The sequence below is a fragment of the Somniosus microcephalus genome, chromosome 3 (genome assembly GCF_052327205.1).
Source record: "Somniosus microcephalus isolate GS21.2 chromosome 3, FLI_Smic_1.0, whole genome shotgun sequence".
In the NCBI taxonomy this organism is placed as follows: domain Eukaryota; kingdom Metazoa; phylum Chordata; class Chondrichthyes; order Squaliformes; family Somniosidae; genus Somniosus; species Somniosus microcephalus.
In genome coordinates this window covers 300780036-300852124 of record NC_140989.1, presented here as the reverse complement: position 1 = coordinate 300852124, position 72089 = coordinate 300780036, and the positions used below count along the sequence as shown (strand labels likewise).

The following is a 72089-nucleotide window of genomic DNA, read 5'->3' as shown; positions in this document are numbered from 1 at the left end:
TAACCTCCCTTAACTCCCTCCCACGCCCTCCCCCACATTATACTACATCAGAAGCGATCTACTCTATCGCAGTTTTTAATTCGGTAATACTGGATGATCCTGAACTGTTTCGGTCCATGCAAGACTTGGTCAAAGTAAAACAATGACTCGATATTTATTTTTTTTGCCGCAAACAGCATTTCAGTCATACTGTTTTTTAACATCAAGCACAGTCCTCCACGTTTTCCTCCGTACATGCGCGCTCAGGGCGCAATCAGGACTTTCCTTCTGTCTTGATTTAGTTAATTCAGTCCTCTTCTCTGCATTTATTCACCAATAGTTCTCCCTTTAAGTTCTTGAATCAAAACGTTTGCAGCTGCTGCGTTAGCATGAGTTGGCAGCCGCTGTTTACGTGATTCATAACTTTCTGTTTCAGCTGGGCAACCTGCTCCCGCAGCAGGTTTGCCGTGGATGCCAGTTCAGAGTTCTGTGCCTTTAAGGTTTTCACTTTATCTTCCAGCCTGGCAATTCTCTCCAGTTTCCTTTTCCGGCACTTTGAGGCGGCGATGCGGTTTCTCATTCGCTTCCTCTCCGCCTTGATTCGTTCCTGAGACTCCATGTCAATAGGAGACAACGGCGGGGTCTCCCCGGGCATCTCGGGCACCGTCTGAGGTTCTTCCTTCAGGGCCTGGAGTCTGGGATGCTGGACCGGCATTTGGTGGTTCATCGGATGATGCTGGGGCGCTGCATAGTTCATATTATTGGTGTTGTAGTTAGGTTGCGTGGTAATGGTATTAGGATTAAAATTACTGAGATTAGCGTACACAGGAGGCTCCTGGTGCAAATTTGAATTGTAAACAGTGCTTGCACTGGGCAGAGAGGCAGACACCGGGATCGCCGTGTTCGCAGACGGAGTTGAGCATGTCACGCTGGGCAGGATATTCTGCTTATGAAGTTCTTCAAGAGCTTTGACAAAGCCTTCAGCGAAACCCTCCTGTTCGTCCGTGACATTTCTGGGGCACAGGAACTGGGTCGGTGTTGGGGTGGTAGTGATCAACCCATTGCTGGACTGAATGATAAGGCGTTCAAGTTCAGGTGATGCGAGTTTGAGAAGTCCCACGTCCGGCGACGTTAAGATACCTTCACTGTTCTTGTTCCTCAGATGCGGTTTCAAGTTGCTGGCTGGATCCGACAGGTTTAAAGTCATATTTTGTTTCAACATTTTCGGACTGTATCCATAACCAGCATTTTCAGGCTGTGCAAAAGCTGCGTTGAGTGCATCGTCGTGGTAGAATGGCTGCTCCATCTTCGTAGACATAGAATACCGATGGAAAAAAAACTCTTGATACAAAGTGTTTCAAAATAGAAATGAAGCAAGAGTTTTTAAAAGAGTTCAGAAATGCTACTACGTAACCTCTCTAACTCGCAAATTCAATAACAAACGTACTTTTGGAAATCAGTTGATTTTCTTCCCCCCAACTCTCCCGCTATAACTGTTTTCAGTAAGAAAGCTCCCAAAGCAAAAAGTGTGCAAACTACCAAGTTCTTACTGCTTGTTTCACACTCGGCTCTGAGCACTTGCAGCGTGGGTCCCAAGCTTATCTGCAACTGGTAATACACCCGAAATAGCAATGATGTCACCTCGGCGCGTTACCATTGGCTAATTATTACGTATGGGCGTTTTAGAATTTGCATGTCGGGTTCGGTTTCTATAACAACGCCCCAGAAGATTCTAACTATCGCGGTGCACGACGGGCTGAGGTAATGCGAAAGCAGAGCATCATGGGATGACGTCTTTTTTTGGAAGATCTGGTTACCCGCTTAGGTAGACGTCAGCGGAGTGGCGGGAAGTGTTTGTGAATACATTTGTCGGCTTTCCCGATAATAATTAACACAACCCACCTTTCATTTGGACCCTTTTACGCCACCCGAGACCTTGCCCTCCCATTGTGTTTATTTACCGGGATTAATAATTTTCGGTTGGAAGGTGGGGCGGCGGAGTGGTGTCCTTTTAACCTAACCGGACGGTGTTTACAGATTGACGTGGGCCCGGCCAATAAGAATGTAGGTTGAGGTTGATTTGCGACGCTCTGCTCCAATCGGAAGCGGCGGGGGGCGGGCGCCACAGTTTGGCGGCAGCGCGGTCTGGAGCGGCCAGCGCCTTTTGAAAGTGGGCAACGTTCGAACGGCAAACTGTCAGGCGGCGGGCTCGCGGGGCAGGCGACAACGATGCCGCCCTTGACTGACGGCCGAACCAGCCAATAGAAACGCGCCGATGCTGGCCCCGCCCCACCAATGGTTGCGGCGCGGAGGAGGGGCTCTGGTGGAGTTCGGCTGACCTAAAGTTGACCGTCTGCTCCTGTGAAATGGATCCGAGTGCGAGTGATCCCGGTCCGAGCGGGCGGCTGGACCGAGCTCTCTCCCCAGCCGAGTCTTTTCAATACTTCAGTAACGGCGCGTTGGTTTACCACCCCGTGATCAGAAGCGTCTTGCGGTATCACGGGCGGTTTTAATCTGGAGCGCTGTCCAGTCCCCTTCACAAATTACAAATGCTGCTTAAAGCCTCGCTCCAACATCACACCTTTAAGAAACCGATGACATCGTAAGCAGAAAAGCCGCGACTCATTGCGGGGTGCTTCCGTGTATAGTGGAGTGCAATTTGCGCCAGCCTTGATCTCTTTCAGGAAAATGCAGCGGCGAATGTCTTTGGGAGGGTTCTTCTGTATGTTTATGTAGCAAGTCCGTTATTGCAATAACCGGTCCTAAAACCATCGTCTTTAATGCGGTTTTTGTGGAACTTTTAATGGGAGGGAGGACCTTCGAGTGATATTCTCGGTGCTATCGGTTTGTTGTTGTTGAGCCTGTGTACACCCATTTTTTCAGTCACCACCATATCGTTAAATAACCTTCCCAACCAGTGAAACCTGAGCTCTCTGCTCCGGGAGAATGAGAAAACAGACGGTGCTCTGTACTCGCAGTATTTTACAGTACAAATGCGATGGAGTGAAACTCTGATGTACTGGAAGTTCGCGATTCATATGTGGTGTTCGTAAAAGCAACGTGTGCGCCTGTGTATTTCTGCAAGTGACTTGCTTTTAGATGAGTAACTTTATTTTACGGTTGGGGTATTCCTATGCAGTATACCATAAGGATAAGTGACCAGTTAAGATTAGAATATATTATACGACAATTGCCGGCAGCGTAGCTTTTTATCTGAATGTATAAGTATATATGTAACAACATCTTTTTCATTTATATAGCACCTTCAACATAGAAACACGAGTATGGTTCCACAGTCCTGGCAAGTCAATCCTCCAACACTTAATATGCAAATCTTCTATGAGGCATTATTATACATATATGTGTAAGCCTATCCTCACTTGCACATGTTAGCAGCCAGAAGGAAGAGCATTGGGTGACATGCTGAAGCTAATTGTAGTGGTGCTACTGCCCTGGTTGAGATCAAGGGGTTCTGTATAGACCAGGGATCAAGCATGGGACCTAATACAACTTTAAATTTGCAGATTCTCCAATCTTTTGGGGGGAAACAAATCAGAATTCAAATTTATAGACCTGTATTTTTAATTTTTTTTTAAGTTGTAGATTTTCAGCACATCTCAAATAAAGGGTGCCACAATTTGTTAGTCAAAATGACCCTGATTTAAAACATGTAGTTAATCCAATTTTTCAGAGGGTTATTGGGATTTGGAATGCATTACAGGTACTACAAGTGGCTATTGAAACAGAGACTGCAACATCATTTGAAACAAATTCCCAACACTGATCAATTGATGCTTCCATCTACCTATGGAAAAACAAGTTTCAAGACAATTTTTTAATGATTTGGGCAGCATTTACTGCCTTTGGACTGTGTTTATTGGCTGTTGTTGCACTGATGATTAAAATGTAGGAAAAGTATAAATGTCAATATAGAGATTTTTTAACGTTCTAAGAGACTCTTCATACTGTAGAAGCTTTCTGTGTATTAATGGATACCCTTAATACAATAAATGAAAAGTGCACTTGAAACACATCCTTTTTTTGTGTACACTCAGCCCGTGTTAAACATTTTGACATTCTGCACTTGACCAGAGTTTTGATAGAATTAACTGTCCTCAGTGATAAGAAAGCATTCATTTTTTGTGGCTTTATTTGCACATGGAACAGTAAACCTGAAGTATTGCCAATGATCAGATGTTTAAGTGCATTATGGATCGAATAGTTCCATAAAAAATCTTCCCTTTTAAATATTCAATGTCTTGCTGTTCAAAACCATAAAGTGTTAATGTAGCATTTTAAACTTGATAAGATATGAACATCAGTTTCTGATGTAATTTGTATTTCTCTCTCTCCATCAGACTTTCTTATCCTCTCATTCTCTACCATGTGAGCTGCAGACTCTTAACTTTGGAGATGTTCTTTTGTGCAGGCTGTGATGGTGCCGGTATTACCGTCACCGAGACAAGGCATTTTTCTCCTATTGGGATTTGGCAACACTGGCTGAAATAAATGCTTGGAAACACTTGCAAGGCCCCTTTTTAAATTTGCATGTAAAGAAGCTTTTATCATTGTAAACTTGCACATTCTAGAGATGGGTTGCTTTTGCTGTTAATATTGGCTGCTTTTTTTGTAGAAGCTTAAGGTTGATAAAAGTTATGTAATTATATAAAATCCATTCTAAAATAATTTGAAAATGTATGAACCTTGACTAACACATACTGGATAGATACATTCACCTAAATGCAAGGAATTCCAGAATATATTATACTGGATATTGTGAATCCTTGCACATCTGCGCATATGCACTTCTCCAATCATCTGAAAGGCAGACGGATTCTCACCGTACTGATATGAGGCCAGATCATTTAAGCTGCTTTATTTTACAATCAATAAGTGAATGTATGGAGTAACACTTCTAGCAAATCTCAACTATTAACAAGGGGAGACTGAAATTATGTTGAAAAAGAAACTGTGACTCTGAGCCAGGTAGTCGGTTAAGTTATCAGAGTGCTCTGAGTTTGGGTAAGTGTGAGAGTTCTTTAATTGTTATTTCTCTTTAAATCATTCTTGATAAGATTACTTAAGCAGTTTAAGTAAAGGGGAAAAGTTAAATATTTGGGATTCTGTTGGTTTAAGAAGAGTAAAACAAGGTTACACTGCAGTAGGAGTAAATTGGCACAGCAGGCAGTGGAAACCAGTTTTCTAACCAATCAGCAGGGGTGACTCATTTGGCTGTAAACAAACAAACAGCATAAAAAGACCAGTCCTAGTGCGAGCAAGCACTGAGTGCGAGTCATCAAAGAGTGCTCTGAGTTTGGGTAAGTGGGAGTTAGGGTAAGTGGGGTGTTAGGTGCTCTTTTCAAACTTTAACTCTGTGGGTTGTAGTTAATAAGGCCTTTCTGGTGCAGAGTGACTGTTGGTAACCCATTTAACTGGTGTAACCAGAGGGATTGATTTAATTTAAATCCAATTAATTAAAGGGGATACTAGCATCTAAAATCGGGCAGAGGGTGTCCATAACTAACAATAAAAAATTTAATTAATTACATATAATGGAGCAGGTGATGTGTTACTGTTGCGAGATGTGGGAGCCGGTGAACCCCATTGAGGCTCACGGTGATTACGTCTGTGACAAGTGTCTGCTGCTACAGGAACTCCAGCTCCGTGTTGATGAGCTGGAGTCTGAGCTTCAGACACTGCAACACATCAGGGAGGGGGAGAAGTACCTGGACTCTGTGTATCAGGAGGTGGTCACACCTATGAAGTTAATTAATTCAGATGTAGCCCATGGTCAGGGACAGGACGGTGTGACTACGAGTGAGGCAGGTACGGGGATCCAGGAGGTAGAGCTGGATGAGCCGCAGCCCTTGCTCTTGTCCAACAGGTTCGAGGCTCTTACTCCCTGTGGGGACAGGAGCAGGGACTGCAGGGAGGATGAGCAACCTGGCCACAGCACCGTGGAACGGGGGGCCATTCAAGAGGGGGGAGTAAATAGAAATGTAGTGGTAGGGGATAGTATTATTAGGGGGATAGACAGAGTTCTCTGCAGCCGAGAGCGAGAGTCCCGAAGGCTGTGTTGCCTACCCGGTGCCAGGGTTAAGGACATCTCCTCTGGGCTGGAAAGAAACTTGCAGTGGGAGGGGGTGGATCCAGTTGTCGTGGTCCATGTTGGTACAAACGACGTAGATAGGACTAGGAAGCCGGTTCTGTTAAAGGAGTATGAGCAGCTAGGGGTCAAATTAAAAAACAGAACCTCAAGGGTAATAATCTCTGGATTATTACCTGAGCCATGAGTGAATTTGGCTAGGACAAATAAAATTAGAGTTAAATGCATGGCTCAAAGACTGGTGTGGGAGAAATGGGTTTTGCTTCCTGGGACACTGGCACCAGTACTGGGGCAGGAGGGAGCTGTTCAGTTGCGACGGGCTTCACTTGGCCAGTGCTGGGACTAGAGTCCTGGCGGATCATATAACTAGGGCTGTAGAGAGGGCTTTAAACTAACTAGTAGGGGGGAGGTTCCTAGAGAGCAAATAATAAAAAACAACAGAGAAGGTCATAGACTTAGGTAGCAGTGGGGAAATTAAAAACCAGAGCGTGTCAGGAAGGGGCAGAAGGTATGGAGTAAAAGGTAAAGTAATAAAAAGGGCAAAAGCAGGAACTAAGTGTCACAAAACACATTTGAAAGTTCTCTATCTGAATGCACGTAGCATTCGTAACAAAATAGACGAGTTAATGGCACAAATAACTACATATGGGTATGATCTTGTGGCCATTACAGAAACATGGCTGCAGGGTGACAATGCCTGGGAATTAAACATACCAGGTTATTTAACGATCAGGAAGGACAGGCGGGAAGGAAGGGGAGGTGGGGTGGCTATGTTAATAAAGGAAGGAATCACTGTAATACAGAGAAATGATATTGGGTCAAAAGATCAGGATACTGAAACAGTTTGGGTGGAGGTAAGGAATAATAAGGGGAAAAAAACACTAGTGGGCGTAGTCTATAGGCCTCCGAACAGTTGCAACTCTGTTGGACGGAGTATCAATCAGGAAATAGTTGAGGCTTGTAATAAGGGAACATCTATAATTATGGGGGATTTTAACTATCATATTAATTGGACAAATCAAATTGGGCAGGGCTGCCTTGAGGATGAGTTCATTGAGTGTATTAGGGATGAATTTCTTGAGCAGTATGTAACTGAACCGACCAGGGGGCAAGCAACCTTGGATCTGGTCCTGTGTAACGAGACAGGATTAATTAAAAATGTCCTAGTAAAGGATCCCCTTGGAATGAGTGACCATAACATGGTTGAATTCCATATTCAATTAGAGGGTGAGAAGGTTGGATCTCAAACAAGCGTGCTGAGCTTGAATAAAGGAGACTATGAAGGTATGAGAGTGGAATTGAGTAGAGTGGATTGGGAAAATAGATTAAAGGGTAAGACGATACATGATCAGTGGTGTACATTTAAGGAGTTATTTTACAACTTCCAAAAAAAATATATTCCACTGAGAAGAAAAGGGTGTAAAAGAAAAGACAGCCATCCATGGCTAAGTAAAGAAATTAAGGATAGTATTCGACTAAAAACAAGGGCATATAAGGTAGCCAAATCTAGTGGGAGGATAGAGGATTGGGAAAACTTTAAAAGACAGCAAAAAATAACAAAAGATTGATTAAGAAAGGGAAGATAGATTATGAAAGTAAATTAGCAAAAAATATAAAAACAGATAGTAAGAGTTTTTATAGTTATATAAAAAGAAAAAGGGTGGCTAAAGTAAATGTTGGTCCCTTAGAGGATGAGACCGGGAAATTAATGGTGGGAAATATGGAGATGGCAAAAACACTGATGAATATTTTGTATCAGTCTTTACAGTAGAGGACACTAAGAATATCCCAACACTGGACAAACAGGGGGTTATAGTGGGGGAGGAGCTAAACACGATCAAAATCACTAAGGAAGTGGTACTCGGTAAAATAATGGGACTCAAGGCGGATAAATCACCTGGACCTGATGGCTTACATCCTAGGGTCTTGAGGGAAGTGGCGGTAGGGATTGTGGATGCATTGGTAATTTTCCAAAACTCCCTGGACTCGGCAAAGGTCCCGGCAGACTGGAAAACTGCTAATGTAACACCCTTATTTAAAAAGGGCAGTAGACAGAAGGCTGGAAACTATAGACCGGTTAGCCTAACATCTGTGGTAGGTAAGATTTTGGAGTCCATTATTAAGGAGACAGTAACAGGACATTTGGATAATCATAATTTAATAGGACAAAGCATAGTTTTATGAAGGGGAAGTCATGTTTGACAAATTTGCTGGAGTTTTTTGAGGAAGTAACATATAGGGTGGATAAAGGGGAACCAATGGACGTAGTGTATTTAGACTTCCAAAAGGCATTTGACAAGGTGCCACACAAAAGATTATTGCTTAAGATAAAAAATCACGGGACTGGAGGTAATATTCTGGCATGGATAGAGGATTGGCTATCTAACAGAAGGCAGAGAGTTGGGATAAATGGTTCATTCTCAGACTGGCATTCAGTAACTAGTGGTGTTCCGCAGGGGTCAGTGCTGGGTCCCCAACTCTTTACAATCTATATTAACGATTTGGAGGAGGGGACCGAGTGTAACATATCAAAGTTTGCAGATGATACTAAGATGGGAGGGAAAGTAGTGAGTGAGGAGGACATAAAAAAACCTGCAAAGGGACATAGACAGGCTAAGTAAGTGGGCAGAGATTTGGCAGATGGAATACAATACTGGAAAGTGTGAGGTTATGCACTTTGGCAGGAAAAATCGTAGAGCAAGTTATTATCTTATGGCAAGAAACTGGAAAGTACTGTAGTACAAAGGGATCTGGGGGTCCTGGTGCACGAAACTCAAAAGGTTAGTATGCAGGTGCAGCAAGTGATTAAGAAGGCCAATGGAATGTTGGCTTTCATTGCTAGGGGGATAGAATATAAAAATAGGGAGGTATTGCTTCAGTTGTATAAGGTATTGGTGAGACCGCACCTGGAATACTGCATACAGTTTTGGTGTCCATACTTACGAAAAGACATATTTGCTCTCGAGTCAGTACAAAGAAGGTTCACTCGGTTAATCCTGGGGATGAGGGGATGGACATATGAGGAGAGGTTGAGTAGGTTGGGACTCTACTCATTGGAGTTCAGAAGAATGAGAGGCGATCTTATTGAAACATATAAGATTGTGAAGGGGTTGGATCGGGTGGATGCGGGGAGGATGTTCCCGATGATGGGTGAAACTAGAACTAGGGGGCATAGTCTTAGAATAAGGGGCTGCTCTTTCAAAACTGAGATGAGGAGGAACTACTTCACTCAGAGGGTGGTAGGTCATAGAGTTATACAGCACAGAAAGAGGCCCTTCGGCCCATCGTGTCTGCGCCGTCCATCAAGCCCTGTCCAATCTAATCCCATTTTCCAGCATTTGGTCCATAGCCTTGTATGCAATGGCATTTCAAGTGCTCATCCAAATGCTTCTTGAATGTTGTGAGGGTTCCTGCCTCTACCACCCTTTCAGGCAATGAGTTCCAGACTCCAACCACCCTCTGGGTGAAAAAGTTCCTCCTCAAATCCCCTCTAAACCCCCTGCCCCTTGCCTTGAATCTATGCCCCCTTGTTATTGACCCCCCTACTAAGGGGAAAAGTTCCTCTTTACCCTATCTATGCCCCTCATCATTTTGTACACCTCAATCAGGTCCCCCCTCAGCCTTCTTTGCTCCAAGGAAAACAACCCCAGCCTGTTTAGTCTTTCTTCATAGCTGAGGCGCTCCATCCCAGGTAACATCCTGGTGAATCTACTCTGCACCCTCTCCAAAGCAATCACATCCTTCCTATAGTGAGGCGACCAGAACTGCACACAGTACTCCAGCTGTGGCCTTACCAGCCTTTTGTACAGCTCCATCATAACCTCCCTGCTCTTGCCTTCATTAGCCGAGGCATAGAATATAAGTATCCCATATGCCTTTTTAACCACCTTATCTACCTGATCCGCTGCCTTCAGGGATCTATGTACATGTACACCAAGGTCCCTCTGACCCTCTGTGCTTCCTAGGGTCCTACCACTCATTGTGTATTCCCTTGCCTTATTTGTCCGTCCAAAATGCATCACCTCGCACTTTTCAGGGTTAAATTCCATTTGCCACTTTTCCGCCCATCTGACCAACCCGTTTATATCGCCCTGTAGCCTGAGGCTTTCCTCCTCGCAATTTACCACCCCACCAATTTTTGTGTCATCTGCGAACTTACTGATCATACCTTTTACATTCTCATCCAAATCATTTATGTAGATCACAAACAGCAAGGGACCCAGCACCGATCCCTGAGGTACCCCACTGGACACAGGCTTCCAGTCACAAAAGCAACCTTCGACCATCACCCTCTGCCTCCTGCCACTCAGCCAGTTTAGGATCCAACGTGCCAAGGCACCCTGGATCCCATGGGCTCTTACCTTCTTGACCAGCCTCCTATGCGGGACTTTGTCAAAAGCCTTACTGAAGTCCATGTATACCACATCCACAGCATTTCCCTCATCCACACACCTTGTCACCCCCTCGAAAAATTCAATCAGATTGGTCAGACATGATTTACCCTTGACAAAGCCATGCTGACTATCCCCGATTAATCCTTGCCTCTCGAAGTGGAGACTAATTTTGTCCCTCAGAATTTTTTCCAATAGTCTGTGTGGAGTTTGCACATTCTCCCCGTGTTTGCGTGGGTTTCCTCCGGGTGCTCCGGTTTCCTCCCACCGTCCAAAGATGTGCAGGTTAGGTTGATTGGCTATGATAAATTGACCCTTAGTGTTAGGGGGATTAAATACGTGGGGTTACGGTGATAGGGTGGGATATGTGTTGGTGTAGGGGTTATGGGGATCGGGTGGGATATGTGTCGGTGCAGGCTCGATGGGCCGAAATGGCCTCTATCTGCACTGTGGGGTTTCTGTGATTTCTGTGATTTCTGTTAGGCTCACTGGCCTGTAATTCCCTGGTTTATCCCTGCTACCCTTCTTGAATAATGGTACTACGTTAGCTGTTCTCCAGTTCTCTGGTACATCCCCTGTGGCCAGAGAGGTTCTGAAAATTTGTGTCAGAGCCCCTGCAATCTCCTCTGCCTCACACAGCAGCCTGGGATACATCTCGTCCGGGCCTGGGGATTTATCCACTTTTTGGCCTGCTAAAACCGGTAGCACCTCCTCCCTCTCGATGCTAATATGTTCAAGTATATCACAGTCCCCTTGCCCGATTTCTATGTCTACATCGTCTTCCTCCATAGTGAACACAGATGCAAAAAATTCATTTAAAACCCTGCCTACATCATCTGGCTCTACACACAGATTGCCACTTTGGTCCCTACACTTTCCCTGGTTATCCTCTTGCCCTTATGATACTTATAAAACATCTTAGGATTTTCCTTTATTTTGCTCGCCAGTGTTATTTCATGGCCCCTCCTCGCTCTCCTAATTTCTTTTTTAAGTATGCCCTGCACTTTTTATACTCCTCTAGGGCTTCCTCCGTCTTTAGTCTTTTGTAACTGCTAAAAGCCCCCCTTTTTTTCCTAATGCATTTTTGTATATCCCTTGTCATCCAAGGTTCCCTTTGCTTGTCGGTACCACCCTTGACCTTTACGGGAACATGTTGGCGTTGTACTCTCTCTATTTCCCTTCTGAAAGTCTCCCACTGCTTTGATGTGGATTTTCCTATAAGTAGCTGCTCCCAGTCCACTTTGGCCAGATCCTGCCTTATCATATTAAAATCGGCCTTCCCCCAATTTAGAACCCTTTATTTCCGGGCCGTCTTTGTCTTTTTCCATGACCACCTTAAATCTCACCGAATTATGGTCACTGTCGCCAAAATGCTCTCCTAGTGACACTTCCACCACTTGCCCGGCTACATTCCCTAGAATTAGGTCCAGTACCCCCCCTCTCTTGTAGGACTTTCTACACGCTGGCTCAAAAAGCTCTCCTGGATGCACTTTAAGAATTCTGCACCCTCTAAGCCTTTCACACTCTGACTATCCCAATTAATATTGGGGAAGTTGAAATCCCCCACTATTATTACCCTATTATTTTTGCACTTCTCTGAGATTTGCCTACATATCTGTTCCTCTATCTCCCCCTGACTGTTTGGGGGCCTATAGTACACTCCCAGCAAAGTGCTTGCCCCCTTTTTGTTTTTAAGTTCTACCCATATGGCCTCATTAGAGGAACCCGCTAATATATCATCCCTCCTTACAGCAGTAATTGACTCCTTAATTAATATTGCAACACCCCCTCCCCTTTTACACCCCCCTCTGTCTCGCCTGAAGATTCTATACCCCGGAATATTGAGCTGCCAGTCCTGACCCTCCCTCAACCATGTCTCCGTGATAGCAACAATATCGTACTCCCATGTGTTCAACAACAACTTCAGTTCATCCACCTTATTTGCAAGACTCCTTGCATTAAAATAAATGCCTTCCAGCCTTGCCATATTCCCTTTTGCCTTCACATATTTACTCTGCCTTCCCAGCTGACTTGTTTTTTCCTCCGTATTTGGCTGTAATTCACCCCCTACTATAGCTCCACTCTGTATCCCATCCCCCTGCCAAGTTAGTTTAAACCCCCCCCCCCCCAACCGTGCTAGCAAACCTCCCCGCAAGGATATTGGTCCCCCTCTGGTTCAGGCGTAAACCGTCCGACTTGTACAAGTCCCACCTTTCCCAGAAGCAGACCCAGTGATCCAGGAAACTAAAGCCCTCCCTCCTGCACCAACTCTTTAGCCACGCATTCATCTGTTCTATCTTCCTATTCCTATACTCGCTGGCACGTGGCACCGGGAGTAATCCAGAGATTACAACCTTTGAGGTCCTGCTCTTTAATCTTCTACCTAGCTCCCTAAATTCTTGCTGCAGGACCTCATCCCTCTTTTTACCTATGTCGTTGGTACCAATGTGGACCACGACCTCTGGCTGTTCGCCCTCCCCCTCCAGAATGCCCTGCAGCCGCTCAGTGACATCCTTGACCCTGGCACCAGGGAGGCAACAAACCATCCTGGATTCACGTCTATGGCCACAGAAACGCCTATCTGTTCCCCTTACTATAGAATCCCCTACCACTATTGCTCTCCCACTCTTTTTCCTCCCTTCCTGGGCAGCAGGAGCACCCCCAGTGCCAGGAAGTTGGCTGCTGCTGCCTTCCTCTGGTAAGTCATCCCCCCCAACAGTATCCAAAGCGGTATACCTGGTTGAAAGGGGGATGGCCACAGGGGTCTCCTGCACTACCTGCCTGCTTCTATTGTTCCGCCTGGTGGTCACCCATTTCCCTTCTGCCTGTGCAGCCCTACCCTGCGGTGTGACCAACTCACTGTACGAGTAATTCGCGACCCTCTCAGCATCGTGAATGCTCCACAACCCATCCACCCGCAGCTCCAGCGCCACAAGACGGCCCGTTAGTAGCTGCAGCTGGATGCATTTCTGGCACACGTGTTGGTTAGGGACACTGGCAGCGCCCCTGAACTCCCACATAGAGCAAGAGGAGCACATCACGGGGCTGGGCTCTCCTGGCATGGCCTACTCCTTTAATCAATTTAAATTGATTTGGGGCAGTCCATGGAATATGCTGCCCCAAAAAGCTGTAGAAGCTACATCATTACATAAATTTTAAACAGAAATAGACAGTTTCTTAGAAGTAAAGGGAATTAAGGGTTACGGGGAGCGGGCAGGAATTTGGACATGAGTCTAGGTTCGGATCGGACATGGCCCTGTGGGTAGCGGAGCGGGCCCAGGGGCCGTGTAGCCTGATCCTGCTCCTATTTCGTGTGTCTAATTCTGTTAGATTCAGGAGATGGTTCTGTGATAGTAGATTGGCGGTTAGGATCAGATCAGCCATGATCTTATTGAATGGCGGAGCAGGCTCGAGGGGCCGATTGGCCTACTCCTGCTCCTATATCTTATGTTCTTATGTTTTGGTCATCCCTAACACTGAATAGAGCAAGTTGTACTCTGGGCCTAGTTAGCCCTCATAAGATAGACTGGCCTAGGCTTTACCTGCCTCTGACATCAATAACTTGCATTTATATAGCACCTTTTAATATAGTAAAATGTTCACTGGAGCGTTATCAGACAAAATTTGACACCGAGCCACATAGAGGTGTTAGGACAGGTGACCAAAAGTTTGCTCAAAGCGGTAGGTTTTAAGGAGTGACTTAAAGAAGAAAGAGGTAGAGAGCAGAGAGGTTTAGGGAGGGAATTCCAGAGCTTAGAGCCTACGCAGCTGAAGGCATGGCTGCCAATGGTGGATCAAAGGAAATCAGGTATACGCAAGAGGCCAGAATTGGAGGAGCGCAGAGATCTTGGGAGGGTTGTAGGGCTGGAGGAGGTTACGGAGATGAGGAGGGAAGAGGCCATGGAGGGATTTGAAAGTCAGGATGAGAATTTTCAAAGCGAGACTTTGCTGGATTGGGAACCAATGTAGGTCAACAAGCAGCTCAGCAGAAGTTACCATCTGACCCTGAAGATGTGTGTAATTTTTTCCTTTTTTGGTGGCCCTTCTCAACAGGAAATTTGGCAGTTCCACACCTGCCCTCTTCGCTGTCCTAGGGTTGACGAGTAGAGCTGATTAGTAAACTGGCTGCCACCCATGCCTGGGTGTTGGTTTCTTGGCAATGGCTCCCACAGAGCTCAAAAGGTTTAAGATATTATAATCCTTATTGTGTAAATGCTTACTGGATGTGAGTCTGTCAACTTTTCTCTTAAACCTATAAAGCTGGTTTGATACCTGGCTCACTAACTCAATGAATCCCACTACCCACCAATTCCCTCTGTTTCACTAGCACCAGTCTACCACCCTCTGTCAAGGTGGCAGAAAAGATGTTGGACCTTTGTGAATTAATCCTTGTAGTCCTAAACCTGAGTTCATATTCAAAAATTACACCTTAAACCAATAGCCAATAATCCCTAATCATGACATATCTTTAGAAACAGTGAAGGACTATAAAAAATTTTGATAGTCCCATTTTCACTTCGTCCATTTGGCGAAAGTGCGTGATTTAAACTATATAATTTTCATAAATAATTTGGCTGAAATTCTGTATGCTATGAAACAAATATTGCCTGTCTTAATCAAGTAAATAGTAGGCACAGGTCCACACTAGAAAATTGCCTCTAATTTGATACTAATTGGCAATCTCACTCGGAGCGGCAACAAGATTTGTTTCCTATATGACCCTGAGCTGAGATTCCGATCATATTTTCTCTCGTTACAAAGTCCCGCCTGCTTCCACCTCCTTAACATCAACTGCTTCCACCCTACCTCAGCCCTTCTGCTGCTGAAACCTTCATCCATGACTTTGTGTCACCTCCTGACTTGATTATTCCAATGCTTTCCCACCAGACCTCCCAATCTCCTCCCTCCATAAACTTCAGCTCATCCAAAACTCTGCTGCCCATTCGCTATGCCACCCCAAGCCCCGCTCATCCATTGCTTGTGCCCTTGCTGACGTATGTAGGTTCCTGGTCATGCAGTGCCTCCAATTTAAAATTCTTACCCTTTATCGCAATGCTCCGTTCTTCTGACTTTGGCCTCTTGTGCCTTTTGCCCCCTCACCCACCTCTTCATCCCACCACTGGTGGCTGGACCTTCAGCCATCTAGGCCCCACATTCTGGAGTTCCCTTCTTAAACTCCCTCGCCTCTCCACCTCCGTATCTTCTTTAAAACCCACGTGTTTGACCAAGTCTTTGGTCGCCCCTCTTAAGATTGCCTTTGGTTTAGTGTCCATTATTTGGTTCAGACTCTGAAGCCCTTTGCGATATTTTTCTATGTTAAATGTGCTATATAACTACAAATTATTTGGAAAGTAGTAAATGTCACATTGGTACATTAGAGAGTTTTTCTAAAGCTGCATCAAAGCACATTGGTTTTGAAATTAATGTGTTCATATGAATTTGCCATTTTAGTGGCGGGGTTGAGTTGTTCAAAAATAAAAGGTGAGCTTCTCCGTTAAAACTTGGTGCTAGTACTGGATGCCGAAGGTGGAAAAACTCTTCCATTTTCAATAACATGCTGGATAGTTTCACTGATAGAGAAGGAATTCTGGAATATCTTTGGAATGAGAGACTAATTATTACATTTCTGACTAGAGTCTTGCTTTCATATCATTCATTTTCACTTCATTAATTTTGTGAATCTGAATAATGACCTTGCTGCACAGAAAAATATTGTCACAAAGCTTCATTTTAAGAAAAAGTAATCTGTGAATGTACCAAATCTGATATTGTAGAAGAGAACGCTTTATGAATACATTTATTTTTTTTGAACAAATATTTATTTATATATAATACAAAAGCAAAATACTGCAGATGCTGGAAATCTGAAATAAAAACAGAAAATGCTGGAAATACTCCGCAGGTCAGGCAGCATCTGTGGAGAGAGAAACAGAGTTAACGTTTCAGGTCGATGACCCTTCGTCAGAACTGGAAAAAGTTGAAGATGGAACAGGTTTTTAAGCAAGTGCAGGGACAGGGAGAGGGGAGGGCAGGAAAGAACAAAAGGGATCAAACACAAGAAGGGAAACAGAAAGCAATGAAGATGAACAAGGTAAAAGAGCCAAACAGAAATCCAGTCTGAGAGAAGAGCAGAACTTCAAGGTGGGCATTCCTGGAAAAGAAGTGGCAGTGAATTAAACATACAAAAGTAAAATGCTGCAGATACCGCAAATCTTCCCCTCTCCTTGCTTCTACACTTGCTTAAAAACCTGTTACATCTCCAACTTTTTCCAGTTCTGACAGAGTCATTGACCTGAAACGTTAACTCTGTTTCTCTCTCTACAGATGCTGTCTAACCTGCTGAGTATTTACAACATTTTCTATATTTATATATAATATGTATATATATAATATCTCCTGTATGGAAATCTACAGGTAAAAATGCTTTATAGCAAGTCTGTACCAGACAGTGTCTGGGGAAAATTGTCTCGTCAGTGTACACTGAATCTGTCTCATTTCTGAGAGTTTAATTACCCGCTGCATGCATGACAAGCCTGCATTTGCTCCTGTATAGTACAATTAGTCAGTACCTGAGATGGAGATAGCAGAATTACTCCAAAGGCCTTATTTTCTGAGATTACTGTTTAGTTCATTATTTGTAGTAAATACAAAGCAAATGGGACAGACTTTGTCTTTAAGTAGAGGAATAATGTAACTTTTTAATTGAAAAAAGCTGGCATTTTCTTTTGCAGTAATCTGTTCACAATACTCTTTTGTATACTTATATTTAAAATAAAAAAATCACATTGTAAAATGTCTTGAGCATAACATTAAAAACTGGATAATACTGGCAAAGTAATAAATTCAGATCTGCTGCAGATACCTTCTCTGGTTCAGTGGAGTCAGTTTCTCCCTTAAGCAATTTAAGCACTTTCCTTTCATGAGAATTGACTCGTAGGCCTAGAAATTCGTGGCTGCCGGTGCCACCGTGGCCGGGGGTTAACGGCCGCTGAAAATGGTGGCGCTATTAGGACTGAAAAATTGGCATTGGGGATGAATGATTATTAGCCCAGTGCTAAACTCATTGTATAACACCCTCCTGGTGGCGATCGCCCCGGCTTCAGGCCCCAATTGGGCGTGCCCAAGCGGCGTTGCAAATTCACACAGCCTCTGAAAGCAAGGCTGTGATTTCGCAAAGCATTGTGGGATCTTAAAAGGGCAATGTATTGTCATTTTTCTTAAAAAGCCTTTTGAAATGATAAAAATTATAAAGATGTAAAAATATGTACTATTCTGCCCCTGCAGCTCAACTGCCTTCTAGAAAAAAAAATTACAATAAAAAGAATTCCTAAATGGGAGGCTTTGGGGGAGAAATTCCTCTAGTGGGCTGTTTGGGGCGCTAAGTGAAAAATGTCTGGAAAGTTAGCGCCAGGCGCTAATCTTTTCAAACATTTGTTAAATTCCCTCTTTTTGCCCGAAGAGAGAAGTGGAGTGCTAACTCAAGCGCTCCCCTTGCCTCTTGGAGTGCAAGAGGTGGGGAATGTCTCGATCCGGGGCGATGTGCTCAGCAGCACCACGTGTGGCCACAAGTGGCGCTGTCGGGTTGCAGGAGCTCTTCCCTGCATTAAAGGAAGGGCCCCACGTGCAAGCTCTGCAAGTTTCATTGTAGATTTCTGGGCCACCGGAGAGCGGGAGGGCCGTGCACTCAAGCAGAGTGCCGGGCTGAGCTATCGTGGCCGAAAATAATTTTTAAAACCGGCTTTTTCTTTTGGCCGGCTGCCCACCACGCTTTTAAGTTGTGCCCTGTGAGCGGCCGGCCTCACCATTCGCAACCCCTGCAGCAGTCGGTAACATCGCCTGGAGCTGCTGCGGGTGCAAGTGCGAATTTTTCTCTCGAGGCACTACTGGGGCACTGTGCCCAGAGATGACGTCATGATCTCTGGGCGCAGAAGATTGGGGTGATACCCAGTAGCACCGCCGCTAACCTCCCACGGAATTTTGTGGGAGGCGCGGTTATCGCCTCGAGGGAGGGGGTGAACAAAGTCATTTGCGCCCCGTTAGTGCCTACCACCAGAGGTGCAAACGAGAGGAATTTTGCCCCATTTCGTTCTTAAAATCGAATTGCCTTCTGCACCTAAGAAAAGGTTAAAGTGCTTCATCAAGCCAGAAAGGTGCATACACGCAGCACTCCAACTTTGTGCAGAGCAAAAACACTGCAAGAGAGGTCCAATACCCACAGGGGCCAGGAGGCCCTCTAGAAAGAACAATGTGGGACCAGATCACCAAGGCTGTCACTACCAGCAGTGTCACCCTCAGGACCTGACTCTAGTTCCCAAAGAAGCTTCATGACCTCAGACCAGTGGTCAAGGTCAGTGAATGCATCTTCAAAAGCCATCTCCTACCAACTGCCTCACACACTTCTCAATGCACGACTCCCCCTTCCCCCACCCCCCCCTCAATCACTCACCTACCAACAATCTGTACCAATCACAAAGCACATCTCCCTTTCATGGCTTCACCTCACCCCCTTGGAGGAGATGGTGCTGGCCATTCTTGGCAGGGGCGTGGCTGAGCCCTTGGCCAGTGGCGGGGCTGAAAGGATACAAATGCTGGTATCTTCATACGTTGTCTTCCTCACACGCACCTTTTGCATTCCCACCCTCCCCTCACCACAATCTTCCTCATTTCACACACCCAAGAAATGCAGCCTGCCCAGCCAGTGGTTGATCAAGAAGAGGGTGAGGAGAGTGAAGAAGAAACACCATCACTCGATTTGACACTCCCCGCCACCAGTTCCTCAAGGTCAACCAGCAAGGTCATTTGCAGTGTCCCCCACTGAAAGTCAGCAGCCTTCCACCAACCGTGCTGCAGCCACTGGGGTAGCACTGCAGGAGCACTAGGATAGGCAAAGGCACACACAAGACAGTCACTAAGGAAATGCATAAGGGTGATGAGTTGATTTCTTGATGTCCTATTGGATGGATAGATGTATAAAGTTGGATTGGAAAGTTTGTTTTGTCATGGCTTTTATTTCAGCATTGGCCAAGTTGGTCAGTAACAGAGGGAAGGTAAAGTGTGGGACAAATGTTGAAAGGGGGAATTGGGATTGTGGTCATTGGTACCACAGGCGGATGATTCCATCCTAGATATCCCAGCCAGAAAGGGACTGTCTGGGTTGCATCCTTCCTTCTACGTCCTCCTCTTCTTCCTACTCTCCTACTCTTCTGCTTCCTCCTTTTCTGCATCTTCCTCTTCTTTCTGCGAACGGATGCTGTAAATCTGAAATAAAAGCATAAAATGCTGGAAATACTCAGCATCTCGAATGAGACGTGAACTCTGTTTCTCTCTCCATGGATGTTGCCTGAACTGCTGAGTATTTTCAGCATTTTCTGTCATCTCAGAGACCTTCCTTTACCACCTGAGGCCTTGCAAGCATCCAGCAGCACTACCTGCACACTTAAAAGAACTGTTAACATGTATTGCACCAAGCCACTACTTCAATAAAATAAAAAAAATCCAATCCAAAAGCTTAAATGCAAACTAACCTGAAAGATGTGTGTGTCCCTTTAAGAGGTGCTGACAGCATCTCTTTGAGTCTGCTGAATGCTGGGTTTTCATGGCGAGCTTAGGACCAGGTACTAATCTCAGCGCTAAGGTCCAAGTTCGCTGAGGTGACATTAAGTCACTGTTGCAAACCGACTGACATCACTCTCTTTTAATTTACATTTCCAGGGCCAGCGCTGCTATCGGAATGGGTACCACAGAAGGGTGCTAGAGTGGTGTCCGCCATTTTTAGACCAAATTGCAGCAGTGACTGGTGGCAGTAAGTGGGCCAATTTCTAGGCCATAGTGCCTTGCATCTGCTTGTATGATAGGGCACTAACTCAGGGATGTAACAATAACATCCTTTTGTGAACTGAGTTGGATATCCGTGCCTTTTCTTCAATCTCTCCAAAGATAAGCCAAGTTAACCCTAGATCAGGCAAAGTCTGGTTCAGATTGTAAGCTGCTTTATTCTACAATAAGGAGAAACTTACAGAGCAGTGGATATGATCAGAGTTCATAGAATAATACAGCACAGGCCCATTGTGCCTGTGCTGGCTCTATGAAAGAGCCATCCAATTAGTCCCACTCCCCTGCTCTCATAGCCCTGCAAGTGTTTCCCCATCAAGTATTTTTTCCAATTCCCATTTGAAAGTTATTATTAAATCTGCTTCCACCACCCTTTCAGGCAGTGCATTCCAGATAATAACAGCTCATGGTAATTTTTTTTCCTCATGTTGCCTCTGGCTCTTTTGCCAATTACCTTAAATCTGTAACCTTTGGTCACCAACCCTTCTGCCACTGAAACAGTTTCTCCTTATTTAGTCTATTATAACCCTTCAAGATTTTGAATACCTCTACTAAATATCCCCTTGACCTGCTCAGCTCTAAGGAGAACAAACCAGTTTTTCTAGTCCATCCGCGTAACTGAAGTTTTTCATCCCTGGTACCATTCTAGTAAATCTCCTCTGTACCCTCTCTAAGGCCTTGACATTCTTCCTACAGTGTGGTGCCCAGAATTGGTCACAATACTCCAGCTGGGGCCTAACCAGTGTTTTATAAAAGTTTAGCATAACTTCCTTGCTTTTGTACTCTATGGGCAGGATTTTCATTGGGCCGTGGAGGCGGAATTGGAGGCGTGTGGGAGGTTAAAATCCTGAAATCGGGGGGCACGAACCCATCCCGCCCCCAACCCGCCTCCATGCCAGTTTCAAAGGAGACAGGTACCCGACCTGCACTGGGAGCCGCCTCCCCGAGGCGGGAAGGGGATTAGTGCCAATTAACTGCCTGTTAACAGGTACTTAACAGGCAGTTTTTAGCCTAATCCCTATTTTCATTCTTGAAGTGTGGGATTCTCGACGGCTCCAAACCACGTCAAGTTAGCGAGGTGGGCTGTCGGGCTGAAGGGCTTGGAGGGGTCGAGATGTCCGGTGTTCAGGTGAGTGATGGGTGCAGAGGTAAGTGTGTTTGGTGTGTTTAAAGAAGTTTTACTTACCTTTATAGCCTTCCTTCCTTCAGGTCTCGGGAGTCCCTCACCTCACCGGCACAGAAAGCAGAGTGGCCGAGATCTGTCAAAAATTGCAGCATTCAGCTTTCTGTTCCGGAGAGATCTCTAAATCATCCTGAGAGGAAAGAATTAACTTGGAGTACAGATTGTCAGTGCTTGACAGCTTCAAATGGCTGTCAAACGCTGATATTTCATCTGTCAAAAGGTCTTGACAGATGAACTATCAATCTGTGACATCACCTGTTGCCAGGTAGCCCTTAATTGGCCTGCTGAGTCTGCTGGGCGGGCTCAACAAGGTCAATCGAGTCAAAATCACATGGGTTGGCTACAACTCGATGGAGGCGGGACTACAACCCTGAAAGTTGTAGCCCCGCCTCCTACCCGCCTCCTCAATGAAAATCCAGCCCATAAGTATGCCTCTATTTATAAAGCCAAGGATCCTGTATTCTTTTTTTACAGCCTTCTCAACTTGTTCTGCCACCTTCAGAGACCTGTGTATGTACACCTCCAGGTCCAGCTGCACCCAATTTAGTTTATATTGGGCCAGAAATTCGTGAACGGGGCTTGCCGCGCGTGCAAGGTCCCGATTTGCACTTACCCGACGCGCCTGCCGATCACCTCCAGGGACGCCTGGAATTCGTGTTTCAAAAAGAAGAATCCTGGGCAGCGTATGACGTCACGCCGCCCAGGAGTGCAGCCAGCGCGAAGCCTGTAGCGCGCTGTGCAACTGAGACACGCCCCTTGAGGTCTCAGTTTAACAGGACACGCCCCCAATGTTTCTGCCAAGCTGCTAAGCATTTTTACATGCAAAGCAGCAGTTTAAATAGGTTTTTGGAAGTTTTTTGAAGATTTTGGTAACTTTTATAAACTTTTAAAAACGTTTACATTATTTTGAAGAATCTGAAGTAGTTTTAAACAGAATTAAAGCAATTTAAAGAGTTTTAAAAGCCCTAAAAGAATTTTTTTAATTCCATTTATTTATTTAGCAATGTCGTCGTCATACGTGTCTTCACACTGTTCCCTTTGGGGAACTGTATGAAGTGGTGGAAGGATTTATGGCCATGATTAACGCTCATTCCGTGACCGTAACCATCTTTGAACCAGCCATTAGGGCGGTTAGTCCTATGGCGGGAGGGTTTTACGGGCTCCCACAAGCTATACAAGAAGGGGGGCCACCCACACCCATGGACGCAAATATCCCACTGGATGTCAACCCAGAATTTAGAGCCGGAGCTCCAACTCCACTTGCCGGGACTGTCTGGAGCGGGGTTCGAAACCCTACCCTGATCTGGCCCAGCGGCGGGGATCCTACCGCTATGCCAAAGGCCCAATCCGATTAGCAACGTGAAATGGCTGGAATGAGCACAATTCACGGCATTAAAAGAACTCACAATTGAACTGATGATGACCTCAGCAATCTCCTCAAGGAGGTGGAGGCGCAGCGCCTGCTCATCATTGGTAATGAGAAGTCAAAGGCGCCGCAAAAAGGGCAGATGATAGCTTGGTCTTTCAAGTGGCAGCATAGGGCTCCAGTCACGGGGAGGGAAAAGGCGCAGGAAACGTATGGGTGTCACCTTTTGTGCGGAGTGGGCCTTTTGCGTAGCAGTAAGCATCCCCGCCGCTGGGCCAGAAGGAGTAGGGTTTCGCACCCCACTCCAGACAGTCCCGGCAAGTGGAGTCGGAGCTCCAACTATAAATTCTGGGTGGACATCCAGTGGGATACTTGCGTCCGTGGGTGTGGGTGGCCCCCCCCCCCTCAGATGGGTTGTGGGAGCCCGTAAAACCCTCACGCCATAGGACTAACCACCCTAATGGCTGGTTCAAAGATGGTTACGGTTACGGAATGAGCGTTAATCACGGCCATAAATCCTTCCACCACTTCATACAGTTCCCGAAAGGGAACAGTGTGAGGATACGTACGACGATGACCGCCTGCGCAATGCACCTCCTTGGACCCTCAGTCGCAGATGCGAGGGGGCAAATTGTGCAATTGTTAAATTTTTCATTTTATTGACATGTAAAATGTTGGCCCAGTAATTCCCTTCCAAATGCGCGAGTACGGTTGGGGTACTTACGCGTCTGGCTGGAGGAAATGCCGGTTTTCAGCATGCACAGCGCATGCGGGAAAAACCGGCATTTCCTGTCCTCTGAACGAAGGGGTTCAGAGGCAGAACGCGTGCGCAGTAAAATTCGCCGCTTTCATTCATGCTTTCAGTGAGGTCAAGTCCTTACAACTTACACATGAAAAAAGCATGGGTACAGTTGCTCCAGAGGCTGCGGAGGAAGATATTTCTTATTGTGGAGCTTCTGAAAGTATGTATGTCTGTATATATTCCTTTGTGTGTTATGTATATATTCCTTTACTTATGTGTATGAATGTATTATTTAATTATGACTTTCAGAGAAAGTAACTTATTGAAAAATCATAATTAAAAACATACATTCATACACATAAGTAAAGGAATATAAAACATACATACATATACGTAAAGGAATATATGCGGACATACATACATAATTAATTATTACTGATGAAAAGTTTCTTTCTTAAGAGTGCTGGAAATGTTACATTACTCATTTTAGAACACTCATTTTCACATTCCATTCACACAGCCACAATTGCTCCTTCTACCTACCGTTCTGAAAACCCGTTTAAAAAAAAAAATTTAAACTTTAAAACTTACTTAAAATTTCTTAAAATAACTTCCCTCCCTTTCGCAAACAAAAATATTGCCTTTCAGAAGCTCCACGATAAAATATATCTTCCTCCGCAGCCTTGGAACAACTTTACACCTGCTTTTTTCAAGTGTAACTTGTAAGGACTTACCCTCACTGAATCCATGAATGAAATCTACGAAGTTCACTGCGCAAGCACTGCCTGTGCAGTCGCACGCGCTGTGCCTATGAACCCCTTCGTTCCGAGGTCTGGAAATGTCGGCGTTCCCCGCATGCGCTGTGCATGCTGAACGCCGGCATTTCCAACGGCCAGATGCGTGAGTACCCCGACCGTACTCACGCATTTGGTCACGAATTTCTGGCCCATTGCCTCTCCTCATTCTTCCTAACAGAATGTATCACTTCACACTTCTCTGCATTAAATATCATCTGCCATGTGTCTGCCCATTTCACCAGTCTATGTCCTCCTGAAGTTTGTTACTATCCTCCTTACTGTTTACTACATTTCCGAGTTCTGTGTCATCTGCAAACTTTGAAATGGTGCCCTGTATACCCAAGTCCAGGTGAGCAGTGGTCCCAACACAGAACCCCTGGGGAACACCACTGCATACTTCCCTCCAGTCTGAAAAACAACCGTTCACCACTACGCTCTGCTTTCTGTCCTTAGCCAATTTCATAGCCATGCAACCACTGCTATTTTAATCCCATGGGCTTCAATTTTGCTAGCCAGTCTATTCTGTGGTAGTTTATCAAATGCCCTTTGAAAGTCCATATGCATAACATCAACCACACTACCTTCATCAACCCTCTCTGTTACTTCATCAAAGAATTCAATCAAGTTAGTCAAATACTATTTACATTTAACAGATCTGCGCTGGCTGGCTGTCATTTATTAACCCATATTTTTCCAAGTGACAATTAATTTTGTCTCGGATTATTGTCTCTAAAAGTTTCCTCACTACTGACGTTAAGTTGACTGGCCTGTAGTTATCCCTCTCCCCTTTTATGAACAGGGGTGTAACATTTGCAACCCTCCAGTCCTCTGGTATCTGGTCCTCTGGATATCCTCCTACATCTAAGGAGGATTAGAAGACTGTGGTCAGAGCCTCCACTATCTCCATCCTTGCTTCCCTATCCGATCTCGATCGGGTGACTTTTCTACTTTGAGCGCTGCCAATGTTTGAAGTACCTCCTCTTTATTTTTATCCTATCCTATCCAATTTCTTTACTACCTCCTCTTTTACTGTGACATTGGCAGCATCCTCTTCTTTGGTGAAGACAGATGTAAAGTACTCATTTCGTAGCTCAGCTATACCCTCTGCCTCCACAAGAAGATTTCCATATTGGTCCCTAATCAGCCCCACCCCTCCTTTGACTACTCTTTTACTATTTATATGTTTACAAAAGACTTTTGGGTTCCCTTTTATGTTACCCGCTAATAGAGTCATAGAAACATAGAAACATAGAAGATAGGAGCAGGAGTAGGCCATTTGGCCCTTCGAGCCTGCTCCGCCATTCAATGAGATCATGGCTGATCATCCAAATTCAGTACCCTGTCCCTGCCTTCTCCCCATATCCCTTGATCCCTTTAGCCTTAAGAAATATATCCAACTCTTTCTTGAATATATTTAATGAACTGGCCTCCACCGCCCTCTGTGGCAGAGAATTCCACAGGTTCACCACTCTCTGGGTGAAGAAATTCCTCCTCATTTCGGTCCTAAATTGCTTACCCCTTATCCTTAGACTATGACCCCTGGTTCTGGACTCCCCAGCCATCAGAAACATCCTTCCTGCATCTAGTCTGTCCAGGTCTGACAGAATTTTTATAGGTTTCGATGAGATCCCCTCTCAATCTTCTAAACTCCAGTGAGTATAAGCCCAATCGACACAATCTCTCCTCATACGTCATTCCTGCCATCCCAGGTATCAGCCTGGTGAATCTTCGCTGCACTCCTTCCATGGCAAGAACGTCCTTCCTCAGGTAAGGCGACCAAAACTGCACACATTACTCAAGGTGTGGTCTCACCAAGGCCCTGTACAATTGTAGCAAGACATCCTTGTTCCTGTACTCGAACCCTCCTGCTACGAAGGCCAACATACCATTTGCCTTCTTAACCGCCTGCTGCACCTGCATGCTTACCTTCAGCGACTGGTGCACAAGAACACCCAGGTCTCTTTGCACTTCCCCTTCTCCTAATCTATTGCCATTCAAATAATAATCTGCCTTCCTGTTTTTGCCACCAAAGTGGATAACTTCACATTTATCCACATTATAGTGCATTTGCCATTTTTCTGCCCAATCACCCAACCTGTCCAAATCGTACTGGAGTTTCACGACATCCTCCTCACAGCTTACCCTCCCACCCAGCTTTGTGTCATCTGCAAATTTGGAGATATTACATCCAATTCCCTTGTCCAGATCATTAATATATATTGTGAACAGCTGGTGTCCTAGGACCGATCCTTGCGGTACCCCACTAGTCACTGCCTGCCACTCGGAAAACGACCCGTTTATTCCAACTCTTTGCTTTCTGTCCGCCAACCAGTTCTCTATCCAAGTCAATACCTTGCCCCCAATCCCATGTGCCTTAATTTTGCACGCTAATCTCTTATGTGGGGCCTTATCGAAAGCCTTCTGAAAGTCCAAATACACCACATCCACTGTTTCTCCTTTATCTATTTTACCAGTTACATCCTCAAAAAATTCCAGTAGATTAGTCAAGCATGATTTACCTTTTGTAAATCCATTTTGACTTTGTCCGATCCTGTCACTGCTTTCCAAGTGCTCTGCTATTACATCTTTTATAATAGACTCTATCATTTTCCCCACTACCGATGTCAGGCTTACCGGTCTATAATTCCCTTCTTTTTCTCTACCACCTTTTTTGAATAGTGGGGTAACATTAGCTACCCTCCAATCCATGGGTACTGTTCCAGAGTCTATCAAGTTCTGGAAGATGACCAGCAATGCATCTACTATTTCTAGGGCCACTTCCTTAAGTACCCTGGGATGTAGATTATCAGGCCCTGGGGATTTATCGGCCTTCAGTCCCATCAATTTTCCTAACACCATTTCCCTACAAATACTGATTTCTTTCAGTTCCACCCTTTCATCAGACCCTATGTTCCCCGGCATCTCTGGGAGGTTATTTGTGTCCTCCTTTGTGAAGACAGAACCAAAGTATGAATTTAGTTGGTCTGCCATTTCTTTGTTTCCCATTATAAATTCCCCCGATTCTGACTGCAAGGGACCTACGCTTGACTTCACCAATCTTTTTCTCTTCACATATTGGGGGAGAAATTGGGTGAGTAGCACCACCTGTTAGCACCTAAAGAGGCAGGCAGTGGCTGTAGCACCACTGGCTGCGCCTCCCGCGATATTCAGGAGGGGCGCTAATGGTGGCGTTAGCCTGTTGCGCTGCGCCGCCACCGATGACATCATTGATGTGCGCAGCACCCCATTCATGCCCCGTTCGCGATATTTGGTAGCGAACGCCGCAGTTGCGCCGTTCGCTACCCGCGCCCGGTTCACGGGGCCTTACTGTGCCGGCAGCGGCGCAAGTTAAGGTGGAGGTGCGGGGCAGCCGCTTTTTCGGTGGCCGCCTGCCAGCACCTCCATCCCCGGCCTCCTAACGCCCCCCCCGCGGCATTGCCAGCTGTTTCCCGAGAGCCCGGCACTTCTCCTTGGTGCCGGGCCCATTTGCCGGCACTCGCGAGCGGGGATCGCGCTGTTGCAGGCACCTCCCCCTTAACAGTGGGAGGAAGGCCTGCAGTACCGCAGCGTGCCGTGCCGCAGCGTGTGGCGCTGCGGCATGTTGCGCTGCGATAATCAGTTTCAGCACCCTAAGAGGGACGCGGAGCGCCTGGAGCCTCGAGCCTCGCCCCGCGTCCCTCGAGGGGCACTGAAACTGAATTTCTGGCAATCGGTATTACTCCGATCACTGTGCTAAATCCTGCGCTCAGGCGACTTTTGCGCCACTTTGGCGCCCCAACCCAATTTCTAGGCCATTATGTCAAAGTCAAAGGGGGAGAAATTCGGTTGGTTGCGCCAGCGATTAGCGCCTAAAGAGGCCGAGAAGTGGGGCGTTAGCCAATTTTCGCCCGTGCGCAGTGAACCCAGCGCCTCTTGCTATATTGAGTGGGTTTTAGCGGCGGTGCTAAATCTTAGCGCCCGCTTGCGGGCGCAGGCAGATCATGACGTCATTTCAGTGTGCAACGCCTTTTTGGTGCCCCGGACCAGAAATTGAGTGGCGCCTGCCTCCGTTCCGCCTGGCGCTAATCGTGACAGCTTGCTGGAACATTCCCAAGTCCTTCTCGGGCTAGGGGAGCGCTATTTAAAGGGGACTGCACTAGTTTAAAAGCGGCAGCCATTTTGGGTGGGCATCTTGCTGGTTGTTGGAGAGAGTTGCTGACCTTCAGTGGGAGAGCGTACTTTTCATTGAGCCAGCGGTGCCTTTGGACCTTCAGCCCTGTCCACAACAGTTTGCTGGTGAGATATTACTGCGCCTTACTTCTTTCACATTATAATGGGAGCTGCTTTGGAGGGGAACGTCCTGCTGGCTGAACATATGGCAAGGGCACAGAGGCGGAGGGAGAGAGGGCCGGGAATGGCCAGAAGGAGGAGGGGCAATGGACGTCGCCAAATGCGACCGTACGCTGCCAGGGTTTTCAGGCAGCAGGTGTCATACATTACCATGTTGGAGGAGCAGTGTATGCGAAGGCTCCGATTCGGAAAGGATATGGTGACTGAGCTGTGCCACCTGCTTGCTGAAGATCTGCAGCCGCGGTTACGGTGCAGGACCTCTCTGTCGGTGGCCGTCAAAGTCACTGTTGCCCTAAACTTTTTCGCCAGCGGCTCGTTTCAGGCAGCAACTGGGGACATTGCAAATATTTCTCAATTTGCGGTGCATTGCTGCATCCGGCAAGTTACAGCTGCCCTATATAGAAGGAGGCGGGAATTAATCACCTTCCCTTTGACCCTGGAGAAGCAGGGGGAGCGCGCACAGGGCTTCGCGGCTATAGTGGACTACCCCATGGTGCAGGGCGCCATTGATTGCACACACGTGGCTTTGCGGGCGCCTTTACAGAATCCCTAAGAGTTCCGCAACCGCAAGGGGTTCCACTCCCTCAATGTGCAGCTGGTCTGTGACCACCGGCAGATGATCATCGTGGTCAACGCCCAATTCCCTGGCAGCAGCCACGACACGTTCATCCTGCGGCAGACCTCAGTGGCTGACCTTTTCGAGGCCCCGGCTCACCCACGAGGCTGGCTTCTTGGCGACAAGGGCTAGCCTCTCTGCCCATGGCTCATGACCCCGCTCCGTTTGCCCAGCACCCCGGCAGAAGAGCATTACAACACCAGCCATCAGGCGACCAGGAACATTGTGGAGCACACAATCGGTGTGCTCAAGCAGCGGTTCCGTTGTCTCGACCATTCGGGGGGCGCCCTGCAGTACTCGCTGGAGCAAGTGTCGCGCATCGTCGTGGTCTGCTGCATGCTCCACAACCTGGCCATCCGACGCACCCAGCCAATGCCAGCCGACCTTGAAGGTCCAGCAGAGCAGGCGGACGAGGCGGAGGAGGAGGAGGAGGAGGAAGAGGAGGAGGAGGAGGAAGATGGGAGGGGTCCAGAACCTGGAAGGGCCGTCCGTCAGAGGCTCATAAGGACTCGGTTCTAGGCCTCTCTGACGGAATGCTGGGTGTAATTGGAACAGTGCCCTCCGGTTCGCCCAAAGCCTATGAAGGCCACCATGCTTGTAAATAGTCTAGAGTTCCAGTGTAAATAAAACATTTTCTTTATTTTCCAAAAAGTGCTTCCTTCCAGCATGACAAAGCAATAGCAACAGAAAGCATAACTAACGAACTAACACATAACTGTCTGGCAAACCCGCGACACTACCCAAAACATGACTAACATTCACAGCAGGTGTAGACGGCCTTGAATTCTACAAATGAGATGTCTCAACAGCTCCCTCTACTCTTTACCCCTTGATGGAGATCTACTTCTCTTACGAGATTGGCCCCTTCCCTCTCTGCAGCTCCTCCGTAATTGGACCCCAGTGGCTGCGTCAAGGCTGGGGGACGCCTGCTGTGTGTCCGAAAGCGCAGAAGCCCCTGAGGGACGGCCTGGATGACCTCTGGGCTTGGAGGGCCCGGGTGCTGACTGCTCCAACTGTGCATGGTTGGAAGCAGTCTGTCCTGCAGATGGTGGCAGCTGCAGTGGAGACGTGCCAGCGGTGGCATCAGGAATGCTTGCATCCTGAGAGCGGACACCTGCTCCGTGGTCGGCCGACACACTGGCACTCTGACGGGGCAGCACCGCAGCATGCGCCACAATCGGCTGGTCCACAGATTGATGGCCTGCTTTGGTGCTGCAAGGGCCCCGGGTAATCCTGCCTGATCCAGCTAGGGTGGCAGCAGTCAGTGTTCACGTGGCCTCAATCTGCGTGTGCAGGAGGCCAGCAAGTGACTGCGTGGCAGCACTGAGCACTTGCGTGGCAGGTGCCAGTGCTTCGGAGAAGCCCTGGACAGTCCTTTCCACTGCTTCGGACGAGGCCGGGACAGCCCTTTCCACTGCTTCGGTCAAGCCCTGGACAGACCTTTCCAGGGCTGGCCCGAAGCCGTGGACAGTCCTTTCCATTGCTGCCCCGAAGCCCTGGACAGTCCTTTCCATTGCTGCACCGAAGCCCTGGACAGTCCTTTCTATTGCTGCCCCAAAGTCCTGCACACTCTTTGCCAGTGTGTCGATGGAGTCAGGCATCCTCCCCACTGCAGCCATCAGCTCAGTGTGCCTGAGCCGAGCCTGGGCGCTCATTTCTGAAAGGCTACGCACCTCCTCTGCACTCTGTGCAGCAGTCATCGTGGCCTGCCTCGCCCTCCGGGGAGGCGGCCCCCGAGCTTCCCTACCCCCCTCGCGTTGCTGCAGCCCGCTGGTTCCTCATCAGAGACCTCCCCCCCCACCCCTTCCAGGGAACTACTATCCCCAGTCTCCAGATGGGCTGGCTCCCCTGAGGCTGGCACGGATGTTCCGGCTTCCTCCTGCTCGTCGCCTCTGGAGGCAGTGGCACTGGCAGCTTGAGGGCCCGGCTCCCGAGCTGGTGATGCAGCATCTGAAAGCAGGGAGGTTGAAGAGTGGCTTTAGCGAAAGGACAGGGTGGCAGCAAGGGATGCAAGATTGCTGCAATGCTATGACATGGGTCCAGAGTGAAAAAGCATGCTGGTGGGGTGAACAAGTGGAAGGAGACAGCTCAAAAAGGTGAGGACCTTACCATCACTGTGCACAATGGGGTCGGCAGTTCCAGTGGTGACAGGACCAATCATATGGCCTCCAACAATCTGGTGGACTCTCTCTTCGAGATCCGTGAGAGTCTGGAGTTGAGGACGCCCTCCTCCGGTGCGAAGCTGCTCCTTGCGGTTCCTCGCCAGCTTGGCCTGCAGGAGAAAGGACGGGAAGTGATGAAACATGATGCCCTGAGTTGTCATCTCATGCCCCCCATGGTGGAAGAGCCCTTACATGATGCCCTGAGTTATCATCTCATGCCCCCCATGCTGGAATAGCCCTTACATCATGCCCTGAGTTATCATCTCATGCCCCCCATGGTGGAATAGCCCTTACATCATGCCCTGAGTTATCATCTCATGCCCCCCATGCTGGAATAGCCCTTACATCATGCCCTGAGTTTAATGTGCATGTGTGTTCCCAGAAAGGGCCATGGGTGCTTGCTGACAGATGGCCAATGGGGCATCGCGCACCCTCTGGCCATAAAGTCAGGTGCAGATGGAGGGATGAAGAAGTTTGCCAAAACACCACTCACCCTCACGACCTGAGTGAGGTCGTTGAATTTCTTCCTGCACTGCACAGGGCTCCTGGTCACCATGCTGTTGGAGTTGACCTTTTGAGAAACTTCCCCCCAAGCTCTTCGGTATTTATTCTGATTAGGCCTCCTGCCATTGTCGGGGTACAGCACATCTTGCCGGCGCTCCACTGCGCCTACCAATTCATCCAATGCCCCATTGGTAAAGCGCTCCGCTCTCTGCCTCACCCTCTCCATCTTCCCAAAGTTTGTAACGCCACAGAATGGCCAGCTCCGATTTTGAGGCCTACAAAGCGCAGAGTGTGGCTGCTGATCCTTACTGACCCACCCCTTTAAGAGCTGGCCGGCGCCTGAAAGTCTCGTGGTCATCGGTAATTGACAGCACCTGCGCTGCGCCCGCCCGCCCCGATATTGAGTAGCGCCACCAGGTTAGCGCCTTAGGAGTCCCGTGTAACGCCTGATTTTGCGCCTCAATCACCTTTAGGGGCGCTGCTACCCAATATCGCGCGAGGTGGCGATAAGTTGCGTCTGGCTATAAAATTTGCGCAGCGCCAATTCTAACGCCCCAAGCGGGCCTATACCCAATTTCTAGGCCATAGAGTCATAGATTTATACAGCCCAGAAAGAGGCCCTTCGGCCCATCGTGTCTGCACCGGCCATCAAGCTCTGTCTATTCTAATTCCATTTTCCAGCACTTGGTCCATAGCCTTGTATGCTATGGCATTTCAAATCCTCATCTAAATGCTTCTTGAATGTTGTGAGGGTTCCTGCCTCTACCATCCTTTCAGGCAGTGAGTTCCAGACTCCAACCACCCTCTGGGTGAAAAAGTTTTTCCTCAAATCCCCTCTAAACCTCCTGCCCCTTTCCTTGAAACTATGCCCCCTGGTTATTGACCCCTCTACTAAGGGGAAAAGTTCCTTTCTATCTACCCTATCTATGCCCCCATAATTTTTTACACCACAATCAGGTCCCCCCTCAGTCTTCTCTGCTCTAAGGAAAACAACCCCAGCCTGTCCAGTCTCTCTTCATAGCTGAAGCTCTCCAGCCCAGGTAACATCCTGCTGAATCTCCTCTGCACCCTCTCCAATGCAATCACATCCTTCCTATAGTGTGGCGGCCAGAACTGCACACAGTATTCCACCTGTGGCCTAACTAGCATTTTGTACAGCTCCATCATAACCTCCCTGCTCTTATATTCTATGCCTCGGCTAATGAAGGCAAGTATCCCATATGCCTTTTTAACCACCTTATCTACCTGTCCTGCTGCCTTCAGGGATCTATGTACATGCACACCAAGGTCTCTCTGATCCTCTGTCCTTCCTAGGATCCTACCATTCATTGTGTATTCCCTTGCCTTGTTAGTCCTCCCAAAATGCATCACCTCACACTTTTCAGGTTAAATTCCATTTGCCACTGTTCCGCCTATCTAATCATCCCGTCTATATCGTCCTGTAGCCTGAGGCTTCCCTCCTCACTATTTACCACTCCACCAATTTTCGTGTCATCTGCGAACTTACTGATCATACCTCCTACATTCATATCTAAATCATTAATGTACACTACAAACAGCAAGGGACCCAGTACCGATCCCTGTGGTATACCACTGGACACAGGCTTCCAGTCACAAAAACAACCTTTGGCCATCACCCTCTGCCTCCTGCCACTAAGCCAATTTTGGATCCAATGTGCCAAATTGCCCTGGATCCCATGGACTCTTACCTCTTTACCAGTCTCCCATGTGTGACTTTGTCAAAAGCCTTACTGAAGTCCATGTAGACTACATCAACTGCACTACCCTCATCCACACACCTAGTCACCCCCTCGAAAAATTCAATCAAATTGGTTAGACACGATCTCCCCCTGACAAAGTCATGCTGACTATCGTTGATTAATCCTTGCCTCTCCAAGTGGAGACTAATTCTGTCCCTCAGAATTTTTTCCAATAATTTCCCTACCACTGATGTTAGGCTCACTGGCCTGTAATTCCCTGGTTTATCCCTACTAGCCTTCTTGAATAATGGTACTATGTTAGCTGTCCTCCAGTCCTCCGGCACCTCCCCTGTGGCCAGAGAGATTCTGAAAATTTGTGTCAGAGCCCCTGCAATCTCCTCCCTTGCCTCACACAGCAGCCTGGGATACATCACGTCTAGGCCTGTGGATTTATCCATTTTTAAGCCTGCTAAAACTGCTAGTACCTCCTCCCTCTCAATGCTAATTTGTTCAAGTATATCACAATCCCCCTGCCTGATTTCTATGCCTACATCGTCCTTCTCCATAGTGAACACAGATGCAAAATATTCATTTAAAACCTCACCTACATCTTCCGGCTCTACACACAGATTGCCACTTTGGTCCCTAATGGGCCCTACTCTTTCCCTGGTTATCCTCTTGCCCTTAATATACTTAGAAAACACCTTGGGATTTCCCTTTATTTTACCCACCTGTGTTTTTTCATGCCCCCTCTTCACTCTCCAAATTTCTTTTTTAAGTACCCCCTGCACTTTCTATACTCCTCTCGGACTTCCACTGTTTTTAGTCCTTTATATCTGCCAAAAGCCTCCCTTTTTTTCCTAATCCATTCTTGTATATCCTTTGACATCCAGGGTTCCCTGGAATTGTTGGTCCCACCCTTGACCTTTATGGGAACATGTTGGCGCTGTACTCTCTCTATTTCCTTTCTGAATGACTCCCACTGCTCTAATGTGGATTTTCCTACAAGTAGCTGATCCCAGTCCACTTTGGCCAGATCCTGCCTTATCATATTAAAATCGGCCTTCCCCCAATTTAGAACCTTTATTTCCGGTCCATCTTTGTCCTTTTCCATGACTACCTTAAATCTCACTGAATTATTGTCACTGTCACCAAAATGCTCTCCTACTGACACTTTTACCACTTGTCCGGCTACATTCCCTAGAATTAGGTCCAGTACCGCCCCCTCTCTTGTAGGACTTTCTACATGCTGGCTCAAAAAGCTCTCCTGGATGCACTTTAGGAATTCCACACCCTCTAAGCCTTTCACACTCTGACTATCCCAGTTAATATTGGGAAGTTGAAATCCCCTATTATTATTACCCACTTCTTTGAGATTTGCCTACATATCTGTTCCGCTATCTTCCCCTGACTGTTTGGGGGCCTATAGCACACCCCCAGCAAAGTGCTTGCCCCCTTTTTGTTTTTAAGTTCTACCCATATGGCCTCATTAGAGGAACCTGCTAAGATATCCCTCGTTACTGCAGTAATTGACTCCTTGATTAATATTGCAACACCCCCTCCTCTTTTACACCCCCCCTCTGTCTTGCCTGAAGATTCTGTACCCCTGACTATTGAGCTGTCAGTCCTGCCCCTCCCTCAACCATGCCTCTGTGATAGCAACAATATCATACTCCCATGTGTTCATCAACACCTTCAATTCATCTGCCTTACTCGTAAGACTCCTTGCATTAAAATAAATGCCATCCAGCCTTGCCATACTCCCTTGCGCCATTACATATTTGCTCTGCCTTCAAGACTGACTTGTTTTTTCCTCTATATTTGGCTGTGCATCACCCCCTACTATAGCTCCACTCCGTATTCCATCCCCCTGCCAAGTTAGTTTAAACCCTCCCCCAACAGCACTAGCAAACCTCCCTGCAAGGATGTTGGTCCCATTCCAGTTCATACTCTATCTTTGCCCCTCTTATTTCCTTTTTACATTCTCCCCTGTACTTTTTGTATTCAGCTTAGTTCTCTACTGAATTATGAACCTGATATTTATCATATGCCTTCTTTTTCTGTTTCATTTTAATCTCTATTTTTAGTCAACCAGGAAGCTCTAATTTTTAATGCCCTTCCTTTCCCCCTCGTGGGAATGTGTTTAGTCTGTACCCAAATTGCCTCCCCTTTGAAGGCCTCCCATTGCTCATTTACTGTTTTACCTGCTAATCTTTGATTCAAATCCAACTGGGCCAGATCCCTTTACAACTCACTTAGCCCTCCTCCAATTGAGTATTTTCACATTTGATTTTTCCTTGTCCTTTTCCAAAACCACTCTAAACCGAATGATATTGTGATCACTGTTTCCCAAATACTCTCCCACTGAAACATGCTTCACTTCCCCTATTTCATTCCCAGAACCAAATCGAGCACTGCTTCCTTCCTCCTTGGTTTGGAAACATACTGATCAAGAAAGTTCTCATGTACACATTTTAGGAATTCCTCCCCCTCTTTGCCCTTTACACTTAGTTTCCCAATCTATATTAGGATAATTGAAAACCCCATTATCACTACTCTAAAGTTCTTGCATTGTTCTGCAATTTGCCTGCAAATTTGCTCCTCGATCTCCTTCCCACTATTTGGTGGTCTATAGTATACACCCAGCAACATAATACTGTAGCTCCTCTATTGTTCCCTAATTCTAATCAAATAGATTCTGTCTTTGAAATCTCAAGTAGTTCAAACTCAAGAAGTTGCTTAGTTCAATGGTTTAACTTGTATTTGCATAATGATACAAAACAAAGAATACATAATGCTATTCCCATTCTGGTTGATTGTATTACATAAACATAATAATCTCTACAGCCTGTCCTACAGTGTACAACAGAACCTCTCTCCCTGCAGTCTCCTGAATTTTACCCTTCCCACAGCACTTCACTGCCTGTTTCCAAAAGACTGACTTTAGGGGGGGGGGGGAATTGGGTTGTGCCCCCTTCGGGGAGCTAACTTTGCCTGGGCACTATTTTTAGCGCACTGAAAAAGTTAGCTCCCCCATGCCGGAAACTGAATGGTAGCGCCCCAAGCAGGAGGCAGGGCGCTACTGGAAATGCTCCTCCTCCCTCTTGGGGCGCTATCATTCAATATTGCGGCGCTACGTGCAACAGCGCCACACGCGTCGGCACGTAGCGCCATGGTATTTCAGGCCTCCCTCCCCTGATTAAAGGAGAGGGGCCCTGCTGGACCACTAGGGAGCGGGATGCTGGCAAAAGGTGGCAGGTGCTGGCGGCCCCCAAAAAATGGCCACCCGGCACCTGCCCTTTAATTTGTGCTGCCGTGGCTGCAAACACAGCACCCTGACCCTGTCGGACATAGCATCCAGTGGTAGGTCAGGGGGTGCGAGCGAAGTTTGCAGCCGGGGTGCGAGCGGGGTGCTGTGCACGGCGATGACATCATCACCGGAGGTGCAGCGCCGTGGGGCGCTACCGGCTACTGCCACCGCTAACCTCCCGCTGAAATTCGCAGGAGTTGTTAGTGGCACCGCGCATTGGCTGTAGGTGCTTTGCGCCCCATTAGCACCCCCGGGAGATGCAAAGCAACCCAATTTTTCCCCCTAGGTGTCTATTCTGATTTTGTTTAAAAGCCTGTCTCTGACACCAACAGAGATCAAAGGTCTTTCTAACAGCATAATGGTCTTTCCCAATACTCAGACAAGATAATGAATTGCCCATTGTTCAGTCTCTGGGAGAAAGAACTTTCCATTTAGCATGTTAACTATCTTTCATTCGGGTGTGTTTTTTAAAACCATGAGAATACATTTAACTTTTAAAACCATAAGCATTAAAAGTAACTTTCTAATTCCACTGTTGGAAAATGGTTGCAAAATCCAAAAATATGACACAAACCTATCCTATTATGATACGTTCTAGCTTCCCACCATATCTTGATCACTTTCTACAGAAATGTATACAATTACCTCTTCTTTATACTATTCAGTTTAATAGCATTCCCAAGTAACTTTTATCTGAACTTCCATTCCCAGTCAATACTTTTTCTGTCAAAAAAAATGGTGTAATACTTTTCAGTTGGATTTATGAAGACGAAAGAACTTGGGTTTATAAAGCATCTTTCAGAGCCTCAGGACATCCCAGAGCAGCTCACACGCAATTAAGTACCAGTGTAGTCATTAATGTAACGTAGGGTATTTAAAAATGTTGTATTTTAGCGCTGTTGTAATTTAGGGAATTTACCTATCTTTGGGATAGTAGTAATTAGATGAAAATCTGCGAACCTATTTTCAAAATATTTAAACTATTTTGTTGTCCCTGAGCCTACATAAATGCAAGGGAAAGATTTACATTTATGCCTTCACAATGAAATGCAAATCAGATACTAGCTGTTGTGTCAAAATTAAATGGCCTTTTCTCACTGGGATTCCGTTACCCTAGCAGTTGCCTTATTTCACTGGCCAGTATGTAAGCAGTGCTTGTTGGTACTACATATTTGTGTTTTCAGCTGGTAAAATACCGCAGAAGAAATTAAGCTGTTTGGGCAAGTATCGCAAATAAAATGTTATTATCTCCATTTTCTTTCTAGTGCATTTCAGAACAGTTCTTAAATTTGGCAGTCGTGAGATGATGGCTAAATATGCAGAGTATTTTCTGAAGACATAGCTGTGGTCTGGGAAAATAAAATCCCCTGGCATTGGCATTCCTTGTTGAGTATGGATACCAGATCAAAGTATTCCAGTGTATAATATTGCCAACTCAACTATGATTTACTGCAAAAAAAAACCTGCTGTCCAAGACTCACTGCTAATGTGACATGAACAGCTGGCTGCCCATGCACCAGATGCAGCATTTTGCCAGTTAAAATCACAGTTTGTTGCACACGAATAGCAGACCCTTTGTGCCTTTCATTCTTTTGAACAATTATTTTTCAACATATGTACATCGCTGCTAGTTTGCACTTTATTTGAAAGGTTTGATTCAAAACATTATCCCCCTCTAAATAGTAAAGACAATAGCAAAGGCAGAGGCTGGTGTCGGGAGCAGTGAGACTGGAGACTCAGTGAGTATTTAAACTCACTTTCGCGTGGCTTTCTTTGCAGAGGCTGGTGTCGGGAGCAGTGAGACCGGAGACCCAGTGAGTATTTAAACTCACTTTCGCGGGCTTTCTTTGCAGAGGCTGGTGTCGGGAGCAGTGAGACCGGAGACCCAGTGAGTATTTAAACTCACTTTCGCGGGCCTTCTTTGCAGAGGCTGGTGTCGGGAGCAGTGAGACCGGAGACCCAGTGAGTATTTAAACTCACTTTCGCGGGCCTTCTTTGCAGAGGCTGGTGTCGGGAGCAGTGAGACCGGAGACCCAGTGAGTATTTAAACTCACTTTCGCGGGCCTTCTTTGCAGAGGCTGGTGTCGGGAGCAGTGAGACCGGAGACCCAGTGAGTATTTAAACTCACTTTCGTGGGCTTTCTTTGCAGAGGCTTACCAATCTCAGACCGGCGGTGGCGTTCCAGAGCCACGTCACGATTCAAAACGTGACGCGGGCAGGAGGGAGCAGCTGATTGGGTGAGTACGGCCAGGGAGTATTTATACTACTCTATAGTTTGACAGTTAAGGTTCATAATTTATAAAGTTTAGAAGGTCTTAATTTTTTTGTGGTTATAGTTTCTAATGCTAGTAACCAAGGGCCCTTGAGTATATCATTTAATTGTAGTGTAATTGGTGATATTGATTTGATTTAAGTTAATTTAAATTAATTGAAGGGTAAGTCATGGCAGGACAGCTCGGTGCTGTGGTATGCTCCTCCTGCACTATGTGGGAAATCAGGGACACTTCCTGTGTCTCTGACGACCATGTGTGCGGGAAGTGTATCCAGCTGCAGTTACTGGCAGACTGCATTGCGGCGCTGGAGCTGCGAATGGATACATACTGGAGCATTCGTGATGCTGAGAACATTGTGGATAGCACGTTTAGGGAGTTGGTCACACCACAGGTAAAGGCTGCCAGGCAGAGTAGTAGGTAGTGCAGGGGTCCCCTGTGGTCATCCCCCTCTCAAACAGATATACCGCTTTGGATATTGTTGGGGGGGATGGCTTATCGGGGGAAGACAGCAGCAGCCAACTTCCTGGCACCATGGGTGGTTCTGCTGCACAGGACAGGAGGAAAAAGAGTGGGAGTGCTATAGTAATAGGGGATTCTATTGTAAGGGGAATAGATAGGTGTTTCTGCGGCCGCAAACGAGACTCCAGGATGGTATGTTGCCTCCCTGGTGCAAGGGTCAAAGATGTCTCGGAGCGGCTGCAGAGCATTCTGGAGGGGGAGGGTGAGCAGCCAGTTGTCATGGTGCATATAGATACCAACGATATAGGTAAAAACCGGAACGAGGTCCAAAAAGCTGAATATAGGGAGTTAGGAGGTAAATTAAAAAATAGGACCTCAAAGGTAGTAATCTCAGGATTGCTACCAGTGCCACGTGCTAGTCAGAGTAGAAACAGAAGGATATTTCAGATGAATATGTGGCTAGAGGAATGGTGCAAGGGGGAGGGATTCAAATTCCTGGGACATTGGAACCGGTTCTGGGGGAGGTGGGACCAGTACAAACTGGATGGTTTGCACCTGGGCAGGACTGGGACCGATGTCCTAGGGGGAGTGTTTGCTAGTGATGTTGGAGAGGGTTTAAACTAAAATGGCAGGGGGTTGGGAATCTGTGCAGGGAGACAGAGGAATGGGAAACAAGGATAGAAGCAAAAGACAGGAAGGAGAAAAACAAAAGTGGCAGGCAGAGAAGTCAAGGGTTTAAATCAAACATGGCCACAGTAAATAATAGTTCTAAAAGGTCTAAGAGTGTTAAAAAAACAAGCCTGAAGGCTGTGTGTCTTAATGCGAGGAGCATTCATAAAAAGGTGGATGAATTAGCTGTGCAAATAGATGTAAATGGATATGATATGATTGGGATTACGGAAACATGGCTCCAGGGTGACCAAGGCTGGGAACTCAACATCCAGGGGTATTCAATATTCAGGAAAGACAGGAAAAAAGGAGAAGGAGGTGGGGTAGTAATGCTGGTTAAAGAGGAGATTAACACAATAGTAAGGAAGGATATTAGCTCTAATGATGTGGAATCTGTATGGGTAGAGCTGAGAAATACCAAGGGGCAGAAAACGTTAGTGGGAGTTGTATACAGACCCCCAAACAGTAATGCTGAGGTTGGGGATGGCATTAAACGGGAAATTAGAGATGCGTGCAATAAGGGCACAGCAGTTATCATGGGTGACTTTAATCTACATATAGATTGGGCTAACCAAATTAGTAACAATACTGTGGAGGAGGAATTCCTGGAGTGTATACAGGATGGTTTGCTGGACCAATATGTCGAGGAACCAACTAGAGATCAGGCCATCTTAGACTGGGTATTATGTAATGAGAAAGGATTAATTAGCAATCTTGTTGTGCGAGGCCCCTTGGGGCGGAGCGATCATAATATAATAGAATTCTTCATTAAGATGGAGAGTGAAGTATTTGACTCAGAGACTAGGGTCCTGAATTTAAATAAAGGAAACTACAATGGTATGAGGTGTGAGTTGGGTAGGATGGATTGGGGAATGTTACTTAAAGGGTTGACGGTGGATAGGCAATGGCAAACATTTAAAGATCACATGGATGAACTACAGAATTTGTTCATCCCTGTTTGGCATAAAAATAAAACAAAAAAAGTGACTCAACCGTGGCTAACAAGGGTAATTAGAGATAGCATAAGATCCAAGGAGAGGACATAAATATTGGCTAGAAAAAGCAGCAGACCTGAGGATTGGGAGCAGTTTAGGATTCAGCAAAGGAGGACAAAGGGATTAATTAAGAGGGGGAAAATAGAGTATGAGAGTAAGCTTTCAGGGAACATAAAAACTGACTGTAAAAGCTTCTATAGATATGTGAAGAGTAAAAGATTGGTGAAATCAAGCGTAGATCCCTTGCAGTCAGAATCAGTGGAATTTATAATGGGGAACAAAGAAATGGCCGACCAATTAAATACATACTTTGGTTCTGTCTTCACAAAGGAGGACACAAATAACCTCCCAGAGATGTCGGGGAACATAAGGTCTAATAAGAGGGAGGAACTGAATGAAATCAGTATTTGTACGGAAATGGTGTTAAGGAAATTGATGGGATTGAAGGCCGATAAATCCCCAGGGCCTGATAATCTACATCCTAGGGTGCTTAAGGAAGTGGCCCTAGAAATAGTAGATGCATTGCTGGTCATCTTCCAAAATTCTATAGATTCTGGAACAGTGCCCATGGATTGGAGGGTAGCTAATGTTACCCCACTATTCAAAAAAGGTGGTAGAGAGAAAACGGGGAATTGTAGTCTGGTAAGCCTGACATCGGTAGTGGGGAAAATGCTAGAGTCCATTATAAAAGATGTAATAGCAGAGCACTTGGAAAACAGTGACAGGATCAGACAAAGTCAACATGGATTTACAAAAGGTAAATCGTGCTTGACTAATCTACTGGAATTTTTTGAGGATGTAACTGGTAGTGCAGCAGCGGCGGGAACTCGAGCGGTGGCAGTATAAAAAGGTAAGCCCGAGTGTGGGTATGCCTCAGTGCGGCAGCGGCGGGAACTCGAGCGGCGGCAGTATAAAAAGGGAAGCCCGAGTGTGTGTAGGCCTCAGTGCGGCAGCGGCGGGAACTCGAGCGGCGGCAGTATAAAAAGGGAAGACCGAGCGTGGGTAGGCCTCAGTGCGGCAGCGGCGGGAACTCGAGCGGCGGCAGTATAAAAAGGGAAGCCCGAGCGTGGGTAGGCCTCAGTGCGGCAGCGGCGGGAACTCGAGCGGCGGCAGTATAAAAAGGTAAACCCAAGCGTGGGTAGGCCTCAGTGCGGCAGCGGCGGGAACTCGAGCGGCGGCAGTATAAAAGGGGAAGCCCGAGCGTGGGTAGGCCTCAGTGCGGCAGCGGCGGGAACTCGAGCGGCGGCAGTATAAAAAGGGAAGCCCGAGCGTGGGTAGGCCTCAGTGCGGCAGCGGCGGGAACTCGAGCGGCGGCAGTATAAAAAGGTAAGCCCGAGCGTGGGTAGGCCTCAGTGCGGCAGCAGCGGGAACTCGAGCAGCAGCAGTATAAAAAGGGAAGCCCGAGCATGGGTAGGCCTCAGTGCGGCAGCGGCGGGAACTCGAGCGGCGGCAGTATAAAAAGGGAAGCCCGAGCGTGGGTAGGCCTCAGTGCGGCAGCGGCGGGAACTCGAGCGGCGGCAGTATAAAAAGGGAAGCCCGAGCGTGGGTAGGCCTCAGTGCGGCAGCGGCGGGAACTCGAGCGGCGGCAGTATAAAAGGGGAAGCCCGAGCGTGGGTAGGCCTCAGTGCGGCAGCGGCGGGAACTCAAGCGGCGGCAGTATAAAAAGGGAAGCCCGAGCGTGGGTAGGCCTCAGTGCGGCAGCGGCGGGAACTCGAGCGGCGGCAGTATAAAAAGGTAAACCCAAGCGCGGGTAGGCCTCAGTGCGGCAGCGGCGGGAACTCGAGCGGCGGCAGTATAAAAAGGTAAACCCAAGCGCGGGTAGGCCTCAGTGCGGCAGCGGCGGGAACTCGAGCGGCGGCAGTATAAAAAGGTAAACCCAAGCGCGGGTAGGCCTCAGTGCGGCAGCGGCGGGAACTCGAGCGGCGGCAGTATAAAAAGGTAAACCCAAGCGCGGGTAGGCCTCAGTGCGGCAGCGGCGGGAACTCGAGCGGCGGCAGTATAAAAAGGTAAACCCAAGCGCGGGTAGGCCTCAGTGCGGCAGCGGCGGGAACTCGAGCGGCGGCAGTATAAAAAGGTAAACCCAAGCGCGGGTAGGCCTCAGTGCGGCAGCGGCGGGAACTCGAGCGGCGGCAGTATAAAAAGGTAAACCCAAGCGCGGGTAGGCCTCAGTGCGGCAGCGGCGGGAACTCGAGCGGCGGCAGTATAAAAAGGTAAACCCAAGCGCGGGTAGGCCTCAGTGCGGCAGCGGCGGGAACTCGAGCGGCGGCAGTGTAAAAAGGTAAACCCAAGCGCGGGTAGGCCTCAGTGCGGCAGCGGCGGGAACTCGAGCGGCGGCAGTATAAAAAGGTAAACCCAAGCGCGGGTAGGCGTACCAATCTCCAATCTCAGAGGGAGAGAAGTAAAAAGTAATCGAGGTGTGACATCACCACAAAGCAGGTAAGTGATTGGTTGGGAGTATTTCTCTCTTTTTTAAAACTTTAACTCTGTGGTTTATAGTTTTTAAGGTCTCTGTGGTGTAGCGGGACAGTTTGTAAACCAGGGCCCTTAAATATATCATTTAAAAATAATAATAATAAATTTAATTAATTACATAGAATGGCAGAGCAGGTGATGTGTTACTGCTGCAATATGTGGAAGCTGGTGGACACCATTGATGCTCACGGTGATCACATTTGCAGTAAGTGTTGGCTGCTCGAGGAACTCCGGCTCCGTGTTGATGAGCTGGAGTCCGAGCTTCAAACACTGCGACACATCAGGGAGGGGGAGAGTTACCTGGACTCTGTGTTCCAGGAGGTAGTCACACCAATTAGATTAACTAATTCAGATGTAGTCCGTGGTCAGGGACAGGAGGGTGTGACTATGAGTGAGGCAGGAGGTAGTGTTGGAGGAGCCGCAGCCCTTGCTCTTGTCCAACAGGTTCGAGGCTCTTACTCCCTGTGAGGACAGGAACAGGGACTGCAGGGAGGATGAGCAAACTGGCCACAGCACTGTGGAACGAGGGGCCATTCAAGTGGGGGGAGTAAAAAGAAATGTTGTAGTGGTAGGGGATGGTATCATTAGGGGGATAGATAAGGTTCTTTGCAGCTGAGAGCGAGAGTCCCGAAGGCTGTGTTGCCTGACCGGTGCCAGGGTTAAGGACATCTCCTCTGGGCTGGAGAGAAACGTGGAGTGGGAGGGGGAGGATCCAGTTGTCGTGGTCCATGTTGGTACCAACGACTTAGATAGGACAAGGAAAGAGGTTCTGCCGAGGGAGTATGAGCAGCTAGGGGCCAAATTAAAAAACTGAACCATTAGGGTAATAATCTCTGGATTACTACCTGAGCCACGAGCAAATTTGGCTAGGGTAAATAAAATCAGAGAGTTAAATGCGTGGCTCAAAGACTGGTGTGGGAGAAATGGGTTTTGCTTCCTGGGACACTGGCACCAGTACTGGGACAGGAGAGAGCTGTTCCATTGGGACGGACTTCACTTGGCCAGTGCTGGGACTAGAATCCTGGCGGATTGAACAACTAGGGCTGTAGAGAGGGCTTTAAACTAATTAGTGGGGGGGAAGTTTCAAGAGAGCAAAAAATAAAAATGTCAGCGGAGAAGACAATAGAGCAAGGTAGCAGTGGGGGAATTAAAAACCAGAGCGTGTCAGGAAGGGACAGAATATATAAAGATAAAGGTAAAGTAGTAAAGGGGGTAAAACAGGAATAAATTGTCACAAAACATATTTAAAAGTTCTTTATCTGAATGCATGCAGCATTCGTAACAAAATAGACGAGTTGACGGTACAAATAACTACACACGGGTATGATCTAGTGGCCATTACAGAAACATGGCTGCAAGGTGACCATGACTGGGAACTAAACAACCAGGGGTATTTGACAATTAGGAAGGACAGACAGGAAGGAAAGGGAGGTGGAGTGGCTATGTTAATAAAGGATGTGTGATAGTGAGAAATGATATTGGGTCAAAGGATCAGGATAGTGAAACAGTTTGGGTGGAGATAAGGAATAATAAGGGGGAAAAGCCAGTAGTGGGCGTAGTCTATAGGCCTCCTAACAGTTGCAACTCTGTTGGTCGGAGTATAAATCAGGAAATAATTGGGGCTTGTAATAAGGGAACAGCTATAATCATGGGGGATTTTAACTTTAATATTGACTGGACAAATCAAATTGGGCAGGGCAGCCTTGAGGAAGAGTTCATAGAGTGCATTAGGGATGGGTTCCTTGAGCAGTATGTTACTGAACCAACCAGGGGGCAGGCAATCTTAGATCTGGTCCTGTGTAATGAGACAGGATTAATAAAAAAATGTCCTAGTAAAGGATCCCCTTGGAATGAGTGACCATAACATGGTTGAATTCCAAATTCAGTTGGATGGTGAGAGAGTTGGATATCAAACCATCGTACTAAGCTTAAATAAAGGAGACTATGAAGGTATGAGAGCAGAGTTGACTAAAGTGGACTGGGAAAATAGATTAAAGTATAAGACGGTACATGAGCAGTGGTGTACATTCAAGGAGGTATTTCACAACTTTCAAGAAAAATATATTCCAGTGAGGAAAAAGGGGCGTAAAAGAAAAGACAGCCATCCGTGGCTAAGTAAAGTAATAAAGGATAGTATCCGACTGAAAACAAAGGCATATAAAGTAGCCAAATCTAGTGGGAGAATAGAAGATTGGGAAGCATTTAAAAGCCAGCAAAGAATAACTAAAAGATTAATTAAGAAAGGGAAGATAGATTATGAAAGTAAACTAGCAAAAAATATAAAAACAGATAGCAAGAGTTTCTACAGTTATATAAAAAGAAAAAGGGTGGCTAAAGTGAATGTTGGTCCCTTAGAAGACGAGACCGGGAAATTAGTGGTGGAGAACATGGAGATGGCAAAAACACTGAACAAATATTTTGTATCAGTCTTTACAGTAGAGGACACTAAAAATATCCCAACACTGGACAAACAGGGGGCTATAGGGGGGAGGAGCTAAACACGATTAAAATCACTAAGGAGGTAGTACTCAGTAAGATAATGGGACTAAAGGCGGATAAATCCCCTGGACCTGATGGCTTACATCCTAGGGCCTTGAGAGAAGTAGCGGTAGGGATTGTGGATGCATTAGTGGTAATTTTCCAAAACTCCCTGGATTCAGGAAAGGTCCCAGCAAATTGGAAAACTGCTAATGTAACGCCCTTATTTAAAAAGGGAAGTAGACAAAAGGCTGGAAACTATAGACCAGTTAGCCTAACATCTGTGGTTGGTAAAATGTTGGAGTCCATTATTAAGGAAGCAGTAACAGGACATTTGGATAAGCATAATTTAATCGGACAGAGTCAGCATGGTTTTATGAAGGGGAAGTCATGTTTGACAAATTTGCTCGAATTCTTTGAGGACGTAACAAACAGGGTGGATAAAGGGGAACCAGTGGATGTGGTGTATTTGGACTTCCAAAAGGCATTTGACAAGGTGCCGCACAAAAGATTACTGCACAAGATAAAAAATCACGGGATTGGGGGTAATATACTGGCATGGGTGGAAGATTGGCTATCTAACAGAAAACAGAGAGTTGGGATAAATGGTTCATTCTCGGGTTGGCAATCAGTGACTAGTGGTGTTCCGCAGGGGTCAGTGCTGGGACCCCAACTCTTTACAATCTATATTAACGATTTGGAGGAAGGGACCGAGTGCAATGTATCCAAGTTTGCCGACGATATAAAGATGGGAGGGAAAGCAGTGAGTGAGGAGGACATAAAAAACCTGCAAAAGGACATAGACAGGCTAAGTGAGTGGGCAGAAATTTGGCAGATGGAATATAATGTTGGAAAGTGTGAGGTTATGCACTTTGGCAGAAAAAATCAAAGAGCAATTTATTATCTAAATGGAAAGAAACTGCAAAGTGCTACAGTACAAAGGGATCTGGGGTCTTGGAGCATGAAACACAGAAGGTTAGTATGCAGGTACAGCAGGTGATCAGGAAGGCCAATGGAATCTTGGCTTTTATTGCAAGGGGGATGGAGTATAAAAGCACGGAAGTCTTGCTTCAGTTATACAGGGTACTGGTGAGGCCACACCTGGAATACTGCGTACAGTTTTGGTTTCCATATTTAAGAAAAGATATACTTGCTCTCGAGGCAGTTCAGAGAAGGTTCACTCGGTTGATTCCGGAGATGAGGGGGTTGACTTATGAGGAAAGGTTGAGTAGGTTGGGCCTCTACTCATTGGAATTCAGAAGAATGAGAGGCGATCTTATCGAAACATATAAGATTGTGAGGGAGCTTGATCGGGTGGATGTGGTGAGGATGTTTCCACTGATGGGTAAGACTAGAACTAGGGGGCATAATCTTAGAATAAGGGGCTGCCCTTTCAAAACTGAGATGAGGAGAAACTTCTTCACTCAGAGGGTAGTAAATCTATGGAATTTGCTACCTCAGAGAGCTGTGGAAGCTGCGACATTAAATAAATTTAAAACGGAGATAGACAGTTTCCTAGCTGATAAGGGAATTAGGGGTTACGGGGAGCGGGCAGGGAAGTGGACGTGAGTCTAGGTTCGGATCAGCCATGATCCTATTGAATGGCGGAGCAGGCCCGAGGGGCCGTATGGCCTACTCCTGCTCCTACTTCTTATTATGTTAATAGATAAGGGCGAACCAGTGGATGTGGTGTATTTAGACTTTCAGAAGGCTTTTGATAAGGTCCCGCCTAAGAGATTAGCATGTAAATTAAAGCACATGGGATTGGGGGCAAGGTACTGACTTGGACAGAGAACTGGCTGGCAGACAGGAAGCAAAGAGTTGGAATAAACGGTTCTTTTTCCGAGTGGCAGGCAGTGACTAGTGGGGTACCGCAGGGATCGGTGCTAGGATCCCAGCTATTCACAATATATATTAATGATCTAGACGAGGGAACTAGATGCAATATCTCCAAGTTTGCAGACGACACAAAGCTGGGTGGACGTGTGTGCTGTGAGGAGGATGCCGAGAAACTCCACTATGATTTGGACAGGTTGGGTGATTGGGCAGATGTATGGCAGATGCAGTATAATGTGGATAAATGCGAGGTTATCCACTTTGGTGGCAAAAACAGGAAGGCAGATTATTATCTGAACGGCAATAGATTGGGAGAAGGGGAAGTACAACGAGACCTGGGTGTCCTTGTGCACCAGTCGCTGAAGGTAAGCATGCAGGTGCAGCAGGTGGTTAAGAAGGCAAATGGTATGTTGGCCTTCGTAGTGAGAGGATTCGAGTACAGGAACAAGGATGTCTTGCTGCAGTTGTACAGGGCCTTGGTGAGCCCACACCTTGAGTATTGTGTGCAGTGTTTGTCTCCTTATCTGAGGAAGGATGTTTTTGCCATGGAGAGAGTGTAGTGAAGCTTCACCAGACTGCTACCTGGGATGGCAGGAATGACGTATGAGGAGAGATTGGGTCGATTGGGCTTATACTCGCTGGAGTTTAGAAGAATGAGGGGATCTCATTGAAACTTATAAAATTCTAACAGGACTAGACAGACTAGATGCAGGAAGGATGTTCCTGATGGCGGGGAGTCCAGAACTAGGGGTCACAGCCTAAAGATAAGTGGTAAGCCAATTAGGACAGAGATGAGGAGGAATTTCTTCACCCAGAGAGTGGTGAACCTGTGGAATTCTCTACCACAGAAGGCAGTGGAGGCCAATTCATTAAATATATTCAAGAAGGAGTTAGACATATTTCTTAAGGCTAAAGGGATCAAGGGATATGGGGAGAAGGCAGGGACCGGGTACTGAAATTGGATGATCAGCCATGATCTCATTGAATGGCGGAGCAGGCTCGAGGGGCCGACTGGCCTACTCCTGCTCCTATCTTCTATGTTTCTATGCTTTGGGGCTCTGTAAAACTATTGTAATGGCACCTGAGTTAGTCAATTCTAAAAATTATAAATCCTACTGACTATCATGATTTAGAGCGATACATTTGGGTGCGGGGGAAGGAGAGGAGTTCAAACTAAATATTCAGTTGCATTGTAATATTTTAATTTTGTTGTGGACTTAACTTATCTTAAGGTATTTTCCCCTTAGTAGCTTTCTTTTTTCCCCTCGCCCCTTGTTAACAGCAACAAGTGACCCATTCTCAGACATAGAAACATAGAAGATAGGAGCAGGAGTAGGCTATTCGGCCCCTCGAGCCTGCTCCACCATTCAATGAGATCATGGCTGATCATCCAAATTCAGTACCCTGTCCCTGCTTTCTCCCCATATCCCTTGATCCCCTTAGCCTTAAGAAATACATCTAACTCCTTTTTGAATATATTTAATGAATTTGCCTCAACTGTCTTCTCTGGTAGAGAATTCCACAGGTTCACCACTCTCTGGGTGAAGAAATTCCTCCTCATCTCAGTCCTAAATGGCTTACCCCTTATTTTTAGACTGTAACCCCTGGTTCTAGACTCCCCTGCCATCGGGAACATCCTTCCTGCATCTAGTCTGTCTCGTCCTGTTAGAATTTTATAAGTTTCAATGAGATCCCCTCTCATTCTTCTAAACTCTAGCGAATATAAGCCTAATCGACCCAATCTCTCTTCATACGTCATTCCTGCCATCCCAGGTATCAGTCTGGTGAATCTTCGCTGCACTCCCTCCATGGCAAGAACAACCTTCCTCAGATAAGGTGACCAAAGTGGCACACAATACTCAAGGTGTGGTCTCACCAAGGCCCTGTACAACTGCAGCAAGACATCCTTGCTGCTGTACTCGAAACCTCTCGCTATGAAGGCCAGCATATCATTTGCCTTTTTAACTGCCTGCTGCACCTGCATGCTTACCTTCAGTGACTGGTGCACAAGGACACCCAGGTCTCGTTGTACTTCCCCTTTTCCCAATCTATTGCCATTCAGATAATAATCTGCCTTCATGTTTTGGCCACCAAAGTGGATAACCTCGTATTTATCCACATTATACTGCATCTGCCATGCATCTGCCCAATCGCCCAACCTGTCCAAATCATCCTGTAGTTTCTCGGCATCCTCCTCACAGCACACACGCCCACCCAGCTTTGTGTCGTCTGCAAACTTGGAGATATTACATCTAGTTCCCTCGTCTAGATCATTAATATATATATAATGAATAACTGGGGTCCTAGCCCCAATCCCTGCAGTACCCCACTAGTCACTGCCTTCCACTTGGAAAAAGACCCGTTTATTCCAACTCTTTGCTTCCTGTCCGCCAACCAGTTTTCTATCCAAGTCAGTATCTTACCACCAATCCCATGTGCTTTAACTTTCCACACTAGTTTCTTATGCGGGACCTTATCAAAAGCCTTCTGAAAGTCCAAATGCACCACATCCACTGGTTCTCCCTTATCTATTTTACCAGTTACATCCTCCAAAATTTCCAGTAGATTAGTCAAGCACGATTCACCTTTTGCAAATCCATGTTGACTTTGTCCGATCCTGTCACTGTTTTCCAAGTGCTCTGCTATTACATCTTTTATAATGGACTCTAGCATTTTCCCCACTACCGATGTCAGGCTTACCAGTCTATAATTCCCCGTTTTTTTCTACCACCTTTTTTAAATAGTGGGGTTACATTAGCTACCCTCCAATCCACGGGTACTGTTCCAGAGTCTATAGAATTTTGGAAGATGACCAACAATGCATCTACTATTTCTAGGGCCACTTCCTTAAGTACCCTAGGATGTAGATTATCAGGCCCTGGGGATTTATCGGCCTTCAGCCCCATTAATTTCCCTAACACCATTTCCCTACAAATACTGATTTCATTCAGTTCCTCCCTCTCATTAGACCCTATGTTCCCCGACATCTCTGGGAGTTTATTTGTGTCCTCCTTTGTGAAGACAGAACCAAAGTATGTATTTAATTGGTCGGCCATGTCTTTGTTCCCCATTATAAATTCCCCTGATTCTGACTGCAAGGGACCTAAGCTTGACTTTACCAATCTTTTTCTCTTCACATATCTATAGAAGCTTTTACAATCAGTTTTTATGTTCCCTGAAAGCTTACTCTCATACTCTATTTTCCCCCTCTTAATTAATCCCTTTGTCCTCCTTTGCTGAATCCTAAACTGCTCCCAATCCTCAGGTTAGCTGCTTTTTCTGGCCAATTTATATGTCCTCTCCTTGGATCTTATGCTATCCCTAATTTCCCTTGTTAGCCAATGTTGAGTCACCTTTTTTGTTTTATTTTTATGCCAAACAGGGATGAACAAATTCTGTAGTTTATCCATGTGATCTTTAATTGTTTGCCATTGCCTATTCACTGTCAACCCTTTAAGTGACATTCCCCAATCCATCCTAGCCAACTCGTGCCTCATACCATCATAGTTTCCTTTATTTAAATTCAGCACCCAAGTCTCTGAATCAACTACTTCACTCTCCATCTTAATGAAGAATTCTATCATACTATGATCGCTCCTCCCCAAGGGGCCTTGCACAACAAGATTGTCACTAATGATTTTTAAACAGGTTATAGGATGTCTGACTGCATTTTTCCCTATTCTTCAGTGCCCAAACCCAGAACACTATGCTGAGAGACTCTTGTGGATGCCTTGATATACCAACTTATTGCACCACTTTTAAACTTTTACTTTGCTGATAATGGCAACAAAAATATTACAAGTTAACACAATGTGAATGAAAATAAAGACCATATAGGGGATGAATTATTTTAACCATTTGCTGAGAAGATGGTGGAGGGGTGCATATCTCCATTTGGATATAAATTTGTAAAAGATCTGCCCAGCAACAGGAGCTGTTTTTTTGACTAGCTTCTGGAAAATAAATAAACCTTAGCCATTGCATGTGCATAGTTTTGTTTGCTCACATTTCACCCTTGCGGAAATATTCCCATGTAGTATGGGGTTGCATCTCTTTACCATTCATCTTTTTAGATTGTGACTTTTATGCTGAAGGCCAAGAAATATATTTAAAAAAATCACTACAACAGCACTTGGTGTTATTAAAAGGTTCTGTTTACATATTCAGGACTTTAGTTAGAACCTCCCTCTGAACCTGAATAATGGTACAGTACTTTGCAGAGCTTGCCACTCTTTATATGAATGGCAAGTAGTGGTCATGAATGGTGTTATATAAATGCAAGTCTTTCTTTTCTTTAGTTTTCCTGATCATTTTTGAATTTTGAGATAAAACTGAAGAAATGCAGCTTGTGTAATCATTTAGAATACATTACAAAAAGCTCACTGATGCTCAGTTTGGTTTCTGCCAGCATCACTTGACTCCATTCCTCATTACAGCCTTGGTCTAGACATGGACACGAGCTGAATTCTCGAGTTGAGGTGAGAGTGTCTGCCCTTGATATCAAGGAAGCATTTGAGCAGTGCAGCCCCAAGGAGCCCTAGTAAAACTGAAGTCAGTGGTCAAATGTGAGAAGTCACACAACACCAGGTTATAGTCCAACAGCTTTATTTGAAATCACAAGCTTTCGAAGCGCTGCTCCTTCATCAGGTGAAGTGAAGAGATGCATATAGGCAGAGCATATATAGTCAGAGAACACTGCCAGATGATTACAGGTAATCTTTCTAACTGCCCTTTATCCTACCTCGGCAGAGAGATAATCACAGCAATCAAAGGTGTGGATGGTGTCCAAACAGGTCAGTCCGGAAAACATTACATCAAAGAACAATGAGGTGGGGTCACCAGGGGTCAAATGTTGCAGATGCTGGGGTCTGTATGAAAAACAAAAAACAAACAACAAACAAAGAACAATAAAAAAAAAGGATTTTTTTTGCTGGAAATCACAGCAGGTCCGGCCGCATCTGTGTAGAGGGAACAAGCCAACAACGACTCGAGTCTGGATGACTCTATGTCAGGTGGGGTTACATGTAGCGTGACATGAACCCAAGATCCCGGTTGAGGCCGTCCTCATGAGTGCGGAACTTGGCTATCAGTTTCTGCTCGACGATTTTGCATTGTCGTGTGTCTCGAAGGCTGCCTTGGAGAATGCTTACCCGAAGATTGGAGGCTGACTGTCCTTGACTGCTGAAGTGTTCCCCGACTGGGAGGGAACACTCCTGCCTGGCGATTGTTGTGCAGTGTCCGTTCATCCGTTGTCGCAGTGTCTGCATGGTCTCGCCGATGTACCATGCTCCAGGGCATCCTTTTCTGCAACGTATGAGGTAGACAACGTTGGCCGAGTCACATGAGTATGTACCATGTACCTGGTGGGTGGTGTCCTCACATGTGATGATGGTATATTCCGCGGGTGCAAGCCCCTGACCTACACTTACCTAGCGCGCCGGCAGTTGAGCTCTGGGCCTGCGTAGAATTCCTCTCCGGGGCCTGGCCCAGAGGCCAGTGCGCTGTGCTGGCGTGTCCCAGGGGTGTAGTTAGTGCGATGCGTCCCCTGGGATCACGTGAGCCATGGGCAGCCAATCGGAGGAGGGAAAAGCCCATTCATAAGATTGACTGAAAGACCTGTCAAAACGTATGAATGCTGACGGCCCAAAACAGTAGTTAACCTTGAAATAAATTTTAAAAAAATCACACTTTTTAAATAAACTATAAATTACATTAAATAACTATTTTAAACAATAATTTAAATTTTTGAAAAAAATAATTTTATAAAAAAACGGGGCTAAAAATAAACTTACCTTGCTTTAAAGTATTTCAAAATAATAAACCTGTGGAAAATATGTTTTAATTTTAATTAATTGACCACTTACCTTTTAAAATGCAGTCCTTATGCCTGGTTTTTACATTTCTAAAATCTAAAGACACCCTCATGGAAAAACCTGTAAAAAAAACGTAAGTTCAAAGTGCACGCGCAAACTCCCGCGCGCACGCGTTCGACCTTTGAACCCCTTCGTTCAGAGGATCGGAAGTGCCGGTTTCCCATGCATGCATAGTGCATGCAAGGAACTGGCCCTTCCATCAGGTCCACGCATGAGCACCCCGTGCGTACTCACGCGTTGGGACCCGAATTTCTGGGCCAAGAAGTAGGAGAAGGAGTAGGCCATACGGCCCCTTGGGCCTGCTCCGCCATTCAATAGGATCGTGGCTGATCCGAACCTAGACTCACGTCCACTTCCCTGCCCGCTCCCCGTAACCCCTAATTCCCTTATCAACTAGGAAACTGTCTATCTCCGTTTTAAATTTATTTAATGTCGCAGCTTCCACAGCTCTGAGGTAGCAAATTCCATAGATTTACTATCCTCTGAGTGAAGAAGTTTCTCCTCATCTCAGTTTTGAAAGGGCAGCCCCTTATTCTAAGATTATGCCCCCTAGTTCTAGTCTCACCCATCAGTGGAAACATCCTCCCCGCATCCACCCGATCAAGCCCCCTCACAATCTTACATGTTTCGATAAGATCGCCTCTCATTCTTCTGAATTCCAATGAGTAGAGGCCCAACCTACTCAACCTTTCCTCATAAGTCAACCCCCTCATCTCCGGAATCAACCGAGTTAAACTTCTCTGAACTGCCTTGAGAGCTGTGTTGATGATCTGGCATGTCTTGCAGAGGTTGCCGTGGCAGGGTTGTGTGGTGTCGTGATCGCTGTTCTCCTGAACGCTCGGTAATTTGCTGCGAACGATGGTCTGTTTGAGGTTAGGCGGCTGTTTGAAGGCGAGTAGTGGTGGTGTGGGGATGGCCTTAGCGAGGTGTTCGTCATCATTGATGACATGTTAAAGGCTGTGAAGAACATGGCGTAGTTTCTCCGCTCCGGGGAAGTACTGGACGACGAAGGGTACTCTGTTGGTTGTGTCCCGCGTTTGTCTTCTGAGGAGGTCTATGCGATTTTTCGCTGTGGCCCATCGGAACTGTCGATCGACGAGTCGAGCGTCATATCTCATTCTTACGAGGGCGATTTTCAACGTCTGTAGGTGTCCATCGCGTTCCTCTTCGTCTGAGCAGATCCTGTGTATCCGCAGGACTTGTCCTTAGGGGATGGCTTCTTTAACGTGGTTAGGGTGGAAGCTGGAGAAGTGGAGCATCGTGAGGTTGTCCGTGGGCTTGCGGTAGAGTGAAGTGCTGAGGTGTCCGTCTTTGATGGAGATTCGTGTGTCCAAGAATGAAACTGATTCTGAGGAGTAGTCCATGGTGAGTTTGATGGTGGGATGGAACTTGTTGATGTTATCATGTAGTCTTTTCAGTGATTCTTCGCCGTAGGTCCATAGGAAGAAAATGTCGTCGATGTATCTGGTGTATAGCATTGGTTGGAGGTCCTGTGCAGCAAAGAAGTCTTGCTCGAACTTGTGCATGAAGATGTTGGCGTATTGGGGTGCGAATTTGGTCCCCATGGCTGTTCCTTGTGTTTGGGTAAAGAACTGGTTGTCGAAGGTGAAGACATTGTGGTCAAGGATGAAGTGGATGAATTGTAGGATGGCGTCAGGAGATTGGCTGTTGTTGGTGTTGAGTACTGAGGCTGTCGCAGCGATGCCGTCATCGTGGGGGATACTGGTGTAGAGTGCCGAGATGTCCATCGTGGCGAGGAGTTTTCCTGGTTCAACTGGTCCGTGGGTGCTGAGTTTCTGTAAGAAGTCTGTAGTGTCGCGACAGAAGCTGGGGGTTCCCTGTATGATGGGTTTCAGGATGCCCTCGACGTATCCAGAGAGGTTCTCACACAGGGTTCCATTGCCTGATACGATAGGACATCCGGGTGTGTTGGCTTTGTGTATCTTTGGGAGGCTATAGAAGTCTCCCACGCGGGGAGTACGTGGGATGAGAGCGCGTAGGATGCTTTGAAGGTCTGGATCGAAGGTCTTGATCAGTCTGTTGAGTTGGCGGGTGTGTTCTTTGGTCGGATCTGCGGGTAACTGTCTGTAGTGTTCCTGGTTGTCCAGTTGTCGGTATGCTTCTTTGCAATAGTCCATTCTGTTCTGTATGACGATGGCTCCTCCTTTGTCTGCTGGTTTGATGACGATGTTGCGGTTGGTCTGGAGAGCGTGGATGGTGTTGCGTTGTGCTCGGGTGACATTCTGGACTGTCTTGTGAGTGTGGCTGATGAATCTGGCGTTGATGCATCTCCTGACAGCTTGAGCATACATGTCAAGCTTAGGGCAGCGACCCTCCGGAGGGGTCCAATTTGACTCTTTCTTCTTCGGTTGCTGCATTGCGGATCCCTCTGTCTGCTGTTCTGGATCATTGATTGTCTCATTGGGTTCGCTGCTGACATCTTGGGATTTGTGGAAGAATTCCCGGAGCCTCATTCTCCTGATGAATTCCTCTGTGTCTGCCGCGAGACCGATGTGATCCATTTTGGTGGTGGGATAGAAATTGAGCCCTCGGCTGAGAATTTCGATTTCGTCTGGTTGAAGGGTGTGGTCAGACAAGTTGACGATGGACTTCCCTGTGGTTTCAACCATGGTACCGGGGGAGGCTTGGTTGTTGCTGGTGGTGATGCCGAGTTTCTCAAGCTTTCTGTTCCTGGTGTGTATGTAGGCAGCATAGTTCCGTTGCCTCATTTGTTTGGCGGTATCTCGTAGCTGGTCTACTGTGTCCTGAGCACAGGCTGAGAACATGGACTCTATCTTGGTTTCGAGGTTGCGGCGTCTGCTGTAGAGCTGGTGTACGAGATGGTTGAGGAGTGTGCGAGAGGTACGACGGCAGAGTCTCTCAGCGTAGTCTGTGTTGTAGGTCGACTTGAGTAGGTTCATGATCTGTAGTCCTTTCAGGATCTTGTCTGCTTTCTTGCATCTCTATAGAAGCTTTATGTCTGTGTTGATATGCGCGATCTTCTTGGAGATCCTCTCCACTTTGAGCCAGCAGTTTGTGGTGTCGATAGTAGCCATGATGTGGAGATGCCGGTGTTGGACTGGGGTGGACAAATGTGAGAAGTCACACAACACCAGGTTATAGTCCAACAGCTTTATTTGAAGTCACAAGATTTCGGAGCGCTGCTCCTTCGTCAGGTGAAGTGAAGAGATGCATATAGGCACAGCATATATAGTCAGAGAACACTGCCAGATGATTACAGGTAATCTTTCTAACTGCCCTTTATCCCACCTCGGCAGAGAGATAATCACAGCAATCAAAGGTGTGGATGGTGTCCAAACAGGTCAGTCTGGAAAACATTACATCAAAGAACAATGAGGTGGGGTCACCAGGGGTCAAATGTTGCAGATGCTGGGGTCTGTATGAAAAACAAAAAACAAACAACAAACAAAGAACAATAAAAAAAAAGGATTTTTTTTGCTGGAAATCACAGCAGGTCCGGCCGCATCTGTGTAGAGAGAACAAGCCAACGATGACTCAAGTCTGGATGACTCTATGTCAGGTGGGGTTACATGTAGTGTGACATGAACCCAAGATCCCGGTTGAGGCCGTCCTCATGAGTGCGGAACTTGGCTATCAGTTTCTGCTCGACGATTTTGCATTGTCGTGTGTCTCAAAGGTCGCCTTGGAGAATGCTTACCCGAAGATCGGAGGCTGAATGTCCTTGACTGCTGAAGTGTTCCCCGACTGGGAGGGAACACTTTTGCCTGGCGATTGTTGCGCAGTGACCGTTCATCCGTTGTTGCAGTGTCTACATGGTCTCGCCGATGTACCATGCTCCGGGGCATCCTTTCCTGCAACGTATGAGGTAGACAATGTTGGCCGAGTCACATGAGTATGTACCATGTACCTGGTGGGTGGTGTCCTCACATGTGATGATGTGATCCTTCACGTGAAAGGATGCCCCGGAGCATGGTACATCGGCGAGACCATGCAGACTCTGCGACAACGGATGAACGGACACCGCACAATTGCCAAGCAGGAGTGTTCCCTCCCAGTTGGGGAACACTTCAGCAGTCAAGGACATTCAGCCTCCGATCTTCGGGTAAGCTTTCTCCAAGGCGGCCTTCGAGACACACGACAACGCAAAATCGTCGAGCAGAAACTGATAGCCAAGTTCCACACTCATGAGGATGGCCTCAACCGGGATCTTGGGTTCATGTCACGCTACATGTAACCCCACCTAATGTAGAGTCATCCAGACTCGAGTCGTCGTTGGCTTGTTCTCTCTACACAGATGCGGCCGGACCTGCTGTGATTTCCAGCAAAAAAAATCCTTTTTTTTATTGTCCTTTGTTTGTTGTTTGTTTTTTGTTTTTCATACAGACCCCAGCATCTGCAACATTTGACCCCTGGTGACCCCACCTCATTGTTCTTTGATGTAATGTTTTCCTGACTGACCTGTTTGGACACCATCCACACCTTTGATTGCTGTGATTATCTCTCTGCCGAGGTGGGATAAAGGGCAGTTAGAAAGATTACCTGTAATCATCTGGCAGTGTTCTCTGACTATATATGCTGTGCCTATATGCATCTCTTCACTTCACCTGACGAAGGAGCAGCGCTCCGAAAGCTTGTGATTTCAAATAAAGCTGTTGGACTATAACCTGGTGTTGTGTGACTTCTCACATTTGTCCACCCCAGTCCAACACCGGCATCTCCACATCGAAGTCAGTGGTGATTGGGTGAAAACTCTCCACTGGCTTGAGTCATACCTAGCACAATGTAAGATAGTTGTGGTTGTTGGAGGCCATCATCTCAGCCCCAGGAAATCACTGCAGGAGTTCCTCAGGGCAGTGTCTGAGGCCCAACCATCTTTAGCTGTTTCATCAATGACTTTCTCGCTATCATAAGGTCAGAAGTGCGGCTGTTCACCGATGATTGCACAGCGTTCAGCTACATCCACAACTCCTCAGATAATGAAGCAGTCCGTGCCCACATGCAGCAATACCTGGAGAACATCCAGACCTGAGCTGATTAGTGGCAAGTAACATTCAAGCCACACAAGTGCCAGGCAATAACCATATACAATGAGAGAGCCTAACCACCTCCACATGACATTCAATGGCATTACCATCACCGAATCCCCCACCATCAACATCCTGTGGGCCACCAATAATCGGAAACTCAACTGGACCAGCCACATAAATGCCGTGGCTTATCGAGCAGTTCAGAGACTGGGTGTTCTGTGGTGAATGGCTCACCTCTTGTCTCCCCAAAACCTCCTCCCCACCTACAAGGATGGAATACTCTCCACTTGCCTGCATGGGTGCATCCGCAACAGCATTAAAGAAGCTCAATGCAATCCGCTTGATTGGCACCGCGTGAGTCTAAACATCCACCACTGGCGTACCACGGCGGCAGTGTGTACTCCCCAAGGCTATTTGGCAGCACCTCGAACCACCTAGAAGGACAAGGGCAGAAGATGCATGGGACCACCATCACCGCCAAGTTCACACCCCATCTTGGCTTGGACATTTAACCCTGTTCCTTCATGGTGGCTGAGTGAAAATCATGCAACTTCCTACCTGGCAGCATTGTGATGGCTAATTAACCACACAACTGCAAGTTGCATCACTGATTTGAAAACTGCACTACTTGGTGCAGTATGACTGGGAGAAACCTATACAATACTGGCATTTCTTAGCACTGTCACTGTGCAGGAGGATGACATATGCTCATTGCTGTACAATGACATCCCACCTATTCATTACAAACTCCACACACTGCAAAATTCAAACTGCAAAATTTAAAGAGACATTTCAAGACAACTGAAACAATGCATTACTAAATCTCCCCTATTAACCCTGCTGTCCTCTATAGAAGATAAGTATCTGCCAGTGTTTCTAAGTAGAACATTTTCCATTTCAATACTGCCAAAGAGACCATGCTTTGCACTGGAATTGATAATTTTGTGAGTAACTGGCACACAGTTTCATTCGTGACAACATTACTGCTCCAGGTTACCCAAGAACCGCCCTCCCCTGCTCTCTTTGAATCAATACAAGTTCACAAAATAACTTTTAAAATATTTCTCTTCCTCCCTTATTGCGATTAAAACATAGTAGGTCAGTTCATTATGCCATCAGCCTGTTAAGTGTGCTCTGGAAAAATAAAGTCAAAATAAGGCTATGTATTTAACTTGTTTTGTTTCTCATTTTAGGATCACTGTACAGGACCTGAAGCAATTAATCTGAACATTACTGCTCTTTCATTTTAAAATAATTTGATTGTTTTACATTTCAAACTGGAAGAAGTAGAGAGAGGGATACAGGGCTGAATTTTAATCTGCAGGAGCTCGTGGGTTTGGGTGCGGGTGGGGGGTTAAAACCAACAAATTACCAGCGCGTCGGGAAGCCGGCTCCAACCCGCCTTTCATTGCAGCGAGTTAGGCTGCGTGCGAGCAATCCCTTGGGAGAGGCGGGATTCTGCTTAACATATATTAATCGCTCAATTAGAGCAATATTGGCATGGGATTTCTATTTTAACTTTGGGCCCGCGGGTTTCCAGGGCTTCCTGGAACTCGCCAGTGAAAGCAATGCACGAACACAGCTGCAATTTAGGGGGGCTGAAGTCATATCAGGGAAATAAGCCAATAAGTACTCAATAACTGCTTTGTTACCTGTTTGTGGGAAAGAGTTTATTCACAGTACTTGTGCTGAGAAATTACTTTACACACTTTGGAGGTGTTATCTACACTTTGGAGTCTTCTTCAACACATTGGAGGTGTTATCTACGCTTTGCAGGTCTGATCTATCAGATCAGCATGGGTGCAACTTATGCTGCCTTATATTGGACCTCAAATGAGGACAAAGCTGACTAGCAACTGCAGCAGGAGCAGGGGCCGCAACAGCAACAACAGCAGCAGCAGCCTGCTGCTCACAGACCTGTAGCTCCACAGGAGAGAGGGAGCAGTAGAGAGGTGCAGCTTGCAGGAGTCCATATCCAGCACACAGAGTCTACAGGCAGAGGATAAGCTTCCTTGACATGTCGGAACACCAGTGTCTCAGGAGGCCCAGGGTGTTGCCTCAGGTGGTAGCAGGCATTTTCAGGCTGCTGGAACAAGACCTGCTGCCAACTAGACTTGGTGACTATGCTTTACCTGTGGCTGTCAAAGTCACCACTGCCCTCAACATTTTTGCCTCTGGATCCTTCCAGGGATCTGCCGGAGACATTTGCAGGATCTCGCAGTCAGTGGCACACAAATGCATAAGACTGGTGACTGATGGTTTCTTTGCCAGGGCCGCCCATTATGTCAAGTTTACCTGCGATGACGCCAGTCAGAATGAGCAGGCGCTCAGGTTTGCGGCTCTGGCTGGCTTCCCACAGGTACGGGGCATCATCGACTGCACACGTAGCAATAGGCATCTATAGATCACCCAGGAGTGTTCGTCAGCCGCAAGGGCTTCCACTCCATCAATGTGCAGCTGGTGTGCAACCACAAAAAGATGTTTATGCAGGTGTGCGCAAGATTCCCGGGCAGCTGCCATGCTGCTGTCGTCCTGCAAGTGTCCACCCTCCCAGATGTCTTTGCACCTGGAAGCAGTGTTACTGGCTGGTTGCTCGGAGACAAGTGATGCCCACTTAAAATGTGGCTGATGACACCTCTCAGAAACCTGAGGACTATGATTGTCATATCATCATCAGATGTGTGATCGAAGAAACCACTGTCATGCTGAAGATGTGCTTCAGGTGCTTGGACAGATCTGGATGCGCCCTTCAGTACGCCAGGGTCTCCAGAATCCCTGGTGTGCTGCACTCTGCACAACATTGCACAGACGAGGAGGCATAAGGTGATGCGGGCAATGCACCACCACATTGCGGCCCGGGATACCTTCATTATTGTGAGGTTCACTTAGGTTCCACCAGTGCATCCATCTAACAACCACATGCAAAAGGAACTTTTGCAACCTCCACCCCTGCCAATGCCACTAACACAAAACAGTCCTGCAAACAACAAAGCACCCATTTCACACCCCCTATTGGTTGCCATCAATTCATGTCAATTCATCATCACACAACTGAAAAGGCCATTTGGCAACCAACAACTAAGAATGGGCAAGATGGGAAAGTGTTGCAAAAGAATACTATTTATGTGGTTCAATATAACAATGTGCAATACACCCATGTACTCATCATTATGCAACTATAAATCTTTACTCCTCCTTTTCCTAGTGCTTCTATGTGGTGCAACCCCTGTGGCTTCAGCAGAGGTAGAGGCAGGCTGCTCAGATCCCTGCTCTGACTATTGAGTTGCTCTTGGCCGATGTCCTCTGGGTTTTGGAGCCAGTGAGGGCCCCGCCAAAGACTGCTCCACCTGCACCTGTGCAGAGGCAGACTTGGCCATCGGGATATGAGGCAGCATGTTGGGTACTGGCTGAGGGGAGGACAACGGGGGAGAGTGGAAGCGCTTTGAGCCAAGTCCCCAGTGTACAGCATCTGCGTCCAGCTGAGCAGAGCTTGGAGAGTTCTATGGCTTCTGACGCAGACTCTCCACTGCTGTCCCTGACTCCACCATCTGCTCTTGCTCACTTGTGAAGTGCGAGTCACCATGTGAAGACCCAACTATCTCTCCAACTTGTCCCAACGAAGTGTGAGTATCTGAGCTGGTGCATGGCCTGCATAAGTCCTGTGATGGTGCACCCTCAGAGGGAGTGAGCTCGTCTGAGGAGTCGGCATCATCCTGGGCGACCTCGACCACCTCCTGATGGATGCATGAAGGCCCTGTGGGAGATAAAAGACATGAATGAGTACTGCAAAGGTAAGAATGCTGAAGTTATCATTATGTTGATCATATTTCAGTCACTGTTAACATCAAGTCAACATGACCGAGTTTTGTATGCCATGTGGCTGCCTAATATTTAATTCTGTTACCAGGTAGCTGGCAGGCCCCCATCTCTGACGGCCAGGCACACCGAGACTCCACTGATCTCCAGCGCCTCCTCCTCTGCAAGTGTAAGTTGTGAGTCTGGTTCTCTGCCTATCCCTGGTGCTCTGTGCTCTCTTTTCTTGCAAGGAGAGAAAGAAGAGAACTATGAGTGAGGGTTATGGCATGTGTTCACCCGATCGATGGAGAGGATTTGTTGAGGGTGTCTATGAAGGATAGGCATGACATTGCATAAGGATGAGGGTGATTGTCAGTGGTGGATGGATAGATGGGGATGTGCATAACTGCATAGACAGAGAGAGATGGGTGCACTTGCAAGGTAAGTTGGTGTGAAGAGTGATGTAGAATCATAGGGGGAGAAATTCGGTTGTTAGCGCCACCGATTAACGCCTAAAGAGGCCGAGAAGTGGGGCGCTAGCCAATTTTCGGGCGGGCGCAAGGCGCCTAGCGCCTCGCCCCATATTGAGCATGCATTTAGCGCCGGCGCTAAGATTTAGCGCCCGCTCATGGGCGCAGGCTGATTATGACGTCATTTGAGTGTGCAACGCCTTTTGGGCGCCCCGGACCGGAAATTCAGTGGCGCCCCCCTCCATAGCGCCTGGCGCTAATAGTGACAGCTTACCTGGGCCTTACCAAGTCGCTCTCAGGCTGGAGGAGCGTTATTTAAAGGGGACTGGTGTGGTTTAAAAGCGGCAGCCATTTTTGGAGCACAACTTCCTCGAGAGCTACAAAGAGTTGCTGAGCTGCACACTGAGAGCCATTTGACCACCGAGCCAGCGCAGGCAGACGATCTTCAGCCTTCTGACCATCACCTTGCTGTTGGTGAGCCTTGACAATGGGGAACCTTCCTGTGGGCACTTATTATGGGGGCTGCATTGGAGAGGAACGTCCTGCTGCTGAATCATCTGGAAAGGGCACTGAGACGCTGGGAGAGGGGGGCGGGCATGGCCAGACGAAGGAGGGCCAACAGACGTTGCCACAGCAGACCTTACGCTGGCAGGGTTTTCCGACAGCAGTTTTCCTACATGAACATGCCGGAGGAGCAGTGTGTCAGAAGGCTGCGATTTAGAAAGGAGGTGGTGACTGAGCTGTGCCAGCTGCTTCAGCCAGATCTGCAGCCTCAGAAAAGGTGCAGGACATCTCTGTCGGTGGCTGAGAAGATGCCTGCTGGCCTGAACTTCTACGCGAGCGGCTCTTCTCAGGCTGCGCGTCAGAGGCTGATCAGAAGTAGCTTCTAGGCCCCTCTCACGGAATTCTTGCTGCCATTCCAAGAACAGGAATGGAAACGGTCTGATACCCCCAAGCCTGTGAAGGGCAAGATGCATGTAAATAGAAGGCATGGCCATTGTAAATGAAGAAAGTGTTTCATTACACAAAATGTGGTTCCTTCAAACATGAGAAAGCTTTGGCAACAGAAAGCAAAACTAATACACTGACACATAACTGGCTCTCACACCCGGGAGACTGTCCAAAACATAAATCACATTCTGACCATCTTCCTTGGCCTTGATTCCACTGCGCCAACCAAAGCATCCAATGCCCCATCAGTGAGGCGTTCCGCCCTCTGCCTCACCCTTTCCATGTCTTGCTAGGCTGGTGCGCTACAGGTAGGCTCCCACTGCTTTGAAGGCCTACAAGGCAGTGAGTGTGTCTGGTGATGCCAATTGAACTGCCCCTTTAAGAGCTGGCCGGCGCCAGTGTGTCTCAGGGAAAGTGATTATTGACAGCACCCTCGCTGCGCCCCGCCGCCGCGAAATTGGGTTGCGCTGCCGGGTTAGCGCCTTAAGAGTAGCGTGGAGCGACTGATTTAGCGCCGCAATCACCTTTAGGGGCGCTGCAACCCAATATCGCGCTAGGTGGCACTAAATTGCGCCTGGCCCTAAACTTTGCGCATCGCCAGGACTAGCGCCCCAAACGCGGCTATACCAAATTTCTAGGCCATAGAATCATAGAATGGTTACAGCCAGAAGAAGGCCATTTGGCCTGTCGCACCCATGCTGGCTCTCTGCAAGGGCACTTCAGCTAGTCCCACTCCACCGCCCTTTCCCTGTAGCCCTGTAAATGTTTTCCTTCAGGTACTTATCCAATTCCCTTTTGAAAGCCATGATTGAATCTGTATCCACCATCCTTTCAGGCAGTGCATTCCAGAGTCTAACCACTCGCTGCGTAAAAAATGTTTTTCCTCATGTCGCCTTTGGTTCTTCTGCCAGTCACCTTAAATCTGTGTCCTCTGGTTCTCAACCCTTCCGCCAATGGGAACAGTTTTTCTCTATCTACTCTGTCTAGACCCCTCATGATTTTGAACACCTCTATCAAATCTCCTCTCAACCTTCTCTGCTCTAAGGAGAACAACCCCAGCTTCCCCAGTCTATCCACGTAACTGAAGTCCCTCAACCCTGGAACCATTCTAGTAAATCTTTTCTGCACCTTCTCTAAGGCCTTCACATCCATCCTAAAGTGTGGTGCTCAGAATTGGACACAATATCCCAGTTGAGGCTGAACCAGTGTCTTGTAAAGGTTCATCATAATATCCTTGCTTTTGTACTCTATGGGGGAAAAATTCAGTTTTTTGCGCCTCCCATTAGCGCCTTAAGAGGGCGCTAATGGGGCGCAAAGCAACTAGCACCCGGGCGCAGCGATGTTTGCGCCGCTCGCGAAATTATCTGGACATATTGCAGCAGCGCTAAACACTACCGCCACGATCTCCTGCGCCGGCAGATTGTGACGTCAGTCGAGTGCGCAATGCCCCGTTAGTGCCCCGGACCGGATATTGAGTGGCACCCCCTGCCTTACCGGCTGCTGCTAGCAATGACAGGTTGAGGGGAGCGTTATGCTGTCAGAAAGGGACTAGGGGAGCGCTATTTAAAGGCAACCGCTTCCTGCCTTTTTTTGGCGGTGACATTTTTGCACCACGCATTCTGAGAGAGAGAGAGAGAGACTTCTGGAGAGATTCAACGCTGTGTGAAGGAGTATTGAGTACTGAGCAGCACTTTGCAGGTTTATTTTGATTTGCCCTTCCTTGCTTCGCCAATGCTCTGAGGTAGCGCCTCGCTCCTCGGCCTTTGCGCCTTCAGACAGGTGTGAAGCACCTGATTTAGCGCTTCAATCACCTTCAGGGGTGATCAAGTTTGCTGTCAGAGGCGATAATTAGCGCCAGGCGCTAAACTTTGCGCACGGCCGATAATGGCGCCCCAAACGAGGCGATACTGAATTTTTCCCCCATAGGGGGAAATAGAGGACAGCCTCTATTTATGAAGCCCAGTGTCCCATTTTCTCAACCTGCCCTGCCACCTTCAACCATTTGTGCACATATACCTCCAGGTCTCTCTGTTCATGCATCCCTTTTAGGATTGTACCCTTTCGTTTATATTGCCTCTCCTCATTCTCCCTACTAAAATTTATCACTTCACACTTTTCTGCGTTAAATTTAACCTGCCACGTGTCCGCTCATTTCACCAGCCAGTCTATGTCCTCCTGAAGTCTCTCACTATCCTCCACTATACTTCCAAGTCATCTGCAAATTTTGAAATTGTGCCCTGTACTCCCAAGTCCAAGTCATTAATATATATCAAGAAAAGCAGTGGTCCTAGTGCCGACCCTTGGGGAAAACCACTGTGTACCTTCCTCCAGTCCGATAAACAACCGTTCACCACTACTCTCTGTTTCCTGTCACTTAGCCAATTTCATATCCATGCTGCCACTGTCCCTTTTATTCCATGGGCTTCAACTTTGCTGGCAAGCCTATTTTGTGGCACTTTATCAAATGCCCTTTGGAAGTCCATGTACACCACATCAACCGCACAGCCCTCATCAACCCTCTGTTACCTCATCAAAAAACTCAATCAAGTTAGTTAAACACGATTTGCCTTTAACAAATCCGTGCTGGTTTTCCTTAATTAATCCACACTTGTCGAAGTGACTGTTAATTTTGTTCCAAATTATCATTTCTAAAAGCTTCCCCACTACCAAGGTTAAATTGACTGGCCTGTAGTTGCTGGGTTTATCCTTACACCCTTTTTTGAACAAGGGTGTAACATTTGCAATTCTCCAGTCCTCTGGCACCACCCCTGTATCTAAGGGAGATTGAAAGATTATGGCCAGTACCTCTGCAATTTTCACCTTTACTTCCTTCAGCATCCTAAGATGCATCCCATCCAGTCCTGGTGATTTATCTACTTTAAGTACAGCCAGCCTTTCTAGTACATCCTCTTCATCAATTTTTATCCCATTCAGCATCTCAACTACCTCCTCTTTCACTATGACTTTGGCAGCATCTTCTTCCTTGGTAAAGACAGATGCAAAGTACTCACTTAGTACCTCAGGCATGCCCTCTGTTCCAGGGTGTGCCCGCCCCCGCTTGGGGCGCTGAAACTGAATTTCAGCGCTCTAGGTGCCGCTGCGCCACCCGATGCGGTGCGGCAGGCTGCGGTACTGCAGGCCTCCTCCTTCTCTTGAGGTGGAGGTGCCTGCAACGGGGAGATCGCCGCTGGATTGTGCCGGCAAATGAGCCCGGCACCACGGAGAAGTGCCGGGCTCGCTGAAAGCAGCCGGCAATGCCGCAGGGGGGGTGGTGGAGGAGGCCGGGGAAGGAGGTGCGGGCAGGCGGCCGCCGAAAAAGTGGCCAGCCGCACCTCCACCTTTATGCGCCCCACTAAGGCTGCAGTAAGGCCCTGGTCTCCGGATGTTAGTAGCGGCCGCCACGGAGGAGGCGGCGGCAACTGAATATGGGGGTCGGGCCGGCATCGGGGCGGAAACGGGGCACTGCGCACACCAATGACGTCATCGGTGCCGGCGCAGCGCTACCGGCTACCGCCGCCATTACCGCCGAGCTCAATATCAGCGCAACCTCCTCTACTGGTGCAGAGGCCCTCTTTGGGCCTTAACTGGGCGCAAAGCCCACTGAATTTCTAGGCCTTGATATTTAACCAATTGCATTAAAATAATCCTGTAAAATTAAAGTAGCAAATTACCTGCCCATATCCAGTTTTTTTCCTTTTGAATCTTTCCTTGAGGATGCCCAAAGCTATTGGGGCCTAAACTCAACAGCACCCGATAATGGACGCAAAATGGTTGGGGTTTTGAACTCATGCGCCCAAAGAGAGAGGATGAATTTAGGATGGCCACCTGGCATCATTGGAATAAATCTGGTGAGCTGCGGACACCAATTAGGCTTCCCAATGCAGCTTGCCAGTCCGGGTCCTTTACATTTCAGCCCAGCTCGTCCTGGCTCCACATTAACGTAAGTTAAGAAAACTCATCTGCCAGTTTTATTTGTGGCCTCTAGCGGTCCCTTTCAGGACAGCTGGTTAGGCCGCTGCAGAGCCAGCGCAAGCTTTGACTAGTCGCAACGAATTTCCTGAAAATGGGCGCAGGATCCTCATTTCAGTATGGAAATATCTACCATCAAAAAGCCCCGATTAATATAGCGGTGGCCCAAATATTGTGAAAATCAGGTGTGGACCATCGTTCTGCTAAATTAGGTATCATTGCATCCATTCTATGTCTGTAGAACTGGCACAATGATGTTGAATTTAGGCCTATTGTTATAAATTTCAGTCTATGGTGGATATTCTCTAAGGCTCAGTGTCAATGGTCACTCCTGCAAGCAGATTTTGTGTCCTCTAAGATCAGGAGTGCGTCTTTTACTGCCTCTAGTGCAATGGCACTCAGTGGTGGATGCAGTTGTCATAGGAAAACAAGGGGAGAAATATGGTGGTAAACATAGGATGTTTATTATAAATGCCTTCTGATATCAAAATAACAGCCCCATCAAGTATTCCAGAAATAATAAATGGATGAGGAAAAGAGTTTCTGATCAGTGGCAGGTATTTATATGGTATATAATATTTTGGTACCACTAACAACCATCCCACTCAATCACATTTTTCTGGTAAAGGCGATTAAAGTATGAATTCTGAGGCCAGCTTCTTGTTTTGTCCTTGACTGTGATTTGGCCTTTGTTGAAACTTGTTTAACTCAAATCAGGCTAAACTGTGACATCTGGAGGACACATTGTCCCAAAAAACAAGCATGTTAAACTCATTATAGCCTGTTTCCTATTTAACATTTCTGTCTAATTCCCTCAAAATCCAACCTTAATGCACTCATCCCCATCTTTGCTGTCTAAAGATTGAGCTCTGGGTAACACCTGTTTCCTCATCCATGTGGAGCCAGGCCTACACATTGAAGTTATTTTAAACTCTTGAAATATCCCTGAGAATGCTTTTATTTTACTGGTTTGTGGAATGTAGGATCATACTGGATTTTGGGAAGGGAGCTCCCAGCTGGGGCAAGGGTCCTGGCAGCAGCTGGGAATATCTGAGGTGGGGTCAATGAGAGGGCATGGCAATGTGGCGGGCAGGACTGTCAGCTCTGGTTGCATGTGGCTGACTGACAGCTGTGATTACAAGAAATATAGAGATGCTTCTTTTGATAAGATTATAATCAGCAGTGCCTTTGGTGTTTTTTTTAAAGTTTTTTATAAAAACTAAACAGATATAACTCATTAGTAGAATATATTCTTTGATTGTAAAATCGAGTACATAATTAGTACAAACATTTGATTTATATCCCGTACTGTTAATATTCCTGCCTTGGATCTTGTATCTCTGTAGAAAAAGGAAATGTCCAGGTTCAATCCTTGGTCTGTGCTGAGTTAGCGGATCCCTGTCAGGATGGCAGTGAAGCCTAACAATTGGCCTCAGCAGCCCTTTATTTCCCCTTCCTAACCATGATGGCGAGCCAGTGACCTATGCTGGAAAGCGCACGTGTATAAATATTGGTTGGGGACAGAATTGGATTCAACTGATAGCCTACAAATATTCTACGCTTAGGGTCACACACGAAGAATGGCCATTTCGGTTAGGTACTGGAGAGCAACTACTGCCCATGGCTTATACCTCGGCACGAGTCATCACCTGTAGAGAGGAGCGGGGAACAGAAGCATCATTGTAATAAAAACAGAAAATGCTGGAAACACTCAGAATGTCAGGCAGCATCTATGGAGAGAGAAACAGAGGTAACAGGGGGAATTATTACCTAAAAAAATGAGTGGGTTGGGGTCGTGTGGGAAGTTAAAGTGGTAAAAATCTGAATCCCACCTCCAACCCGCCCACTTCCGGTTTTAACAAAGGTGGGATGGAGGTGTGGGCGGCGGTGGTGGGGCGGGGGGGTGGCGGGGGTGGGGGGAGGAGGGGTTGGATGGGCAGCCAATCCGCTGCCAACATGCAGGTTGTTTATTTAAATATTATAATGAGGCGGGAAGCCTCTGCTTAACCTCCATTTTGTATTTAACTTTAGCTGGTCATGTTTTGCACGCCTCCTGAAACCTGCCAGCTAAAGCAAGGTGAGGACTGCTGCATCCAGGAGGTAAGTACCTTTGCACTCACCTCCTGGATCCAGTGTCCCTGCCTAATCCACCCCCCGCAGTCAGAGACTCCCCATCCATGAGGCCTCTGATCCCCCTCTCAAAGGCCTATGATCCCCCCACCCCAGGCTTATGATGCCCCCCCAGGCCTCCGATCCCCCCACTAGGCCTCCCCATGCAACGTGCTCCTCCATCTCCCGATCCTCGGGATCCTCCCCCCTGTGGCTATGGCCGCTCCATGGCCTCTGATCGACCTTCAGACTGCCACCCACCCTGCTCCTCCACACAACCACTATTCAGACCCCTCCCGCTCCTGCAGGCCAAGATCTTCAGACCCCCTCCCCCTACTCCTCCACGTTGCTGAGCTTCAGAACCCCCCTGCTCCTCTAGGCCGATCCCAGCTCCGACGCGATCCCTCCCTCTGTCCTCTGTGCAGCCTAGTGCTGCAGGCCTACCCGCCCAGAGCCAGCCAGCCTCTCAATCTGGATTGCTGCAGGTGGGAAACAGAGGCTTCCCATTCAAATCAGGCCCTGCTGTTAAATTCGGCAGGGCTTGCGGGAATCCTGTTCTGCCGGGTTCCCCGATCACTTCGGAGCACCCCGCCCCCGACATAGAAACATAGAAAAATAGGAGCAGGAGTAGGCCATTCGGCCCTTCGAGCCTGCTCCGCCATTCAATATGATCATGACTGATCCTCTATCTCAATACCATATTCCTGCTCTCTCACCATACCCCTTGATGCCTTTCCCAACTTCCTCATCAAAATTCAGCCCAACGTTTCAAGTCGATGAGAACTGGAAGTATCATTGTGCCTAGCTAAAACCCCACTATTTATTAACCTAATGGGTTTTCTTTTTGTCTTGCCGATTATATAACCCTAGCACTAAACATGCTGCTAAATATATAGATGATTGATTGGGAATATTTTAAATTGACTAACCACTGGAGAAGGAGTACTTGTTGGCTGGTGTGATTATTGTTATGTGTTAGTGCGGCAATCATAAGAAAAGCAAAGGAAGTGAAGAGCAGTTTAGTGCAATTTTGTACAGCATAGCTTGTACTCTGTCAAGTAACTCCTTTTTTGTTTGGATTAAACCACATGTGAAGTTTCTTTAAAAAGGGCAATATCTCCCTGGCTGGTATTTTAACTTGATTTTAATTTCTTTCGTAATACTTTTTGCTCAGTAGGGGCCATTGCAGTTAAACAATGTGCTTTGCACTGAGAATCTTGTTGAGTAAGTCTGTATTTAAAATTACAGCACTATCATTTAGTGGGACATGCCAACTACAGCAACTGGGAATATAGTACCACTAAACTGGAATACTGAGAATAGTTGTATAATTTGATGAACTATGGTATAAATTTTCAAGTAAGCAGAAAGTTTAAAAATGCTATGTTATTTAGGCAACTTGTTACGTTATTTAAAAATACTGACCTTTTGTAATTTTCATCTCTTGTCTCCAGGTGCTGGCTCTTGCTGAGATAGTAGTGGTTGGCAGCACTCTCATCTTAAGTGTTTTTTTGTGTTTAAACTCTGACCATGAAAAGAATTGCTGCATAGTGCTCAGGGGAAAGAACATTGATTTCCCCCTCAACCCCCATGCTCCCCAGACTTTCTGCTCTAGAGGCATAGGCCTAAAATTTTCGTTGCTTTGCGCCTCCTGTTAGCACCCTAACGGGGCGCAAAGCAACCAGCGCCTGGGCACGGCACTGCCAATGCCTCCC

The 72089-nt window shown here is 47.0% G+C and overlaps 1 protein-coding gene, 1 long non-coding RNA gene and 1 pseudogene across 2 annotated transcripts in view; 1 reads left to right on the top strand and 2 right to left on the bottom strand.

Annotated features, from left to right (window-relative positions):
- jun (Jun proto-oncogene, AP-1 transcription factor subunit) overlaps positions 1–1565 on the bottom strand; it is a 1854-nt gene extending 289 nt beyond the window's left edge. The window contains exon 1 of the mRNA XM_085982841.1: positions 1–1565. This exon is cut by the window's left edge and continues 289 nt beyond it. Coding sequence (XP_085838967.1) covers positions 341–1297 — 957 coding nt within the window. The 5' untranslated portion in view covers positions 1298–1565 and the 3' untranslated portion in view covers positions 1–340.
- Positions 1566–2059: 494 nt separating this feature from the next.
- Positions 2060–4665, top strand: LOC147122099 (uncharacterized). Its single transcript, XR_015077678.1, has 2 exons — positions 2060–2581; positions 4338–4665. It is a non-coding gene; the product is annotated as an uncharacterized LOC147122099 (long non-coding RNA).
- Positions 4666–19671: 15006 nt separating this feature from the next.
- On the bottom strand, positions 19672–57127 carry LOC147122098 (uncharacterized; annotated as a pseudogene).
- Positions 57128–72089: the final 14962 nt, after the last annotated feature.